Source organism: Zosterops lateralis (assembly GCF_965231275.1).
Source record: "Zosterops lateralis genome assembly, chromosome: 2".
Classification (NCBI taxonomy): domain Eukaryota; kingdom Metazoa; phylum Chordata; class Aves; order Passeriformes; family Zosteropidae; genus Zosterops; species Zosterops lateralis.
The window spans coordinates 88,099,635-88,152,433 of NC_139763.1; the positions used below are offsets into that span (position 1 = coordinate 88,099,635).

Here is a 52,799-nt window from a genome sequence, read left to right on the forward strand (position 1 = left end):
GGCTTAAAAAAAAAAAATGCATATAGCTTAATAGAAACAGTGACTAAATTAATTCATTACAGGGCTTCAGATAAAAAAAACCAGCAAAACACCCCCCTACCAAAATCTTTTCACTTAATTTTGTGACATCATTTTATTTATACCGTATATACTCCTAATTCCTACAGTTGTATCAGAAACCCTTATTTTTATGAAGTTTATGGGTTTTGCCATCTGGTTTCTGAGACATTAGGATACATTTAGGACCCGTTTCCAGGTCACTGCAATTTGAAAGTTAGGAACTTTTTTAGCTTTGGGTTCTTACAAAAAACCCCCTCAGTTTCTTCAATATACTGAAGTTTTAAAGAAAGCCGACCATGGTTGTAACTCTTCACAGGTAGTTCTGTGCACACCAGAATCCCCTGCTGGAGCCGCGGAAAAGTTTGTTTTGCTGATGTAGCTGCTGCGAGGCTGTAGTTACATTTACTAAACTCGCAGGTTTCCTACTGCTGTTGTTTTGGGGCTGTGTCTTCCCAACCCCGGCGCGATTCTCGGTCTCACATCAGCATTTTCCAGCGCAGCCCGCCGGCATTCCCGTATGGACAGGCAGGAAAGGAGCCGCTCCGACGTGAGCCTGAGCAGAGCCACGGGGAGATCCCGCTTTGCGGCTGGGCGGGCGAGTTCCCCGCTGCCCTGCGGGGCCGGGCCGGGTGGAAATCACGGCCGGTCCCTGCGGGGCTCCGCAGCGCGGGGGGAGCCCGGGAGCCGCCTCCAGGGAAAGCACCGGGCGAGCGGCGGCGTTCCCGGGAACTCCAAGTTCTCCCGATTCCCGGCGGCGGCGGTGGCGTCCCGGCCGCTCCCAGCGCTGCCCCTTCCCCCGCTGCCGGAGTTTCCTTCCCCCGCCCCGCGGGCCCCTCTTCCGGCCCCTGCCCGCCTTCCCTCCGCCCCGGTCACGCACGGCCCCGGCCGGGAGCGCCCGCCGGGTTTTGTTCCCAACTCCGCCTCGGCCCCTCTGCCCCCCGCCCCCGCCAGTCCCCTCCCTCCCTCCCTCCCTCCCTCGGCCGCCTGCATTTCATACCAACTCTCATTCCTCGCATTCCTCACTTCCTCCTTTCAAACTCCAGGGGAAATAAAAACCCTCCCTTTTCCTCCCAAACCGCTGCCCCCCCGCCCCGCCGCCGCCCGGGCTCTCCGGCCGCGCTGCCAGGTGAGTGTGCGCTTTGTGCTCCCATCCCACCCCATCCCGTCCCATCCCAGCCCGGCATTGTTCCCTCTCCCCGCCGCCGCGGCACCGGCCAGGGGGAGCCCCTCGGGCCCACCCCTCGCCAACTTTTTTTCTTGTCGGCGATGCGGAGCGGGAGGAGAGGCTGATCCTGATCCGGCCGTCCCCTGTCCCAGCCCCCGCTCCCTCCCCTGCGGGCCGGGCTGGGCAGCGCCGAGGGGCAGCGCACTCACAGCGCTCTCTCTGCAGAAAGTCCTGGAGCTGAAGGAGGATTTGAAGCCGGTCCCCGCCGCCCCCGAGGAACTGCGGCCGCTCTCGCCTCGCTCAGGTCGGGACGCGCCGGCCCGCGGTGGCTTTGGGAAGGGAGACGGGCTGGGAGAGGGGGCGAGGAGCCGCTGGGGTGCCACAGGCGAGGCTCGGGCGTACAAAGGAAGCGATGGGAACATCCTCAATGGAGCCTCCGGCCGCTTCCCCCGCCGGGAAAGGGCTCCCGGTGCTGCCACTCCGGGAACTCGGTCGCTGAAAACAGCAGCGTTAATGGGGAGGGGGAAAAAAAACAACAAAAAACAACAAACCAGGTTCCTACACGGTTCGTAGAGATGCTCTTGGGGAGGGTGGAAAGGAGGAGCAGTACTTAATGTAGTAAATTTTGATGTAAATTATGGAAGATGATTTTGGGGGGAAAAAGAGAACAAACAAACAAATCATAAGGAAGCCTTTCTATAAGAAGATCCGTAGGTTGTTGCAGGGCAGTTCTGTTGTTTCCCAGTTCAGTGGTTTCCCAGTTCAGTTATTCTGAAGTTAAGGGTTGAGTGTTGGTGGCATGCCACAGGAAAAGATTAAAGAAACCCCAAACAAACCAAGCACACACACAAAAAAACCAAACAGAAAGCTTTCCGGAGTAATCTTTTATCTTACCCAGATAATTCCGTTTAAACAGTTTCTTGCAAGGGATGCTAAAGATAGGGCTGTTTTTGCAGAAAAGTGTAACTCTACATGTTTTAAGGACTTCTAGAAAGTATTTTATAATAAACGATCATAAATGTTAAAAAAAAAAACCGAACAAAAACAAAACCTCAGAGCTAACCACAATTAATTACCAACTTTGTTTTTGTTTAACCTGGAGTTACACGCATGTTACTTTCTAACCTTAAGAGTTGAGTTCTGCGACTCCTCTACAAATAAACAACGCAAAACACTTTGGAAGTGCAGGGAGGTTGAGCAGGGATTGGGATTGGTTTTATTTTTCTCTTAATAACTGAAAATAACTATTACAGGGGACAGGTGGGCAATCCCAGGACCCGACTGCCGTGTCTGTCTGTCTGTCTGTCTGTGTGCAGAGTGAGCAGAGCACTCCTTCACCTGTCTGTCCATCTGTCCGGGTAGATGAGAGAGGTTTTATTGTTCTCCCGCAGAAGGAAATGGGCAGCAGGACAGGGCAGGGAGTCACGGGGAGGGGCGAGAGGAGCAGAACAAGGGGGAAAGAAAACAGAGTGGGGATGTAGCGAGTGCTGGGGCTGGGCTGATGCTGCCGGACAGTCACCTGTGCAATTAAAGCCTTTTGGTTTCGCTGGCTTGTTCTCATGTCAGAAGAGCCTGGGATGGTCCTGTACTGAATACAGAGAGGCTTCTTTATTAGGGCTGCTGGATGCTGAGGGACTCGGGTTTTCTCTGGAACTTGGGTTGCCAGAGTGAAGGACAGCCAGTCACCTTTTCAGGTTTTTTTGCAGTGGGTGCAGTTACCTTTTCCAGGTTTTTTTTTGCAGTGGGTGCAGTCACCTTTTTCAGGTTTTCCTAAATCCCAGGGTGAATGGCTCCCTCAAACTGGAGCATGCAACAACCTTATCAATCTCTAAACTGGGCTATCAGCCCATTGTTTGCCTCCTCTTGGAGATGATCCTGGAAGCAAATAGATGTGCATGAGAATGGTTAGCAGGAATTTCTCCGCTGTCTTGGACCCTGCCCCTTCTTTTGGATTTTTAAATTAATGCTACCAATGGTTTTGAAGTATTTTAGGCTGTTATTGTGATAAGCATTTCAATGCTGTTGTATTAAAGCACACCTGTGGGAAAATGATAACCTGTGGGAAAATGAAAACAGTACTGCTAAGCTTTAAAGAGAAAAAGGGGTTCGTGGCACCCTCTCTTGTCTGTGGCTTACATAAAATCACAGTTGTTGGTTTTCTTACTCAGGTATCAGTTTCAGAGATTTCAAGTAGAGTAAGTAGAGTTTTAAGAGGGTTGCTGAAAAGTTTCTGAGAGATGCAGCTTTCATCTCTGCTTGCAATTCACAGCTGTCCTTCCTTGGTATTATGTGTCCTTTTCTGTATCTTGCAGTTCTTGGTTCCATCCCAGTGTAAGCCCAGGGGTGGGTCCCCAAAGAGCTGAGGCTGGCACTGCTGCAGACCTGTCCCCAGGGCCCCAGAGTGCCCATTTCCTTACCTGTCACATCTCTGTGCTTTGTCACTGGCAGGGACACTGGCACTGCTGTTCACTGCCCCGGAGCTGATCCAGAGGAAAAGTATCACTCGATTTTAGCAAGTTCGTTTTCAGCCACGTCTGTGTTTTCGGCCACATCTGTTGGTTCTCCGGTCAAGTTAATCAGATGTGGTGTGATAAACATAAGTTACTCATGTGCTGGTGTGTCTGGAGGAGGAGGTACAAAGACTAGGAGGTGAAGAATGGGCACATTTTCCTAACAACATTGCCATTTTCTCCCACCTTGAGTAGTTCCTTGGACCATGTCTACAGTAGCTCCTGTGAGAGCAAAACGGTTTTGTTTTATCTGACGACGACTGTATCTTAAGAACGTGAAAATTTAGTATAACCTTTAGTATAACCTATTATACTTTCCCAGTAGCTCATTATTGTCTTTTGTTCATTTGTTAGGTTTGGGTTTTGGTTTGGTTCTCCCCTCCCACTCCCCTGTGCTATGTAAAAGTTTTCTTGGGAGAGTTTTTCATCACCCAGTATACATCAGAAAAGTTTTCTTACTCTACTGCAGCAGTTTTTGCCTTGGTGTGTATTTCACTGAAGTGATTGGTTATTATTTCTCTCTGCATTTGCATCTTCTAATTTCTTATAAGCTACTAATGAGGGTATAATAATAATAATAATTTTCAATTTGCTAGGTCTAATTATTGGAGGATTTTTATTTGTTTCACTTTCTTCAGTTTATCTGCCTTTCTTTGTCAGAATAGGATCAAATATTCCACGAGTTGGAGTGATTCATCTCTTTTCATTGCCTGAAGTGATATCTGAGCCCAGGCAGATTAAAGTCACATTGGTCATTTTGCAGCAGAAGCCTTTGCTTTGCAGACAACTCTCATTTGTTGAGCGTTCTCACTCTTGCCTCCTTTTAGCTCCTGCTTCTAGCAGGGCTTTTTGTCCTCGATTTTATCTCTGGGTTTTCTTTGCATTACTTTTTACATAGTCCTATTTCTCTCCCTTGCTTCTTTCGTTTTCTTTTCGACCCGCTGGTGTTTGTAAACTTCATTCTGTAAGTTTCAACCTGCAAGTTTCATTAACGTTACCTTGAGTCAGTCTGAGATCTTTAATTAAGATGTGAAAGACAACTGGACTAGCAAAGATCCCAACCCAACCCAGTAGATGCCCCCTGTATCTGTTGGATCTGCTTGTGTATCATATACATCATTATGCATAGTTTAAAGCCATTAGTTAATTTTCTAATAATATGATTAGTGCTCTCCAAAGCCAATCTGAAGTAATTTTTAGCTGTGATTTCTGTAGAAAGTAACAAATGCTATTTTAAATCTAAACTTTCTTCACTGTGCACACGATTCTTTTCATTCTCTACTTTTGCAGCATTTCTATCTTCCTTTGAGGAGCAATCAAGTTTATTTGGATTTACAGTAATGGATGCTCCTCTCTCTCCAGCTTCTGCCAACAGCCACGCCAAATAAATGCCCGGTGTGTTCCTTTGTAAAGCCTTGTAAAAAAAAGCCATGAGCTGGCATGCATGGAGCTCATGACAAGATCTAAGACTAGATTATTAGAGAGTTTTTTAGGGGTAGGAGGTGGTGTTTTGAGTTTTTGGGTTTTTTGGGGGATAGGGGGAGGGCTTGGTAGTTTTTTGGTTTTATTGTTCCTGTTGCTTAGGTCCTCCTTTTTCTGGAGATGATGCAGTCACTCCCCTTTGTTTTTAACACCATATGAATTAGACGTTTTCCTGCTAGGGAGGGGCAGGTTTTCCAGTTCCTGGTGCTACTGGCTGAGTCACTGGCTCTGTTTTTCTGTTCTCTTGTAGCTTTATAATTACCTTGTTCTTACCTTTGTTAGAATGGGATTGCCAAAGGGTAGGTGTTTTACACTTCTGTATTTCTGAGACATTTCTGAGGGTGCAAGCCTTCAAAAGGTCTGCTTTGCTATTGCCAAAGAGAAAATAAATCAGCATAACCCTCAAAGTGCCTCCTTTCCAACAGTATGGTAACTACTAATGACAGATGTCCAGGCAAAGTGTAATCTCTTGTAGCCTGGAGTGCTTGAGCTAAGGAGGAAATGTCAAGAGAACATGGAGCAGGTGTATACTGAAAGGGAAAGGGAGGATCTATTAATGCGTCCTAAGTTCATTTTACCTGATCACACATCTCTGTAGCTCATTGAAATAAAGCTCATTTGTACCAAACTAGCAGGACTTGGGCAGATCTTTTGGTTTGAAAGTCTTGTCAGCTTAGGGGGAAAAAAAAAGGTGTAAAAGAGAGGTTTGTGTAAGAAGATTATATCCAAGCACATTCACTGCTCTTTGAATTATCTTTAAAAAAATAAAATAATAAAATTCTATTTATTTCTCTGCCCCTCTCACTTGTGCAGGTGGAACATGTAAATCTCTGCTTCTTTCCAGCCAGTATGCAAACTGAAAAATGGAGTAGCAGCATTTTTTTTCCACTGCTTCTGGTCACAGGTTTTATTTGTAAGAACATGCTTTAAAAAGTGTAGCAGAGTCTGTGGTTGGCTGTATCCCTTTAAGAATCTGGTTTTGCTCGGCTAGCTGCCCTTGTTCTCCTGTAGATTAATCCAGCAGAAGGTATATAACCTGCTGACCTTCCTGGCGAGAAGGGTCTGGAAGGGCAAAGAGATAAATCAGAAGGTTCATGCTTTCCTGTAATATCTGGGGACAAGTTTGTTTTTCAGTTTTTCACTTTTTTGACTGATTCCTGTTTAAAGATTGGGGTTGTAATTACAGATTCTCATTATTTTCGTTTGCTTTCTGTGAAATCACTCTATGTTCAGCAGGTTGGAGATCATGGCATGTTTATGTCACAGAGAGAGGAAAGAGTTCTGAACTCAGAATTACACTGGAGTTGAGGGTGATTTTACTGTCTCATGTATCAAACTGGTAGGAGCACTGGAATCTGGCAAAAATGCCTGGTGTGTGTTTGCTTGGAAGTTTCACACTGTTTTACAGAAAGGTTGACTTTCTCCAGTGTCAGCCTTAAGAACTGAATGTGTAAGCAGAGAATGTTGACCTGCTGCACGATCCAGAAGGAGTGTGTACTCCCAAAACTGATCTGGGGTGGTGTCTGAATACCCCAGGAGAGTGCAGCTGGGTTGGTATACACGGGTAGGGTTCATTCCTGTGATGCAGGTGTTTCATCATGGCTATTCTTTATTAGGGCATTGTCCTATGACAAGCATCAAACCCCTTTAAGCTCATGCCTGACTACTGCTAAAATCAAAGCACATGTGTAATTGGTTGACTGAAGGAGGAAAAGTCAAAAGGGCACTGAGCACTGGTCCCATTTTATATACCTGTTGCATTTGTCTTGAGCCTTTAGTAGAGGGCTTAGTCCTGGCCAGACAGGTCATGCCCACAACACAGAACACCTGCAAGCACCACAGAAGGGGGAATTTGACTGCATTCGTGGGTTGTGTGATCACTCTCTATAGTTTTGGAGCTAAACATCTTCGCTGCATTGCAAACATCTGTCTCTTGTCTGAGCTCATGTTCCGTTCTGCCATTAGTGTCATGGGAAGCTAAGTGTGTCACAGTTGTGAGGCTTTGCTGGAACACCTATCTTTGAGTCCTAGACAAGAGACTGAAAGATGTCATGGGCAGAAGGCAGGATTAGTAAATGAGAATTTGATTTTGATATCGTAAAGTGGCCATTATGACTCTCAGCTTCGTGTTACTTGTCAGCAAACCCTTAAAAAATACTCTAGTTCCAGACAGTCTTAAACATGAGCCCTTCTGAAGTTACCACTTGCAATTGCAAATCACTTTTAAAGTTAACCTTTTCTTGTCTTGAAGTTCTTGTCTAGATTTTAACCTAATTCTGGTTTTTCCATTGGGTGGTTCACTTACATCTTCATGCAATATTTTTTTCCATAGGAAAATGGGGGCTTTTGAGCCCATTGGTGAGATTTCCAGGACAACTGAATTTTGGCAAGTTTAGGAGCAAGGTTTTGTTAGGTTGCTATTGAAGATTCCCTATCCTTTAATAATTAAGTGAATAATATGCTTTGGGAAAATGCTCAGCTCAATTTATTTCTGTCTCTAGCTTGGTTTGGTATTTCTCAAGTAATTTTAATCAGTCAATATCTACATTTGTCTGTACATAAAGGGACAGTTACAATTTTCCTGTGTGAGCTGACACTACCAGTGGTTCAGTGATAGAAAAGGGATGTGATTATTTGACTCCCTCCTGGTTCCTTGCTTTCTAACCAGCTCCAGGGAGAATGACTCTGGTGACTGCTGCTTCTAGCACGAGGGTGACTAACCATTTTCACCCTGCCACAACCTTCATCTGTTTGGGAAGCTGTGAAACACATGCCACATGTCTTGGAAAGTCAGGGAGAATGGGAGCTCTGGGAACAGTTCCCACATGGGAGATAACAGTGACTCCCCAGGAATTCCACTGTTCCTTTGAGAGCTGGGGCCAGCCCAGTGCGTGGCTCAATCCCAGCACAACCTGGCCGTGTCAATCTCGGCTGCCCTTGCTGGCTCGTTTTTCTCTCCCAGCTGAGACATAAATCACCCGGTGGTCATTTTGTCAGCCTCAGGCTGGTGGCCTTGTGATGTGGCCTGTAGGTGGGAGCTGGGCATGGGCTGCCCATTGCTCAGGATGGATCCCCAAGCTGGCCACCCACCCCTAGGCTAGTGGGATCACAGCTGGCCTTTGGGTCTTGTTGTTGGGTTGTGGGTTTTTTTCTCTCCCCTCCTTAGGGCAGCAAGGCTCTGTGCTCTGTTTCCTTTATCTCAAATGTAACTGGTTGGATGGTGTGCAAGGCCACACACAGCCTTATCTCATCACATCCTGTTTGACTGCATTATCCAGGGCTGCACTGATACAAGTTCTCCTCTCTCCTTGCTTTGATTTATATCACCCTGCTGGACGCTACATCCTCTCTCTGTTTCAGCCAGAGCTACTGCAATCATTTAGGAGTTGTTTTGCTTTGCTGGGGAAGTCAGGTGCCTTTTGAGCAGCAGCTGCTGCGGGCAGTTTCGGTGCAGCAAACAAACCAAGGTTGGTTCTGTGTTAGGCAGTGTGACAAGCATTCAGCTGGAGCCCAGCCTCCTGTTGGATATGATCTGAGGCTGGTAGCGTTTGTTCCTTTGTAAACCGGTCTCATTCAGTGTTGAGACAGACAAAAATCTCCCGTGCAGCCTGTGGATGTAATGAGTGTATTACCTTGCTCAATACAGAGGCAAATCTTCTTTCCTCCTTGCCGGGTACTGCTGCTGGTTAAGAGCCTTTACGTCCTCTACAGCCAGAAACACTTACCTTAACTGGTTTTATTCATGGGATTATGCAGCCATAGGACTCTGCTGCCTTGGGTGGATTGGGCTATTCACGGGGAATAGGCAGCATTACTCAGGATTGCAGGAGGCCCAGGGCAAAAAGTGAGATGACAGCCAGGCTCAGCCCCCGGCTAAGCTGTTCTGGGGTGTTTGGGCTAAGCCCTCTCAGGAGGCCCACCCATCTCCCCTGTCTCCGGGTTGCTTTAATGATGGGAGTGCAGCTCCTAAGGAGCCTGAGGAGCTGGTTGCTGTCTGGTGCTGCAAAAGTGCTGTACCTTCCTAGGTACAGCTCAGTGCCAGCTGGTCTTGCTGCAGTTGCATCTTTATTGTGTTCTGTAGAGACCCTATAAACATGTTCATGATTTTTGTCTGCAAGCTTTAGCAAATCTTATTTATCGTTGAGTACCTGCTTTCCCACCTTTTCCCTTTCCAGTTTGTTTTTCCTGCAGTCTTTGAGTTGCACCGTTTGGGAGCTACTCATCTACTGATTGCACTCATTTTTCTCTTTCAGAGGAATTAAGCTATTGTAGTGTCCCATAGAATTTCCCAGTCTTCTTCCTCTGGTAAGTTTGAATGCTATCTTCCATCTTGCACCTTGAGCAATAGGTTTCTTAGTATTCCAGACTGTTGCTTCCCTAAGCCCAAATTTCTTTGTATCACCGTGTTGTGTAAATTCATTTGCTCGGTGTTCTACGTGGGAGTAAGTGGCTGGTTGCTCCTGTTTACAGGTTTTCTTATTGTTTTATATATATATATAAACTCTATAGCTTGAGCAGTAGGATTATCATCTGTTATGGCTGAAGTGATTTTTTTTTCTCTCTTTTTTTTTTTTTTTTTTTTTTTTTAATTCTCTGACTGCTGATCAGATATGAAAATATTGTGGTTCTCATCCTCTGCAGTAGCAGCACTTGGCTCACATTACCAAGGTAGTGAATACCTGAATTGTTTGGGTTTGTTTGCACTTCGATGACACCAAGGAGTACCTGTAAGGTGAAGCAATCCCTGCCAGCACAGCCTGCAGTTCCAGGGAATGAGGCCGAGGGTGAGGAGATGTTCTTGGTAGAACAGAGAGACTTTCTTAGGGCTGGGGAGCGGCTGTTGGACCACGCAGGGCTGTGCTGGCACGGGCTCCTGCCTGGCACTGGGGAGTGCATGGGGACTCTGCTCCATTCCAGCAGGGAAAGGGGTGCCCGTGGACTGGGGGGGAGTCTCTTGGACAGAGCAGCTCTAAGAAAACTGAACAACTGGAGGCAGCTGGCTGCAATTTTTCGGGTCCTCAGGAAAGTACGATTTTGTGTCAAGCAGCTGCCACAAACACTTAAGAGGGAGCTGTTACCAACAGTGATGACTGAGGGATTAATATTAGAAAGCAGATGTGTCAGACTATGGAGTCTGTTTAAAGATGTGCTCCCTGTCAATGAGATCCTGCTGAAGGGCTCTTGGCAGCTGTCTGGCCCTGCAGGATCTCTGAATCTCAATGAGATACCGTGTGTGAAAGGAAAGAGAGTTAGTGTTGAAATTATCAGAATTGGAACACTTAAGCCAAAGCTGCTGGAGCTGAAAGATTTTTGTGTTTTCTCCACGGTTTTGCTTTGTGAGTGACTCATTAAGAAATGACCATGGCAGAAAGAAAAACAGAGAACAAGAGTGAGTAAGAGACAGTATTTGTACAGAGGGAAACATTAAGAAGAAAGATAAGAGATACTGTGGTGAGGAGGTGGATGTGCTCTGAGGGGTCTTGTGTCTTTGAACCTGGGAGAGATCCCATGACTGGACCCTACAAAGAAAGTTAGTGAATCATCTCTCAGTAAAATAAGAGTGAGATCAGAATAAAGAAAACTGTAAGGTACAATTGCAGAAGTACAAAAACCAAGGAGTGGGGCAGAAGTTCAGGCTGAGGGAATCCCAAGGGAACAAACCCCAAGCCCTGTCACCTCTGGCAAAACTTGCTATTATGAATATGGGACCACATCCTCTGACTACTCTGTTCATAATAACTGTGCCTGGTGAGGGAATTCAGATGGGAAAGGAATTGTCTGAGCATAGCTGGGATGTCTGTTTAGTGCTTTCAGAATCAAGTTCCCTCCATGTCAGAAGAAAGCTTTGTGATTACAAACTCTTCCACAGGCAGAACTTAAAAAAAATAATACTTAACAAGTACTAAAATATTTAGTGTAATATTAGAACATTCAGTAATACAAATTACCATTAAAGTTACCAGGCTGTATGCATGTGGTTACTATCGAATGGAAGACAGAAACAAATGGAAAGTAGATGCTCACTGAAGCATTTGCATTTTTTTTACAGAAGTTACTAATGAATATTATTGAAACTTTTCTTATAAATAAGACATTTAACGTTCTCTTCCTTCTGAAAAATCCTGTTTTTCACCTGATTGCTCATTCAATGGGAAGTGATTCTACTGCCAATTTTCCAATTTGCCATTCTAATAAAGTCATTTACCACAGGGTTTAGCCCCCAGCTTCTTTTTAGTTAGCTTTGCTTAGTTTAATGAGTGGTCATCTTGGCCACCACCGAGGTCAGATCAACAGTGCAGGAAACAGAGGGCTTGACAGTGTTCAGCCAAAGCAGAGACCAACAGATCAGATAGCAGTCAGCCAGGACTCCCTGAATTATTCTATTGCTTCTGGCACAGAGCATTGCCTGGGACTGCACGTGGAGCTTACTAGTTAAGCAACATCATTTAAGAGAACTTTGCTAGCTTTTTAAGCCTTTGGCATCTTAGTGATCTAAAGGCATAGAATAGAGTTATAAGGATTTCCATGGCCATTTCTATGGAATTTTTTCACAAGTTATAAAACAGAAGGAAAATTTTTGTTAGTGTGCTCTGTAATCTGAGTAATTACAGAGGTTTTAGCTGGAGGTGGTCAAACATCCTTGATTTTATAGTCTGCATGGTTCCCCATTTTTTGTCATCAATCAGGAATAGCTTTAGTACCAAGAAGGGAAAGCAGAATCAGGACCCAAAGCGTAGAAAAGTCAGGATTGATCACAGTAGCATATTTTGGTGCGTGCTGACCTAGCTGTAGCTTGAGATAAAACTAATGTTGCTGGGCAAGGCACGAAAAGTAAGAAGCATTAAAAAAATGCGTCTGGTCACTTCAAGATTTATATAATTTCTTCTTTCACAAGATTTATATAATTTCTTCTGTCACTGCTATTATGTTCCACATCTCCCTTGATTCACACCAGCGTGAGAGAAAGTTCACATATTCTGTCTCTTGCTTTGTGGACTTAGTGTACAAATGACATCTGCTCAAGTTGGTGCAACTTTTCTTTAAGGTTTGGAGAACAGAGTCTGGAGAGTTGACACTGCACTGAATAGGACATGTTTTCTCCTCCAGTTTTTCTGGAGCTTGGACTAGAACAGACCCAGATTTTCCTGTGTCACCAGAAGCACTTAGTGCAGGTGCCAAGCCTTGTAAAATACGAAATGATCAGGCAACAGCTCCCAGGGTGTGAGTGTTGTAGGGGGAGGAGAGTTATGCTTCAGATAGATTTATTTAGTTTCAACTTAAGAATGTGCCACGATGAAATCATCTTCTAGGTATTCCCCTGTGTCAGCATGGACACTAAGGAGATGAAAATAACTGGATTCAAAGCAGATGCTTTTTATGGTCATGGTGGTCCTTCATTCCCTGGGAGATGACTTTGCCTGTGTGCATTGCTAGGGAGATTTGGCTTGACAGCAGAGCTGTAGCTTCCAGTGACTGTGGCTTTGGGAGTCCTGTAGTTGAGCAGTTGGAGATGCTTTCACTTGGTGTGAAGCCTCCTGGCTCGTGTGAGATTTGCAGCTCCCAGTGCAGGTGGGATGATGAATCCACTTGCTGTCATACCTTGGGTTTCCTTCTGAACCCTCTGTTTTTCAGCCTGTCATCACAAGTTAAAAGCAGCCTGGGCTTTGTGTTTGTGGCTGTTTTAATGTGTGTTAATTATGGAGGGTCTGCTGAGCCTCCAGGGACTAGGGGTGCTTGGGGAATTATGAAAGGGAGATTTGGAACAGGTAATTTCTCTTTCCTGGTCAGTGTCTCCCTGTGGAAAGCTTACACCTCTACACTGATTCCCCAGCTGGACAGTCTCTTAAATAGCCATGTAATTTTTTGTTAGCATCTGCCAGTGAAAAGGGGAATGTTTGGCAAAGGAAGCAACTGTTACCCTTCATTTCAGGGTCTCTTAAAGTCACATTGCCGGCTTTGGTGCCATTCACAGGGCGCGTGGGATGTCTGTCCCAGTGGATAAAAGCCAAGTGTGAGTTTCCCTTTCTGCCCCTCCCACCTCCCATTTTATTATTTCTTTCCATGTTCATTAAAGCTCTGAAACTGTACACCGTGGATTAAGAGGGTGAAAATAATCTCATGTAGGTGCTGAAGTGGATGGATGGGCAGTGGTGGGCCATTCCAGTGATCTGTGTGTTTCAAATACTCTCACAGGAAATAAGTCATATACTGGGTTTTCTAAATGTCTTTGTGAACCATTTATTAAAAGGCTGCACATTATTTGTTTTATTTATTTAGTCTACATTGAAATTAGTCAGAGGCACAGTATGATCTTACTTGTTTGTTTCCTTACCTTTGGTGGGTTTTGGAGATGTAAAATATGTATCTGCTGCTGTCAAAAGTTATTAAGGAGAAGCAAAACCTTCTGAGAGCCAATGTTGTCATATCTTTACAATTTCAGGTTTGGAAATGTTAAAGTTCTTGAAGAATTTCAGCTTTTATTTAAAAAAAAATCTGGTCATCATGGTCTTGGAGAAGATTTTAAAAATGCAAAACTCAAAGAGATAAGAAACTAAAAAAAGACTCAAAAGTTTGTCAGAAAAGTTTCTGGAGCTATGAGCCCTGAATTTTTGAAGTTCTGAGGTTGAATGAATGGACTGCTTTCCCCCTAAATCACCTAGGGCTTGGCATAACTGTACATACTTCTTTTATAACTAGTTTTTAACAATTTTCTCCCAAATTTCACCCCCCCAAATTTCTCCTCTGTTCCCCTTTACATTTTCACTGTGATATTTCTGAGCTAGAGAGTTGTCATGTCAGACCTCTCTCCTGACTCATGTTCAGTGCAGGTTTGATGATTATGTTGCTCTTGGAAAAAAGTCCTTATTCTGATTTTTCTTGCTACCCAGCTCGATGTGGTGATAGAGAGGGGAGTTTTGAACTCTGGCTGGATTCTCAAATGCTGTCCTGTGAACATTCTTTGTGGCCCAGATAACAAAGCTATTAAAATGATAAACAAACAGCTTTGGGATTAAGGCAGAAGAATGATCTGTGTCTTTAGAAACCATTTGTCTCCTGCCTGGTTGACTACAAGTGTCTGTGTGGTCTGAAGTCAATTTCTCAATGAGTGTTTCAGCAGCTCCACTCAAAGGCTTCAGCCTCTCCTGTAGGCATTTATAAGGAGACTATAATTGTAGTTTCCAAGAAACTACCTAAGCTGCTTGCTTAGGTTCAATGAGAAACCAATTTCTGCTCCTGCCCAGTGGCAAATCTAATAGCCTGAGACTAGTAAGTGATGAGGGGGCAGCGAGGCAGAGGAAACTGAAGGAATTTGCCCAAAGTCATTCTGAAGATGAGCCATAAAAACAGGCTAAGCACCTTGGTTCTTGACCTGCAACCTGGTGCTGTCATCCCTGTGCTCATGGTGCCTTCTGCTCCTGCCAGGATATGGTACTGGGATTTGGAAGACACTGTGTTACACTGTCTGGGTCCAGGAATGGCTTTTTAAAAGCACAGCTGATCCTTGAGAAGAAATGTCAGTGTTAGAAGTGACACCAACCACTCTGATCCAGTGAAACAGTATCTAAGAAAATTTCAACCCCAGTGCTCAGTGATGACTGGATAATTCATCACTGCTGTATTTTGCATAGTCTTTCACACAGACTGAATCCCTCTATGTGTGCTTCAGAAAGTTAAATAACAGTTACACGGATAATGGCAGTCCAGGGAGAAAGAAATAAAGGAGATAAAGACATGAGAAGAATCCTCTGAGAACTGGGAAGTGACAGAGTTAATGAACCAAAGAGATTGGAGCAGGCTGTTTATCAGAGGGATTTGTAGAATGTGTTTTCATCTCAACATAAATAAAAACCCAACATGTGGCTGAGTTATCATTTAAGATAAACTTGAAGTAAACCCCCTCCTAACTAAGATTTTTTTACACTTTTTTTTGCTCTAGTATCTGCCTTTTCCCAGCGAGGAGGGTTCCTAACCATCCCAGCGGGATGTTCTTTGCCGTTGCAGGTTCTGAGTCTGCTCCTCCGCGTGGCACCTTGGAATTTCTAGCTGGCACCATTACCTCCAACGAGTGGAGTTCTCCCACCTCCCCTGAGGGGAGCAACGACTCGGGGGGCAGCGAGGCCTTGGACAAACCCATCGACAATGACGCCGAGGGCGTGTGGAGCCCGGACATCGAGCAGAGCTTCCAGGAAGCGTTAGCCATCTACCCGCCATGCGGCCGCCGCAAGATCATCCTGTCCGACGAGGGCAAGATGTATGGTAAGGACAGAGAGGGGCCACAGCACAGCCCTGGGCCCCAAACCATGCTCTGAGGGAATTCCCTTCTCTCAGGGGTTCCCAGGCTGGTGCTCTTGGTTGCCTTGAGCGGTTGTATTTAGGAAAATCGGCTTGAAGGTTTCGGCATTCACAAAGCACAAAGGTGTCTTTTTCAGGGGGCTATCCATGAGATGGGTCTCAGAGTTGAGCATGCTACTGAACTAATCTTAATATATAATTATATATAAGCTTATATATAAGCTATATATACGCAGCTTCATGGTGTGATAAAGCTTACTTTTATGGTATCTCTTGCTGCTGTCTTCACTGCTCTTGTTGGAGATAAGAACAGGTAGTGATGCTGCAGGACAGAAGTTCAGCTCCTGAACCCCCTAATGGCTTTGCTGCTGTGGAAGCACCTACACTTTGTTAGCTAGCTGCACTTTCCAGATCTTAAGGGCAGAAAGTTCTGTGTACTCCTTTTCATTGTTGTTTGCCTTCTCATAGCCCTGGCACAAGTGTCTTTCACCTGTGGGCTCTTTTCATCTAGCTAACTAGATACTCAGCCACGAATACAGAGAGGCTCTGGCTTGCAGCTGCAGCAAAAGTCAATTTTATACATGCCAGAGATAGTTTCGAAATGTTTCTTTTTTTACCTTTTCCATAGTTAAAATTTCTTCTGATTTTGTTTAACAAAAACCTGATTTGGCCTGGATTCTCTAGCTGAGTATTGCAAGAAACTACCTGATACTTCTGTGGCTAAAATGCAAAGCAAAGGCTGAATACCCAGTATTTGGTTTCGAGTCCCAAGGTGGACAGTTTCTCAAAACACTGGCAAGGATCTCATGGAACACAGCCCTTTTTTCTACCCAGTCAGTGCTTTTTTTTTCGACCCCCATACATTGAAATCTGCCTCTTCACAGGCCCCATCATGGGATGCTCCGTGCATGCCCTGGGGCTGTCCATGGAGCACTTCACAAGTCATTCTGCAGGTTTCTGTCCACCCATGGGGCCATTGTTCCCTGAGCAAGGGAATGGATTGCTCTGGCTGTGGGAGCGTGGGTGGGGTCTCGTTTACATGGCCTTATCTACAGAGGATGGTTTTACTGGGTACACACATCATTGTACCCGGGAAGAGCAATACAGATTGGGTAAGGCTGATCACCCTGAGGCCAATCTAGGGCCGGTATTCTTAGGCAGACATCAGTTCCTGCTCTGTGCCGGTGCAGGCGTTTTTGTGGTTGTGTTATGGAACTAACCGGGGAATGGACCCAGTTTAAACACGGTCAGAAAGGGGAAAAGAAGTGAACTTAAATTTGGATACTGCCCAGCTGCTTGTGCTGGTATTTAGAAAAAGGACGGTGAGATTGGGAATGAGTTCAACTAAGACTGCTTTTTAAGGGACCGATTCTTGCTTCAAATGTTACTCAGATTAAAATATTACTTGAGAATCCACCCCCTGGGTATTAAGCATAAACTAGTGACATGCTCCTGAGTGCTCTATGCCTGCACTGCTTTACATGGTGGATGAATTTTAAAATTACTGGTGAAAAATTACAGCAGTGTTTTAAGACTGTATTAATTTATTGAACATTTTGCACAGACCCTGAAGTATTTCAGCTTTGGAGTGAATGTGTCAGAGCACAGAGTGAAAAACAAGAAAAGAAATGAGACTAAAAGTGAAGTACAAAGGCTACAGAAACCAATGAGACTTAGCTGGGCCTGATTTAGTGTGGATTGGTGTTAAGTGGAGCACACATCTAGCTGAGTGGACTGGTGAACTGCAGAAGGTAAATAACTCTCTTGCAGGGTGAAAAGTTTAGGGTTCAGGGAGAAGAAATTAGGAGCTTTTCTGCAAGCCCTCCCCCACTGCTCCAAATGGGACAGTGTCCCTGCTTGCCTTCAGTGCACCTGTTCCTAGTGTGGATGGTTGGTTCAGTGTGCTCCTGACAGAACCCAGGCACTGATTTATGCCCTCCTTTGCTTACTCGTCTCCAGGATCCAGGCCAAGGAAGTGGGGCCCTGTCTGGGATCTATAGAAAGATATGACCGGGCAGGCAGAATAAATATAGTCCCTGATTTCATCTTCAGCACTGGCAAGCCAGCTTGTGGAACAGAGCAGGCTCTATGTGGAACTGGCCCTGCCTCTGAAGGGATAGTTATTGATCCACCCTGTGACCAACTTGCACACAGCTCTCTGAACCAAGGGGTGAGGTGTTACAGAGAGCTGTACATGCCCCTTTCCCCTGACAAAACTGGGACCATTTCACTGTTTTTCACTTGAGGAGAGGCTCGTGTGGTACTACTGTTATGGGCAAGATGTTCCAGGTCTCAGAATCTCTTCTATGTGCAATTTATATGCTTCTCATCTTTTGTGAGGCAGCCTGATGTCAGTTCAAGGTGGGCACTAAAGTGCACTAAAGCAATATGAAGAATTTGTGCTGTTTTACTCGAATGCATTTGAAATTGTACAGAAAGGGGTGTTTCAGCCTCTACACAGGCCTCATGCTCATGTTTCCATGCCTCTTCAAAGTTGGCTTGTTTACAGCTCTTTAGACAACACCCTGCTGATTGCTGAGTGAACACAATTCTATCTTCACACCGAAGTCAGCCAAGCCCTTCTCTCTACACCGATAATCTGTGTCTCAATTCCTTTGCTGCCTTTCCTTTCATTATCTTCTTTCCATACTAGACATGTCCCATTGATTGCAGCATGGAGGCAGCATCCTGACTGAGTGAGCTCAGCCACAGCCTGCTCTGGGTGCAGGCCCCCACTGGCCTCTCCAGCAGCCTTTGCTCACCACCTGCTTAAGGCACAAGCAGCTGTCTCTGCGTGATATGGAATGCTCTCCTTTCTCCTAATCATTGTGTTGACATTGGAAGCATTGAGTCTGGGGCACTTTCTGCTCTGGTGCCTTCTGGTTACCACTAAGGTCTGGTAGAATAATTTGAGTGTTGCTTTCTAGAACGCAGTGTGGGTACAGTATTGCACATCTGTCATTCATGTTTTCCAACGATGTTTTTCTGTGGGAGCAATCGTATCATGTAGCATTTGTACTAAATAAACTGTCACAGAATTAGGTGTTGGGTATCTCCTGGCCTCTTCAGTACTGATGTAGAGAAAGGAGGGGGGAAAAGCTTAGTACCTTTGTGAGACTTGCACAGAGATGCTAAATAAACCAGGTCTCCCAACATTGCTGAGAGCAGAGAAATAAGAAATAGTAGCTGGCAAAATGATACTTTTTTGACATTACAAGAGAGACAGTAAGATCTTGGAAGAAACAAATTACTATCTTAGGTGTCCAGTGTTCCCTTTTATTGCAGGAACACTTGACTTGGAGCACCTTTTTGCAAGAGGAGCTAGAATTTGGTGGCAGTTTGTTAGATGGCTGTTCTGGAGGAGTCAGTAGTTTAGCAGCTGCTTTTCAAACAGCTCAGCCATTTCTGTGCTGAGCAGGGAGGGGCAGACAGCTGGGGGCAGTCATCCATCTCCGAGGCTGGTGCCATCTGTTTGTGAACTGCTGATAGGAAATATTTAGAGATGTCCAAAGCTTAGAGACTGAATGATAGAAGAAGGACAGTCAACCATGTTACTAGCTAAAACTTGGAGTAGGCAGTGGACCACAGAATCTTGCTTTTACAACGTGACTTTAAATGGGATGAAAGGTCAGTGTGATGCTAAAAGCTACCAGGTCACAGGTGGTGCCTTCCCACCCTTATTCTGAAATGACTAGGTAATTTTGCAGGATAATGCTTTATCTCAAAGGGATAAGTTATCACTTCATGTTTTCCCCAACCTCAAATAGTCACTAAAAGCAGAACTGAAAAGCAAACACATAAATCCAAAGAAGCATGAAACATACACTGCCTGTCCCAGTTCATAAACACTTCTTCTTGAGGGGAAGGAGGAGCATGGTTGTTATTTAAAATATGGAAACCTTCAAGTTGACAGTCTTCAAATTGACAGCTTTCCTCTATATTGTAGTTTAGCATCTCATCTGATGATGTTTCAATCAAAGCTATTGAAACATGCTGAGAATGTGCTCAGTTGACACTGAGCTGATTGTTCCAGGTAATTGCAAAATTTGTATTTCAGCTGTGAGATCCCTCAGAGAGACAATTCTGAAGTTCTATTCCTTCCATTATTATGACCTCGTGAACTCTAGAACAGCCCTTTATCCCATGATTCTGGAAAAATAAGGAATCTTGTATTTTAAGCAGTAGAAGATGGAGAAAATTTAGACAAAATTTGGATTTGTGGACAATTAGTCAGGATGCAGACCTTGCCTTCCCCTCTGGTGGTAGGTGTAAAGTTCTTGGAGTTGCTTAATAATGAGGTTTTGTTTCACTCAGTCATCTTTCAACTTTGCTTTTGTGTGGCTCTGGTTCTTTGTTGTTGACTAGATGAAGCCAGACTTCTGGAGACATTAGCAGTGGCATAAACTTCTGCTGGAGTTTGTCATGTTTTTCCTTCCATCTCCTTTGTGTAAGCCAAGTTTATGGTTCTTTGTGTTAAGCTGTATGTCAATTTAACTGGTGTTTTCTCTATGTGAGCATAAAACTGGAATATTTGCATGAATTCCAAGCATTTCGTGAATATTGAGAAATTTGCCACTTTTGAAACACCAACCCACCAGGAATCTTCTTGCAGTTAACAGTACTGGCTGTGGCATCTTTCCTTCAAATGCTTAGTACTGAACATAAATATAGTAGCTATCTTATTGTGTGCTACATGTTATCAAAATTATTGTGATTCCTTTTGTGGGGGTTTCGTTCTGTTGGTTCAATAAAGGACACATATTTTTCCTGTCCTTTTTGATTTTTAGCTTTGATTTAGCAGCTTTGAAATCTCATAGTTAGGCTTAAAACCAAGTGAGCTGTGTAGTACTATGTTTTTCCCATAGTATATATCTGCAGCCACAGAGTTTTCATCACATTTAACTGACTTCCTTCATTGGCAACATTGCATTACCCTTATGGCTCTTCCTCTGACTTCTTCATTTTTAAATTTCAAATTTTTAGTACTTCTCGAAGATAGAGTTGATTTGTAGTGGTATATTGTCAAAAAGGCACTTTTTTTTTTCATTGTAGATAACACATCCAGTTTAATTGACTTCTAGTTCAGTAGATTATTAAATTTATAATTTATGTTTTGTAGGTGTATCCACTCAGCTGCCTTTTAACTGAGAAACTGTTTATATTTAATTTTTCAGCCTTTTCCCTTGTTGCATGTTATTGTTTTGCTTCTGCTCTTCTCTGGATAACTTTATACATTTCCAGAGGTTTTCTGAAAAGTTTAGTTTTAAAAAGCCTTAGTATTCTTTTATGTTTTAAAACCCACTTCCTTCTTTCACAGTTGGGTTCAATACTATCGGTTGCTAATTTGCTCTTACCAAATATTCATTAATACTTAAAAATTCAGATTGAATTCAAAATCTGGGAACAAAAACCAGACATGGAAAATTAATAGTGCCCAGTGACTTGGGTTTCTTCTCTTTTTAAAACAAGCACATGTAAAGCTATCTTCTGGACAGGTTTCTGCAAACACGTTACCAGAAAGATCTTAAAAATATGGAGTGAGTTCTGAGAAGAGCAAGCATACCAGACTTAACATTGAGCTCTGGGAGTTGAAGGGACTGATTTAGGAGGAAAGATTAAAGTAGCTAAATATACATAGCTTGGCTAAGTGATGACTGAAAGGTGGAGGGTGGGGGGACACATAATAACAGTCTAAAAATATTTGAAGGGTGTTAACATTTAGGAGGGAGAGGGATTTTATGTGGAACATGTGAGCATGACTAGGATTAATGGGGGAGAAAGAGAGAATATAGGATGGACATCAGCAAAAGCTTCAGGACAACATGGTGCTCAGTGCTGAGGGATCTCTCTCCTCTGAAGAGGTGTAATGGAAGGGCTGTTGTTGGGGACTTTTAAAATTGTATCAGAAAAAACTGTAAGGGTTGTATTTGTAAGACTAGTCCCAAAGAATGGTGTGTGTGCATGTGTATCTGTGTTTTACATGAATGAGAGGAGGGTTCCAGATGGGAAGTGCTGTGGTTTTGCACAGGAAACAAGAGAACAGTGGGTTAGGTGGCTTTACACTGTAAATGTCTGCATTTTTTGTAAATTGTTCGTATTGTGATTCATATTACCTGTGATTTTGTGACATGAGCATGTTTATTTAACTGATTCATGCAGGAGCCCTTCCTTAGGTCTGAAACAAAGAGAGCAGACTTCTAGGTAAATTCCAGGAGTGTTTTCTCAGAGTTTGTGTTCTGTCAGTTAGCCAAACATTGAGTAGAGAAGGATGACAACATTTCTCAAGAAAGGGTGTGCATATACATAAGAGGGAACTGAGTCAATCTGCAGATTGTGTGGAGACCTGGCCTGGGAAAAATGGAACTCCCTTACTTCTTCAGCTGCAAGTAAGAAAAACCTATCCCGTGAACTTTCTTTTAAAGTCCCTTTCTTAAGCAAAACCAGTGTGAAACAACATAACCTTTCCATTTTCTAGTGCCTGAAGTGAAGGCTGGCTGCCTGCTCAGAAAAAGCCAGTATTACAGCTAAAAGAACAAGCAGTATTCTCATTCATGTAGGATCCAGCTAATGAGCACAGGAGAGAACTAGGGCTGTCTATTGGTTTAAACAGTTGCTCATTAGCTAATCCATAACAAACCCTGTATTGTCTGTGTGTGGTGAAGGTCTGGGCAGCAAAACTGGGAAGGCTGTGTGCAGTTTGTGCCCAGACAGATGGTCTTGTAAATCTGTTGGTCACTGGCAGAGCTGACTGAAACCTCTGGGGCCTGGGTACACCTGCTGCTGAAGGGTGCATAGCCAGCAGCTGTTGCTCATTGCTGTCACCTTGAACTTGTGACCCATCTTCTGGGTACTCCTTCACATTCTCAGTCTCGCTTCAGGCACATAAACAGCCAGAGTTTAGGGTCGGTCTCTGGCTTCTTGAACAGGAAATGACACTGTTTTCATGTAAAATGCCTTTAGAATCATGCTCCTTTCCTCTTGGGTTTAATTTGTACAGTAGCTGCAAATGCCTTTCCAGGAGCTTTGGTCTGAGTCTGTGGGCAGGAGTGCAAGGAGTGTAACCAATGCTGGGTGAGGTAACCCAATAGCAATGCCCAAGCTGTTGACTGCAAGTGCTGCAGACACAGACCTGTTTCTAAGCATGGCAGTCTTGCAGGGAAACACAGGAGCACGTGTGGCATTCAGTTCAGTGTTGCTTTCAACCCTGACAGGGATTAGGAGCATTCCTGCATATAAACACGGCATCATCGTCTTTGGTTCTAGAATTGCAGAAAATGGTGCTGGGAAAGACCTTCAAAAATCATCTCATCTGCTTCTGGGCCCAGAGGCAAAGCCAGCTGTACTTGAGATGTTCATGGCTAAAGTTGTGGGAAAGTGATTTGGCAAATCTAGATACAGAAGCTTTTGTATAAAAGGTAGCTGAAGCATCTAGATATGTGCAAATTTCCTTCTGGATCCATATGCATTTTAAGATATCTCTGCAGCTTGAATAGTTTTGTCATCCTCATGTTCCTGCTCTCCTGCCTTGGTCTCCTGCATGGTTGCCCAGCTATCTATCAGACTTACACTGTAAACTCAGTCAGGGAACAGATACTTAAAGAATCTGGAACAGAATTGTGCCAGTATTAGAAGAAAGAGAACAGGGTAGGGAGGAGCAGGGAATATCACAAGCCACTGTAAGGAATTTTCATGATCTTGGCAGAATTCAGACAAATCCCTGGGGGGCTATACAATTATTTAAGCTGTGTTTCTGCTAGGTTTTTCCGTTCACATTATCTTTTCACCTGTTACAGAATATCCTTAACTTTAATATTCTCGATAATGTTGGCATGGTGTGGAACTGTTGTGTTGAGACCAAGAGTAATTTCCTTCAGAAGTGGTGAGATGACCTTACAGTTCACAGCAGAAGGAAAGAGAGAGTTGCCACTCCTCTTTCCTTGTTCCTCTGCTCTCCTTCCAGTTTTGTGCTTCTGTTCTTTGGGCAAACTTCAGTTTCTAGCAGACTCCTTGTTAGATTGCTAAACTGATAGCAAACTATGTTGGCAAAATGAGCTGGACAGATTTCTGGCATATTAGAGTTGAACTGACCCATGGAATAATTTGGTGAGAGGGAGAGAAGGGGAAAGTCAACCACGTTTTTCAGGAGCGTCCAGTCATTTTTTTTTTTTCAGCTGAATCTATAACTTAATGGCTTAAAGTGACCATAAGCAATGACTGCAGTGTAAATCATGATGCCATGAACTGAAGTTGAGTGGTGGCAGCCATTCCACTTTAAAAAATCAGTATTCATTTATTCATATAATGCAAGAACAGTCTCTGGGTTCTTTTGCTCTCCTCGAGGCTGCTGTGTAATTCTCAGTCATTTGGCTGGGACTGGGTCATGGTGTTGTCTTAGGTGCTAAGTGAAGCAGTCATGACTCCTCACAGGACTGAGCCAGACCACACCAGCTGCCCTGGGAGCTCCTGGTCTGTGCTGGTCATGCAGCAAGTGGCTGCACAGATCTCACAGACCCCTCTCAGTTCTAATTTCTCTTGTAGCTGAAGCTTTGAGTGCTTGCTCAGCCTGTCACTGGGCACATGCACAAGATTAGCACTTGGGGCAGAAATCTACCAGAAACTCTGTACTCTTGGTGCTGGCAGGGGTAGCTGACCACAAAATCAGTAGAAAGGCTAAAGTTTTTGCTATTCCTTAAGACGACATCACTGAGAATTGCTTTCAGATGCCCCACAGATTTTAGAAGATACTGAAATGAGCAGACATTTATTGATCAAAAGAAGGATTTAGCAGATGTCCAGGTCGGTAATGTAGAACTTGGACTGATGGTGACTGGGAAATGCTGTTACAGTTAAACATTGGTTTCAGTACCCTCAATAGTCAAGTTTCTCTGAACCCGGGACTTGGTGAGTAAAGTGTCTTTGTGCCTCAATAAGATCGTTCTCAGGTGTCCTGAGAGACTGAAAGCTGTTAGTTTGACATGCCTTTCCATGTAGGATTGTTATTGGCTCTTTCAAGTGTTATCTGATACACTCCCTGGCATATGAAGGACTCATGTTACTATATGCAGCTGCTTTGGTGTGATAATGGGATTTCCCAGCCAAACTGAATCTAAACATTTTCTGTAGGATTCTTATCGGTCTTAACCCTGGGAAGTACCAGAACAAGTCCTGACTCTGCTCCTTTAGCAGCCCTTGATGTGTATATGGAAGAGTACTTATTGGATGGATTAACTTACATTAACTTTCTGTGGCCCGAGGCAATAATGTGGGAAAACACAGCTGATGAGGACATTCAGTTTATGCACTGAAAAGCGCTACTTAAGACTGAGGTGTGGTAAAGAGCTGCACAGCCTGGAGCTTCCCATTAGGCTGATGGGGAGGGACTTCTGTCTGCACACATTGTTGTACCTTAGAAAATGCTCATCTTTACAAGGAATAACTCCCCATGCCCTTGGGGCAGTAATTAGAAGGCAGTTTAACGCTGTTTAGCCTTTAGACAAATGATGCAAGCTCAGGAAGTGCCTTGCCCATTTTTTTACCAGCCTGTTTGTGTGTGATGGTTAGGTGGAGTACAGTTCCAGGCTACAGTTTCCCTGGTGGCAAAACTGGTTTAAGAAGTTCTGTGCCAATTCTTCCTCTGTTCTCTTTGCTGTGCCGCTGCCGTGGTTAATGTGCACTACTTCACCAATCCAGTTAAAAATAGGCTGATGGGGGGAAAAAAACAAAACAAACCCAACAACAAAATCCAAATGGAGGCAGGGACTTTTATTTTTTTAATTACTGGTAATTTGAGTGCTGTATGTCATTCTTTCCTCCCCTGTCCCCTCTCCCCTTTTCCCATCGATTTAGCTGGTACACCTGCACACAGGAGTTGATGGAATGTTGCAGGAGGAGGAATGGCCACCTAAAGAGAGGAAAACCTCTTCAGATAGTTCTAACTGCACCCATGGTGATTGACTTCTCATTTATCTCCAGTACTTGTTTGGAACCAGTAAGAGGCTTCCCCAAAACTGCAGGGTCTGTAGTTATTATCCCCCAGGCTTGTGTGAAGTGTCTTAAACTGACCATCAAGAAACAGCAGTTTCTAAACGGTGGTAGCACTGTTTGTGTTTCTGGCTGTGAATTTAGGCTGGGCAGTGGCAAAGGAGACGAGTAAACGCCTTTCCAGCAAAAGACCTTTTACACAAGAGAGGATTTCAGTGTTTAGACCAGTTAATAAATGAGACAACTGAATTTTATGACCTCAGACAGATGAATCACCTGACTGCCATGTGAGGGGTTTGACTGGTGCATTCTGCTCGGCAAATAAAGCTTTGAATTTGTCATTTCAGAAGAGGGAGGAGCTCAGAATTTGGCAGTCAAATGCTTCGTGTGGAAGGTTAATCCTGAGAAAATTCAAGCAGGGAATAAGTGATCAGAGTGAGGAAATTTTCTTCTCCCAGCTGAATATAAATTTCATTGGTGTGTGTAACTGCTATGAAAACTCAAACCAGACTATTGAAGTTCTGCTCTGGTGGGGTCAAAGATGTCTTCATAGGATGGGTCAGTGCTGTAAAATGCAATATGGTTTTCCATGGTCATGGGAAATGATCACAGTATGATGGTCATTAAATTCCATTATTGCCTCCTGAGTAGAGGAACCAAACAAAATCTTCTCATCAAGGCTTTGGTGAGAAAACATGGTGTTTGTGATGAAAAGAAAGTCTTAATAAAGGTAGCATTAAAACTAGATTATATTAGTAAAGGTTGGATGTCTGTGCATCTTGAAAACCATCAAAAATCCAAAAATGTGGTTTCTGACACATGTAGCCCTATTTCTGGAACAGCTGATGTCCAGGAAGGCATTTAGCAGCATAGTTGGGAGGAGGAAGCTGGGGAATGAGAGATGGGCAGTAAGGCTGTGCAGGGAGCTATGGATGGGGCAGACCCCAGTGGCAGTTAGTCCCATATGGACATGCAACCACACACTGCTTTTGTCTAAAAAGTGTCTTTCTGGTAAGACTTGGCTGGCAGTTAGTTTTGCTTTGTATGCACAGAGAAATACTGACATTTGGTGGACAGATGAGGTGTCCTTACCTTCCCTCTTTTGTCTAGATTTACTTGTCTGATGCACACAGTTCATTATGTTTATGCTGATTGTAACCAACAGTTCATTAAATAAGTTCAAGGAGATAGTCAGGTCCCAGGAGATATCATTAAGTGACACAAAGAGATTGAAATGAGAGTTGAGATGGCTTTCTTGACCTTGCTTTGATAAACCTTTCACTGGATACTGCTGGATATTTGCTTCTCTTGCGAAACTACTTCTAAGTAGTTGCAAATGTTTGCTTTGAGTGCAGAAAGATACAGAATCTGCCAAGAAACAGGCACTTCCGTGACATTTCCCACTGAGACGATTGTGCAGGAATCACTGAATTCTTTGATCTCACTCTCTTTGGCAACAGGTGAGGAAGAGATACTGCAGAAAAATTAATATAACTTTACCCACAGAAAGTCAGCATGAAGCTTTGAGGTAGGACTGGAAAATGCTTTCTGTGGTGGTGGAATTCCCTTCGATTATCCCTCTTCCTTACAGGAAGACACTTCTCTGCAGTTATATTCAAAGGTGCACAAGTGTAGAATGGAGAATCCAAAAACCTCCTTATTCACTTCTCTTAGCAATTCCTTCCCGCATAACTACTGAATGCAACATTTTGCAGTTTACTGTAAGACAGAACAGGAGCCAAATTGCTGCCTTTGGAAATTCATCTGTTAAGAATGAGAGGTAAAGAACATAAAGTATCTCTTGACTACCCTTTTTCATGCCATGCTTCCGAGGGGAAGGCTCCATGGAGGGAGGATAAAGGTGCTGTGCCACGGTTGGAATGTTGGCCGGAGCTGCGTGAAACCCAACGCGCGGTTTCGACAGAGGAGTCACAACTGTTGGCAGGTTCTGGTGACCATGGCAGACCTCAGCGGGAGTTATTCTAAGAACACAACATATGATCAGGTTACTGAGGGACACTTTACATGGCTCTAAAAAATGAACCATCTGACGGTTTATGACAGCTCTGCCTGTTCCAGCCAAGTGAGGAGTGCTGGTCTTTGCTGACCCTGCAGCCAGGGTTGTGAAACAAAGAAAGTGCCTTCCAGAGCCTGTGAGCCTACAGACTTCCAGCCACATAATACCTGCTTACCTCTAGCTATTGATAAGAAACACAAAAGACATTTAAGACTTGCTTCTCTTGCAGTTTTGATTCATGGTAATTTAATAACGCCTTGCTGCAGTTTACTCGGCTTGGCAATTTACATAGTTCTATATTTAGTAATGCCCATGATTAACATCTTTGTAGAGTGATTTGTTTGTTTGGTTGTTTTTGTGGGTTTTTGTTAGTTTGTTTTTTTGTTTTGTTTTGGGTTTTTTTTTTTTTGTGCTACCAATATCTTTATTAGCCTAATATAACCTGCCACTTTTCTGTTTTAACCTAACTGTGAGGACATGCTTCTGGAACAGGAAGACTGTATCAGAGATATTAGCAAGTAGGAAGTGAATTCTGAGACTGGAAATTTTGATGATCCACAATTAAATGCTCGCAGTGTAGAGTTTCTTTCTAGAGAATTAATGTACTGGCATCTAATAGTTGCAATTTGTACAACAGTTTCCTCTCCCACTCTCCCACTAGTATTTTTCAGTGAAGTACTGAGAAAACTTTGCGATTTTTGCTGCTGTTGTTGTCAAAGACAGTTAAATGCACACTTATGGAAATACCTCCCAGTTTCCCAGGCTTGACTACAGTTTATTGTCTCTCCTCCCTGCTTCCTATTTTGTTTCCCTTCTTTTATTCTCTCTAACACTCAGTCCCTCTTAATTCCTTTGATGAGGTGCTGGGTGACGCAGGAGATTGGCATCACTGTGTAAAGGTCTCTTTCTGCCAGTTCCTGCTTTTTTTGTTGTTTCATTTCCCCTCTTGTGCTCCTTGTTTCTAGCTGCTTCTCATCTCTGCATGGATTTTGAATGGGCTGCAGTCCTTTCAGGGCTGTCTCTGCTCTGGCATGGGTGCTGCAGTTGCCTCAAAGTGTTCTTCTGTCACGGAGCAACTTTTTCCAAGATTGCTTTTCTAGCCACATCCCCAGGAATGTCCCCTATCACTTGTCTCCCTTTCTCAATATTAATCTTTTTACATATCTTGTATTTCTCCTGTGCATTCTCATTTTGTGGTTCCTTTTGCGTCTCCTCATGTGTCTCCTGTCCCTACTGGATCTTGCCCTTTCCAAAATACATTTGAGCAAAGGCAGCTTGTGCTCCTCTGACTGGTTGAGGATTTCATGGATTGATTGTTATTTTCATCCAGTTTGGTGGTGGCTGGAATTGACTGTGACTGGCACAGAGCTGTTCATGGCATCCTCTCATACCGATTACACCTGCAGCCCCTTACTGCTAAAGCAGAATAGTGCTCTGTCAGACTGCTCAGCCTCTGTAATTTCTTTACCTAATTTGACACACTATACATATGAATTTGCTCCATAAGATTTATTGTATCTGGTTGAGAATCCGTTGAAATTAGTTTTGCAAGGATGACCCATAACTGAGCCAGTGTCTGGAGAGTTCCCATATGTTCAAATTTTCAGTATAGCCTGATATGTGCCCTTTAAAAATTTGCCTGAAATTTTCCACATCCATTTCTTCTCAAGGCCAGTTTTTCCTCTCTTTTCTATTAACTCATTCCCCTTGCTTCTCAAAGAGTCCTCTTGTTGAAACAAAAAATTTCCTTCTTCTTTCTTTACAGATAATAGGGTTTGAGTGCCTTGTTTTGTTCAGTACATTTCCCATTTCGGATGTGTGTCAAACAGTCCTTCTGAAATTTCTTGTATGTCGGCATCTGTCTGAGAAGGATCACTTCAGTAGTTTCTTACCTTTCAGCTTGGATCCATGTCTAAACAGATGGAAGCTTTGAGAAGCCATAAATGTTATTGTTGGCACTAGAGGAAGGTGGTGTGGATATGTGTCGCTAGTAATTGGTCTTGGCTTTGTGAAAATGGTTTACATGTGTTGGAAGAGCAGCATCTGCTCCCACCAGACTCTCCTGGGCATGTCACTGTGCTACAGCAGAAACTGTGGGAACTGAAGAGGTCAGCACTTACACGGGGCATTGTGTTTCTGGCACAGACACAGTTCCTAATTTTTGTTTACAGGAGATGGAACTGATTTCTCAGCTACAGACCTGTTTCTTCTCCCAGGGGAATAAGGGGAGCTGCTACAATGACACCATTAGGGAAAGATTAAGATCTGTACATGGAAAATTCGTTCCCATCCCTGTGTGTGCATTGGTTGTGTTTCATGAACACAGCCTAACTGCAGTCATGGACATTTGCATTGTTCTGTTTCAGAAACAGATGGAATTAAGGGCTTTGCCAGTCCTTCCCTTAAGGCTTGAGTGGTCAATTTCAGCAGAGTCTTTACTTGCATACACTATTTCAGGGTTGAGTGAAATAAGAGTTTAAAATAAAAACAAGTTACAGCTTTTTAATGGAATATTTAACTACTGGAATAGTTAACACTGAGAGTTTAATACTGATTTCACTGCTTGCCTTTTGATGTCAGTGATGTCCTAATATACCAGTTACTTGCCCACAAACTTTCCACAGACAATAATGGGGCTTTATAATTTTGTTATAAACAAACTTCACAAGAGCTGTGGCTTTGTTTCCCAGTTCATTCCTGCTTCATTCTGCAAACACTTGCAGCCATATCAAGATGTCTCACAGCTTTGCAGCTCCAACACCCAACTTTTTATTGCAGTACTATCTTGATACTACTGTGGTCACCAGAAAAATGCATTATTTTGCAGAGCCTGGTCTTTTTCTGTCGTATTTTCAGCTTTGAACTAGCCTAGAGTTCAGATGTGGAACTGCTGCCTTTCTGTGTCTGCTTGTAATTCCTCCACCTCCAGAAAGACAATAAAATCTGTGTGACTGCTGAGGTGTGATACATGGGAACTAGTGTAATAAAGCTGGATAGTTTGCCTGCAGGAGCCTGAAAGCACTTGTATCATATCACACTGATAAATTCTGTGTAGCTGTTTCCATGTGCTTCCCCACTGTTGTTTATTTTCTTGGACTTTGTTACAAAGAATGACAGGCTCCTTTTGGTTGGAAGGGCTCTGTTCAGAATGCCTAGTCTGGCCCTGCTGCTCAAGCAGTGTCCAGTAGGTTGTGACTATCCTCCAAGGATGGAGACTACAGCCTCTCTGGGCAGCCTGTGCCAAAATTGAACCACCCTTAGCCTAAAAAAGGTTGCAGTTTCCCTTTTTTTTTTTAAATTATTTTTAGACAGACATTCATATGTGTTAATTTGTGTCAGTTGTTTCTTGTTCTACCACTGGGCACCAGCTCTTTTTGTCCCTTCATTGCCTCTCATCAGGTATGGTATTTATTTTATTATTATTGATTAAAAACTGCCCCTGGGTCTTCTCCAGGCTGAACAGACCCCAGTTCTCTCAGCCTCTCTTCATAGGACAGATGCTCCAGCCTCTTGAAATTTTTGCTGGCTTCTTGCTGGACTTGCTTCAGTATGTTCAGGACTTTCTCATTCTGAGGAGGCCAGAACTGGACACAGCACTCCACAAGTTGCCTCATCTGTGCTGAGTGGAGCTGAAGGATCACTTCTCTGGACCTCTTGGCAACTGGGATTTGCCATAAGGGTGCATTGCTGCTTCACTGTCAGCTCATTGTCAACTGGGACCCCATCCATCCATTCAGCCAACCAAACCCCCTTGTCCAATTATTTAGCCCAAACCTTGTCAGTTTGCCTATGGGGATGTTACAGGAGACTGCTCCCAAAATTCTAACTTCTACCATGTGCACTAATAAGTTTCTTTCTAAAAAAGAAAATAGTATTACAGAATCATCCTGCTGCTGATCTCTGTGGATACACAATGGAATTATCTATCTTTTCCTCTGGGGTCATTGCTTTCTAAACCTGTATTTGCCTTATTTCTCTGTTGCAGGCCGAAATGAGTTGATTGCCCGCTATATTAAGCTGAGAACAGGGAAAACACGCACAAGGAAACAGGTAAGTGTATGGTTTTCTCTGTAAGGATTAGCTTCCTTGGACCTCTACAGATTATGAGGGCTAATGAGAACAAATTTCTTGTTGTTCACTTGTTGGTAGTTTCTGACTTTGCTGGAAGGAGGTGGTTGTGCTGAGCTGGTTAATAGGAATGGCAGGAAGAGTCAGCTCAGGCATTTTACAGATTTATAATGCTCATGTCTGCCAATCATATTGTGACTCACAATGTTTTCTACTGTTAAATAGCATGATTTTATTTGCTTGGCCTACTAATGAGTGTTTCAGAGACCACCAGTGGTCCTCTGCATAAAGATTCCTTGTTCAGCCCAAGCAGACAAGACAGCGATGATGATTTTGAAAATACCTGGTGCACAAGATGAAAAAGGAATTTTTGTAATTTGGGAATGAATATCCAGGCTATGCTGGACAAAGCACTGAGCAGCCTAGACTCGCCTTAGATGGCCCATCTTTGCTGGCCCCTCCACCCCATTTCATGGCACTGGAGTTATGTTCAGAAAAGCAGCTCATTGTTACTCTCAATCCTTCCTACCCCTAACCCTAAATAATTGTCTAAAGTATGTTTATTTCTACAAGAGGCTACCAAGTATTCCTCTGGAATGAACATGGAATTTTTGTCTTTCAATGCAGGTATCTAGTCACATCCAGGTCCTGGCAAGGCGGAAAGCTAGAGAGATCCAAGCCAAGCTCAAGGTAGGATGGATATCCCTTAGCATATCACACAGCCCCCCCCAGTCAGCTATTCCCTCTTTGAATAGCCTTAAAAAAGCCCGAGATTAGTCACTGAACTGTAGTAAGCTGGAGAGGAAAAGGTTCTTCCCAGGAAATGTTGTGCAAACATTCATTATTGTTGAAGCTCTGTGACGTCTGGAGCGATTCTATTTAAAGAATAAAGAAACAATAACTTTTCAAATTTCATGTGTCTTATTTCGACCTCCGGTTTATGCTCTTGTCATTCAAATCTGAAAGACCCTTAGACTTAGGAGTGTGCAGAGAGTGTTTACCTGAGAAGGAAGGGTTTATGGTCACAAATGCTGACCAGTAAACAGGTGCTGGTGTTGTGCTGGCCTTGGGAAAAGGTGGCCTTGCAGTTACTAGAGCACCAGCTTCACCTCTGCTAGAGGTGGTGATGTGGAGTTGTCCACTGAGAGGAAGCAATAAAGCCAGCTGGCATCTTCTCAGATAAAATGGTGCCAACTGAAAAGACTTTGCTCCTTGATTAATTCAGACCTGATTTGAAGAGGCCGGAGCTAACGAGAAAGAGAAAATGGTTGGATATTTGTTTGAGAAAAGCTGTGTTTTCCTTTCCATAGGAAAAGCTCCAAGATCACCCTAATGAACCTCTTGACATTTATTTCCACTCAGATTTGATGCGGGGAAATGGTTTATGTGCTCAGACTGAATTGCCAGAAATTTTGAGAAGGTCAAGTTTGTATGTGACAATTGCAGAAGAGGGTGTCTGTCCCCTGTTAGAATGTGAGCTATCCAGAAAGGGCTTGCTGAGCAGGATGTGAGGTCTGGGCCTTGTTATATTTCACTGAGACAGCCTGAGAAGGAAGGTGAATGCTGACCTTTCTGTTTGTTATGACCGTAAGTAATCTGTAAGGAAGAGAGTTTGCTTCCCTGATCTTCCATGCCTCAGGTGACAATAATTGTGACAGCCCAGTCCGTCCCTGACTGCTGAGGGAGGCTGGTGGCATGTGCTTCCTCTTGGGTGCCTGGGCAGCTTCTCTCTGGGCATCAGGGCAACTGGACTGTCCTGTGTGTGAGCTCTTGGCACTCAGTGTTGCCCAGTGCTGACGTGCATGCAGCTCTACTGCAAGCAGTGATTGCCTCTAAGCCATGACAGCACCCCCCCACATCCCAGCCCCATTTTAGAAAGCTGTGCTATGTCTTTTATTAGCCTGTTGGTTTCCAGCTGCTCTGATAAAGAGAAGGAGGCACAAATTACAACTATCTAATTCAGTGCACCCAGGTAGGGCTGCCTAAGCTTGGAACCTGTGGTGCTGTTAAGTGGTCAATTAAGGTGGAGGCCTGCTGGAAAGGCAAGTTAGAGTGAGCAAGAAACAACAACTGCCCGGGGTGTTAAAAGCCTCACTGCTGCTTACACCTGTAACCTTGATTCTGCTCCTTGTGTGTCACAGCTCTGGACTTGGGCATGATTGAAAAGCCAGTCAGCCGAGCCCGTTTCCACTTAGCTCACAGGAGCTGGCTGGTTTTGTTCCCAGGGAACGAAGGTGTCTTGGGGAGCTCCATGGAGCCATTGGCTGCTGTCCTTTTACACACCCAGGCCATGCTGGGAGCTCTGCCCAGCTGCCTGCAGAGAACCCTTCCCCAGCACCAGGCTGTTCCTTTCCGCCTGCAGCGGCAAGTCGGGAGCACTGATTCAACTCATTTACTTCTTTGCTTTTGCTGGCTGTGTCCACAGAGCAAGGAAATGAAATCACAGAGGCTGCTGCCCTTCCTCCAGGGTCCTGCTGACAGCTGTGTTCTCTCCTATCACTGCTCATTTTCCATAGCAAGTGCACATTTTCTTGTTTATATCCACCGATCAGAGCAGCTACGTGACTTTTCAGAGCAGTCACTGCGGTGCTGCTGTTTCCACACAAACTGAAGTGTCTTTTTAAAGTATGTATTGTGTCTGTAACAGATAGGCTGGAAATAGGGTAAAACTTGAAGAAAAATCGGTTCCCAAAAGTCAGTATTTTTTCCACACCCTGGGTGGCTAACAGATATCATCTGCACTAAGGAAAAAAGTGGGAAATCGTGGTGATGTGGTGGTATTATCATCATCATAATCACCATCATCATTATTATGTATTTTAAGAATAATGAAATAAAATACAAACATTGCAAATGTTTGGTAAAAGTTTTATATCTATAGAACTCTTTTTTTTTTTTTTTTTTTTTTTTTTTTTAACTGGGAAACACTTGAAATGAGTACAGAAGTGTTAGCTGAAACAGAAAGGAGATGTCTTTTCTAAAAACATGCTCTTTCCAGCAGTCTGCCAAGCATTTAAACAAAACAAAAACACAGCAGAGGTTAATAGGTGTAATACTTTCCTTCCCTAATTATTTTACATTTTCTTTTAACTTTTAATCCCTCCACAATTAAATGCATCTTCCCCATAAACTCAAGTATAAACTCAGGTAGACAAATAAGATTTTTTCCTGTGAGAAAATAAGGGAAGGAAAAAAATAATTTTCTGCAATGGCAGATGGGAAATAGTCCTTATATGTATTAGGAAAAAAACAGAAAACAATAACTTCCCTTAAACAATGTAGGTAATCCTTCATTTATTCCCTAAGGCATAATTTAAATGATTCTGAAAACATTTCCCATAGCTGTAGAGAAAATTAGGAACTTTCTCAGCATTTCAAATATTTTTCTTCCATTCACTTGAATAGTACTAACAGGAGTCACAGATGGTCTAAAAAAGAAGAGGTGTATGTTTTGCCCATTTCTACTGATCACTCCATTTGAACATTAACATTCATTATTGAGATTTTTGAAGATGCCTCCTCCACTTTTTTTTTTTTTTAGGATACACATTAGGATATTTAGGCTTTGAAATTTAGAAAAGCTTAGATAAGTTGGAGGGGTTAGGAAGAATGGAGGCCCAAGGGTGAGAACTTACTGCAGTTCAGTGAATGGAAGTGGGAAGTGAGAATTCCTGAAGAAGACAGCAGGGCTGTTGTACCTCTTTCAGCAGTTTCTTCAAGCTATGAACTAATCTGTGAGATTCTTGTGGTAATTATAATGACATAGATAAATGTGGAATGCTTGGAGGATGAAGATTAATTCTGGGGGATGTAGGAGGAAAGGCAGAATGTGGGGAAGTGCTTCTATTTGCCTATTTATTCCTTGAAAGAAGAAATGAAGAATGCTGTTTGTTTTATACATACCTCAGACCCACTAATTGTGGCATTTCATTGCCCGTGAATGTGTGTGTAAATCTACACAATCTACTGTCACTGCCTCTAAATGTATGTATTTGCCTGTTAAAATACAAAAAGGAATGTCCCTGCATATGTGCCCTGGAGATTACGAAAGTTTCAAGTTTCCCTGAAGATGGGGATAAATGATAAACTACCTGAGACTAATGCAGTCCCAAGCTGAGGTAGTCGTTTTTGCAGTGATGATGACAATCTCTTTTTGTGACCTTTTCCTCAGAGGGGTTTTTTGTAATCAGGAATCTTTCCCAGTGAATTTTCTTACCAATTATGAAGACACAAGAATCAGCTAGGGGTGTACTTTTCACAGCACAACTTTTCAGCTGTGTGGTTGAAAGCCCTCAGAGAGAAAGGATAAATGCTTAGCAGTCTTTAAACCAGCATTTCAGAAGGCATGATTATTCATATGTGAAGCTATAGTAATGAGTGACAGCATTACAGCTTTAAACAGTTCTTAGGACAGTTACAGGTGAATTTGCTGCCCAGAATTTCAGACATGCTTGTTCCTGACAGAGAAGCTGATGAGAATTCTGGTTGTAGAGCATTAGAGCTGGCAACTTGTTAATCATTATAATAATCCTGGTTTTTCTGTTTCTACTCTTGCTCATAGGATCAGGCAGCTAAAGATAAAGCCATGCAGAGTATGGCTACAATGTCATCTGCCCAGATTATCTCTGCAACTGCCTTCCATAGTAAAATGGCCTTGCCTGGTCTCCCACGACCAGCCTATCCTGCTGTTTCTGGGGTGAGTGGATCAGTGTCTTGGTGAGTTTTGAAAAGACACTTGAGCATTTGAAAGGATGTTGGGACCTGCTCAGGAAAATCCTGAGAACTGAGACAGAATGGGCCAAAAGGCATTTGTCTCTGTAGAATAAATTTTATGTGGCTTCAACAGTTTTGTCCAATTCTTTGCTCACACTGATGTAAAACAATAGAGTTTTACTATGTGTATTTTTTTAATGATACAAGGGAGAAAACAATCAGCTCCTTTGGATTTTCATTTGTCTGAAATGTTTTTAAGTATCTGTGTCACTTTCTTAGTTCAGCATCTTTTTGGAATAAATCTGTTTGGGCCATCCTGACCTTTTCCCAAATTTATATTTCCCAATCTTATTCTCAGCACTTAAATCAGATGGCTTTTACATAAAATCCTTAATAGAGAAGGTCTGTCAGGTCAGCATCCCTGAGTTGGGTCTAGTGAGCATTTGCTGAGCATTGATTTCTACCAGAATAACTCCTATGGAACTTTCCTGGGGAAAATGGTCCTTCCAAGAGAGTGAGCATCATAAAAGCTTTGGAGATAGAGGCACAAGGTGCATGCATATTATTTAACATTAGAGATCACTTTTGGGTGAGTTTCTCGCATGTCAGTAGTAGAAGTGTGTTGAATGAAAAAAAAAAAAAGGACCAGTCAGCACCTCCACAGGAATGAAACCAGGAATGTAGAAAGAAGAGAGAACTCATTCACATCTTTAAAGGTCTGTGAACTTGCAGTTTGTTTCCTCAGAAAAGAGCAAACCTTCCTTTTCATCTCTGTTCCAATTAAGAGTGATAACTTTTGCCTATGTATTGTTCTCTTGCAGTTTTGGCAAGGACCATTGCCAGGCCAAGCTGGATCTTCCCAGGAGTAAGTATTCCTTCATGTGAGCATCCAAAGCAGGTGCTTCTGCTGCTTTCTCTGCTGCCTAAGGAACACCATTACTATTACAAGATCTGTGAAATGCCAAGACCTTCATTTTTCTTACAGTAGTGTTAAAATGGAGCTGAGCAGTCCTGAAAGCTGTGTTTACTTGTGGGTGTTAAATGTCTCTTAAATGAATTTGGGCTTAAAAGTCCGAGAGGCATCCAGCCCAGACCTATATCCACTTGCACAGATATAAAACTACTTGTAGTAGAAAGGAAAGGATAAATAAATGGGCACCAGTGTATTAAGAGGCTCATAGGGATTCCAGAAAAAGAAGTCTGGAGGGAGGGCCTGCTGAACACCTGCAGGGAAATCTTAATCTGTCCAGTCCTGGTCCCTTTACTGCCTTCTGAGTTTTTGCCCATGACCCTCTCTTGCCCACACAAAAAGATAATTTCCAAAAGACACTTATGCCACTTTCTCCCTGAGGAGAAGTATTTGATCTAATCTGTGCAAACAGTTGGTGAAGAATATTGTTTGGTTTGGTTGTTTTTTATTAACCACCTCTCTTTGTGTATTTCTGTAGTGTGAAACCTTTTTCTCAACAACCTTACGCTGTACAGCCTCCACTTCCAATACCAGGTAGGTAAGGAAATGTAGTTCCTTCCTTTGAAATTGTATTCCAACTTCAAAAACAGCCAGCACTCTAAAAATGTTGAAAGTTAATTAAAAAAACCAAAACCTATTGAAACATTTCAATGAGCCAATTTTTATACAATTTCCTCTTATTACCTGTTCTCACATCCTTTTACTGAGAGAGCTGAAGCTTTTAAAGTTTGTTTTATTTTACAGAACTTTTCTTCCCATTTTATATTTGTTGTGTTGGGTTCTTTTTCTTCCTGGCTCAGCAGGAAATAAAACTTCACATATTTCTACTGGTCTTCCACCATGCTTCATGCTCTAGAACACTGTTTTCTGTCATAATATGATTGCGTTCCTAATTTCTCATTAACTGGAGTAACAAATATCTTTTCCTTCTCAACTTCCCCATTTTGAGAGACTAATGGTGACACCTCATTCTGATACTAAACAGTTTATTTCACTGCTCATTTACAGCTCTATCTTAAGTCCTCTTAAACTGCAGAATGTGTTTTCTCTGGTGTCAAACCTGAGTAGTTTGTCTTTAACATCATAACCTCAGGCAGTGCTGTCTTAGAAGAGGGTGACTTACAAGCCATTTATCTAGACTGAGGACCTTGTGAATGATATTTTTGCATGATGAATGAAGCCATAACAAAATTATGAGTCAAGTTTGACAGTAGGTGCTCTACTGGAAAGCTACTGCCATTTTTTTTTCTAAATTATTGTTATATAAATCCTGTGTGCTTAGGGTTTGAGTCTCCTACTGGCCTCTCACCTTCCCCATCAGCACCAGCTTGGCAAGGACGAAGGGTTGCTAGCTCCAAACTTTGGATGTTAGAGTTCTCTGCATTCTTGGAACAACAACAAGACCAAGACACAGTAAGAAATACACCTTGCTTCCACTCCTCAATAATTTTGCGTCTTCAGACAGTTCCTGTTCATCATGGATATGTTATACTACTCTGTGTGTATGGAAATATTTGCTTCATTGCTCCTCAGAGAGTAGAAAGGCATCTTTGGGAAACACCAGATATCTTCCTCTTAAAGGATGAGTACAGATAGAACCAGATGTGTGCAATGTGCATCTTGCTTCTTTGTCTAGGGTCATGGGCATTCCAGACCAGAGCCCAAGGCACTGAGCTCATAAAGCCCTGTCAAGCTATTCTGGCTGTCCTGTCCAGCCTTGTAAGATAGACTCCAATACAGAACCCAAAATCCGAAGTTGCATCAATGCATTTCCATGGTGCCACCTATGAAACCAAAGTAGTAAGATTTGCCTCTCTCACTAAACCTTTTGGTTCTGCATCTTGAGATACACTCTGCTGATGGGCTGAAATAGAAAAGATTTGCCTGAGTTCAGTATAATTTGCCTGGAATTTATCTGCTGTGGGACTTCAGGTTCTTCACAGGACAGGAGCACCAGATGTTTGACTGAGTGACCTGTCACAGGTAACACTCTGTGTCTCAGGTTATTTCAGCCTATATGGCAGCAGCATGAGGCAATGGTTTAGGAGTAAATATAGGAAGAAAAAAACCCAACAACTGTGTTTCAGAGAAGTAAGAAGCATGAATGTATTGCTAGGAAGGAGAGACCAGCATGAGCTGGTATTAGCAGAGATACTTCTATTGATTTCTTCTGCTCTTTTAGAAAATGCTATCAAATCTTCATTGACTTCCAGCAGTCTTCTGTGAAGGACAATGGATGTTCAGTATGTACTGAATGGTACTGAGCAATTTTCTAATTCCATGTTTTTCCTCTTTTTGCAGTATAACAAACACCTGTTTGTGCACATTGGGCAGTCAAGCCCCAGCTACAATGACCCCTACCTCGAGGCAGTGGATATCCGGCAGATCTATGACAAGTTCCCTGAGAAGAAAGGGGGCCTGAAGGAGCTCTTTGAAAGGGGGCCAGCTAATGCCTTCTTCCTCGTGAAATTCTGGGTAAGAGAAGGGCCCTTTGTAGGGTACCCTTTTGCTATTAAGTTTCTCACTTAAAAAAATCTGTGACCTCACTGGCTGTTAGAAAACTGCTGCCTCCCAGCAGATTTTTCCCTGTGTAGGTGTAGTGGTTTCACATTTGTCAATTTCTGTTTCTCAAAATTAGTGTAGTGGTTTGAGTGCCTACTAGAATGACTTACTCTTTTTCTGCTGTGAGATAGGATTAGGAGAGAAGCAAAGCAGATTCGAATCTTAAAAGGGTATAAAGACAGGTCTATTAGCAAAACTACAAGAGAGAAAAAATTAATAAGGATCAAAATAAAACCATTAAAACACTTTGCCCCTCCCCCCAAGTTTCCTTTCCCTTCTCATGGACGATGTATAGAGGCAAAATTGGGAACTCTAGGTCAGTTTACCACTTATAAAATAGTCTTTCATCAGTTCATTTAGAGAGAGAAGTCTCTTTTAGTCTGCGATGGAACCTGTGCACTCCAGAGACATATCCATATTTAATTGGTTAATCAGGCTGATAATATTCAAAGCCAGCCACTAATTGGTTTTTGCCACAGCTTTCTTCAATCAGTGCAAAACCAGCCCAGCAGGCAACTTAATACAGCCACAACTGTCACTTTCATTGACCTCACAAGATCTTTCCTTGACCCCACAAGGCACGCATTCAGGCCTGCAGCAAGATGTATCTTTCACATTGTCCATCTGTAGAGTTGTTCTTGACTACTGTCTGCAGATTTGCTAATGGTGACTTGGACCCTCTAGAATTTTTTATCTATGTATAAGTAAAGAATTCAGAGGAAATTATTCTCTGCATACTCTTATGCATTCACTTCTCTCAGTGTTGTGTAACTCCTCAGTCAGAAGCAATACTTTTCCATCTCTTCTCCTGTCTCTGTAGCTGCATTTTGTCTTATCCAAGTACTAATAATTTACAGATACATACTTAGTGCTGGCAGAGCAAAAGATAAGAAAAACATATAATGAAATTGGATTATGCTGATAATATATTACTGAAATGACTTCTGGTAAATTGGCAGAAATCAGCCTAGCAAAAGCCTACTCACTCAATTTGGATTTTTGTGATTTAACTGAAATTTGCAAAAACTGTGCCATTGTGCTTCAAGGTACAAACAAAATAGCTTTGGTGATCGATATTATCATAAGAACTATGAAATTAAAAACAATAGTAGCTCAGGGCAGTTGTACAGTAGATGGCTGAGGGAATGTGTAATGGGATTTGGAGCCTTTCACCTTGAGTTTACCACATAATTCAACCTCAGGTCAGAGTGAGATGATAAGAAAAGAACTTTTATATCTCATTCCCTTCATACAAAGTGGCTCTAGAAAGCCTCCTGACTGGTGCTTTCAGAAGGAAGAGTTAAGTGCCTTGAGATGCAACTTCCCAGCTGTCCCAAGCCTAGCCTTTCCAGAAATAAGACAGAGAATGTTGGCTGGGAGTCTTCTCAAGGGCCTGTGCCTAGAGTGTTGGCTGCTGATGATTTTTGGGGACACCTAATTTTATTACCTGGAATCTCTTTGCTACTGAGCTGGGCCTTTCATGGGATTAGCTCCTGGCAAAGTACAACAAAGCCTGCCTGGAGTGCTCAAAACAAAAGGTGAAAGATCACCTCTGTTCTGCCTGGGAGAGAAAACAGCACCTTGCTAAAAAGCTTATCCTTCGACAGGGTGCCTTTTGAAAGGTATTTGATTATCTTTTGTGCTTTGGAAGTGTCAAGAACCAAAAGGAAGAGCTTAGAGGGAGGTGTTACACAGAGAGAATGAAACACTTTGAACTCCTTGACTTGAAGAGAGAGGAATCATGAAATTGTGATCTGGCACAACTGTGATTTTATTTGTCAAAATTGACAGTCTGCTTTTCTGCTTTTGTGGTTCAGTTTGGGGATTGTGACAACTTGATTTTTATCAAGGGGTAAATGTAGCCTATGCACCATGTCTGACCAACCTCTATCAGGGGTTTGAAAGATTTAGATGGTGGCATGTCATCAAGTTGGACTCTTTCTGTTCCCATGTGAGGTGTCTGGTTTTCAGAGGGTATCAGCTCACTGGGATTTGGCTTGATTAAAGAGATGTGACATAGGATTCGAAACATCTGCACAATATTGTGGGGCTCTGCAACTCTATACTTACAAGGACAGAAATATTTCTGGGCTTGGTTTAATATTTTGACTGTGTGATTCTTTTTTTGGTACCCTTGCACTGTTGAATCCCATCTGGAATTAACACCATGTTTTGTTGGTGGGGAACACTACAGCTTGTCACTTAGAAATAGGCAAAGTTTACAAGTCAAGTCATTAGTTAAATGAAAGCTTCTAAGACTTTTAAGAAGCAAATAAATAAACAAACACTTTTCACAGATAAGGCAATATGATTAAAAACAGAAGAGGAAGAAAATTAGGTTTCAACTGAAATTTTTATATCCCTCTGCATTTTCATATTTTGTAGCAGTATGTGCTAGGATGCTTTTTCATTTTGCTGCCTGATAGCTCTGGACAACTATACAAATATACTATTGATGTTCAAAGATGTATTGGATAAAGCAATTACTACACCATTGAATTTATAGCATCGTTTTTAGGATAAAGTAGGTGAGTAGAATTAAACACTTGAAGGGATGTTTTGAAACATGAAGATATGATTGATTTTTCAGAGGTTCTGAGTTGAAGTTGTGGTCGCAGGTGACAAAGACTTTAAAAAAATCAAGGAATGAGTAAGTTGGGGTTGTGTATCTGCAGTTTTAGGCTTGAAGAACCTGAGCCATGAACCTGCCATTGCTACAGTAACCACTGAATATACCAGATGAGTGTTGTGTACCAGAGGCCTAATTCTAAACACCAGGGTTGAGGTTTCTTGACCACTGAGGATCTAGCATGACTGAGAAAAAGATGTTCACGTTTGTACAAAGGTGCTTCAAATGATCTATACAATAGCTATCTATACAATAGCTAAATGATCTATACAATAGCTAACTCATCAACTCAAAAGTTGATGAGTTTGAAACATAAGCAGTGTTGCAGTGTTTGCAATTCTTCCTTGATTTTGGCATTGGGAATTTGGTACAATGAACTAATTTTTGGACTTGGCTTGGCAAGCAGTGTATGACATCTGTGTGACATTTCTCTGTGCTCCAAGTGCATTCTAGCACACGACAATGAATGTGAGACATCAGCCTCCCAACACATGGGCAGTGGCAGCCCTGCTCTTTTCCAGGCTAATATTATCTCTGCCACCTGTTCCTTGCTTCTCCCCGTGAACTCCTCCTATATGGATCGTTATTAATAGTTTGGGGAAGAGGCGTTCTCAGGGCTTTGCACGTTAGTAGAATGGTGCACTTGCATCTTGGTGCTTTCAGAAGTTGTGAGACTCTGCATTGAAGATAGAAGGAAAATAACAAACCAGGAATTCAGGACAGGTAGTACTTTGCACAGAGCAGCCATCTGCAAAGACATGAATCAGGGGAATTTTTTGGGAGCCCTGTTCTGCCTGTGAAGAATGTATGTAGTAATTTCTTCTTGGTGATAGGCAGTACAATCACTGAGCGTCTTCTTCAGCCTAATGGAATATACTTTTGTGGGAAAGTGCTGAAGGGGTGGGCTGGAAACTGCTGTCCTGCACTTGGCTTCCCTCCTGTCACAAGCAAATCCAGTCAAAGCAGCAGCAGTGCAAATTGCTCTCAGCACCCTGCCTTGCTCACTGGATGCTCTCAATCATGAAACTGCCTGGAGAGCAAGGAATGGTAATTTGGTCTCCGCATCCATTCTGTTCTTGTACTCCTGAGGCAGCAAACAAGACAGCAGCTAGAAACAGAGAATTTTATGATTTTTGCACACATTAATTTCACCTGCCTTCACCAGCATCACCTCTAGTTGCTGCTTTATGTAAGGGGACTCTGCCAATGGCACTTCTTCCACCAAGGTTGTCCCCTACAGTATTCAACAGTGTAGAGCTTATTGGCAGCAAAAGGCAGATTGAAAGACAGGTTTGCTGAGGAATTTTCAAATAATCTTTTCCAGACATGGAGGAGAGAAAGAAGCATATTAACTTGTGGAGGGCTACTACGCTTTTTCCAGAACAAATCTCTCCTCTTCCATCTAGAAATCTTGTCTTGTAGGTAATTAAACAATCTGCTTACTTTTCTGGAAAGGAGGAAATCTCAGATGTTTCCCCCCAAGCAGGCAGATTCACTCTTGCATGTAGTATGTGAATATCTGAGACATGCTATATCACAGATATCACAGTGATTGTAGTTTCAGCATGTTTGGAGGTCATCAGGCAAGGTATGGATAAGTGTGTCATCTGTGCTGAGCTTGCACAGCAAGTTGAACACATCCCAGACACATCAGATTTCTGCTATGCCAGAGTGTGCACAGGTTTTTGCATCTGGAACTTCTTGGACAGAAAGCAAGAACCGTGACTTTGTCAGATAAAGTAGTATGGTCCAGCTGGTGTCTCATTACTCAGATTTAGCTTGTAACATGCCTTGTTTATTTGATCTTCTACCTTTGCCTGTAAAAGAGACTGAGAACAGCTGTTTGAATGCTGGACACCACCCAACAGCCTGAATGCTGCTGCTGCCCCCACAGTCCCACCCTGTTCTAGCAGTGACAAGTAGGAGCCTGGGGCTCAGGCAGCTCAGCCCGCTCAGTGAGACTTTCCTAAATCCTGCCTATGTCTCGTTTCGCTGCATAGGTTGGGGTAAGGAATGTATTTAAGACACATCTCATTTGTTGTTGGACATACTAGGACATTTGCCAGAGAGGAGTTGAGGCACCTGGGTTCTAGTCACATCCAGTTACATATTAAAAAATTCAATGCATTCCCAGACTATAAAGTGAAGATTAGCTCTCCTGCTTGATGGAGTTCTGGGAAGATGAATTTCCTTTGAATCATAGTCACTATTGTTCCCTTTCATCTTTTCAGGCTGGAATGTACTGCACACAGTAAATCAGACCTGTCTCTGCTCACTTCAGGTGCTCGCTCCAGCACTGGATGTGCTTTCACACAGGGTTTTCTTTAGAGAAGCAATGTAGTCCTGATGGTCTGGGTGTTGTGAGGAGCTTGTAGGAATCCAGGCATGAAGGCCATGGTGTTTTCAGATGTTAAGCTAAATGCAGTAGTTGTGGTCATTATGGTCTTGTCCCTCGTGCAATCCTGAGAAGTTTTACTACATCCTTTCATGAATTACCCCAGTGTCCATTTGACATTTAGAAGTTAATTTGGCTATAGCAGCTTACAGTGTTCTTCCTTCATTTTCTGCCCTGTCTCCTTTCAGAAGGTAATCATCTCCACAGCAGGGAAAGCTAAGAGATTGGAGTTCTACTCCTGAGCTGTTCCTTGGTCTTGTATTCATGTATATCACTGCTATTTTCAGTTCACATGTATAAACAGGTTGCAAATATTTCAAGAGCAGATACATGTGTGCTAAATAATCTGTGGTACGGGGGCAGTGCCTTCCTTGAGAAGGTGGGAAATTAATTGGCTGTGAAATTCTAGTCTGGGCTTCTGATGGGAAGTTTATCAAACTGTGGATGCACCTAGAGTGGCTTCCTAGGGCTAGTGAAGCTTTTCTCATGAAATGGAACTAGCACCTTTCTGCTTTGCCTCGTATTGAGTGCATTTATTTTTTAATTTTACCAGTGAGTCTTTTGGAAATGTAACTTTAACTTTACTAGTGAGATCCTGAAAATGTTTGTCTGGTTCTGCAGCGAGAGCCTCTGCTGTGTTTATGTAGCAGTGGCCTGACCAAGCCTCTGTAGCCTTGACCCTTTGTTCTTTTTGACTCAGTGGGACAATTTCTTTGGAAAAGCGGAATCAAGTCCATACATTGTGTTTATCACGCCCAAGGGAAATAGCTGAAAAATATTGTGAAGGACTCCTAGTCTAGTTCCTCTCTGGACAAGAGAAGGAATTAATCTTTATTCAGACAGTTGGAGTGTGGGTGAAATAAACAATACAGTTAGTTGCATTGACATGAAGTGAGTATTACAGTATTAAAGTACAGTATTACAGTAACTTATTAAAAACCTAAACCAGAATGAATTAACACTGCTATTCTCTAATACAGGTATTCTAATTCCTAGTACAAAGAAAGTAGCTGCATAACTATAGTTATTTAATGCTGAGGTCTTCAGCACGACCATAATAATTCACTAGAATAAGCTGTCCTGCCTTCTGCTAACCCTGTTGCTCCTCATCCTCCCAACACACATTATTTGTTTGAAAACACACACAAGTGTTTCTGAATCAGGCCAGGGAACTGATCCCACTGAGAACTAACTAAACAATTCCTCAGTGAGCCTTGTAATACAGCGACAGAAATGTGTGTCAGTACAGCAGGAATGGGGAAGCACGAACTGCTCTGGAAGAGTGAGGCTGCTCTCTCTTCAGGTCAAGACCAGTCTGGCATCACCAAACTACAGCTCTGAGGTGCAGTTTTTTAAAAGACTCAAGCCAACCTGAATATGTGTTGCTATAAAAACAGGCAATCTTTGTGCTATCATCTTTTGTGGTGCCACAAAGACAGCAGCAAGCTCATGTGTCTACAGAAGGGGAGAAAACTTGACTGTCACTTGTTAGACTGACCTAAACCTTTTGTGAAGTTGCTCCTTAAGACAACTAAGCTAACAATATTTATTATCTCATGGCAGATAAGAGACAGGTATTTTGCATGGCAAAGAATGGGGGTGGTCCACTTCCACCGCATTGTTTGTCCTTAGTGCCAATGGTCTAGATCTCAAATAAAAAACTCTTCACTGACACTGGTTAAGAAAACCCTGCTAGAATGGCATCTAATGCTGTCCTAGTCACTCTGTGTCCACTGTAGCAGGAACACACATTTTTCAGTTTCCTCTTCCCTTGGCTCAGCTGGAAGAATAAAATGCTCTGGAGAACCAATCCTTGCTTTTACACTGATGTAAATTAGTGCCTGGGCTTGTGGAGCACAGAGAGCTCTGCCCTTTTAGTTTTGAAGGGGAGGAAGTTGAACTGGGTATTCCCACACACCCGTAGTGTTTCTAGAGCTTAAAGGAACTGCCACTTGTTTCATAACTGTGGTTGGAATGACCCCTGGTGGATGCTTCAGATAGCCAGGATTTTTAGGAGTTGTGTCCCAACAGGCTTCGATTGGCCATCCTTAGGCGTTTGAAAACTGTGGCTGCTATTGCAGATGGGTTTGAATTCAGGTGTAACTGGGCTGGATCCATCAGTAACCTACATTCCTTATATTGCATCCTGTCTCTTTACATTTGTAGTACCTAAGCCTGATGTGTGTGTGTACTCACACATTCCTTTTCCCTGCTGTCTCTTTTCCCTTACCTACATTCCTAGGGTGGAAAAACTTATTACTGTTGCTTTACCATTATTCCTCCCTTGGTGAGTCAGCCCAGTCTAGCCCATCTGTTGCATTGCTCTGTCTCTGCAGTCAGCTCTCCACATGCTTCGTGAGTACCTCCAAGCCATGTCATATGTTTTTATTGTTAGGAGAATATTCCACCAGATTTCCCCAATGTGTATACAAATCCACACCACCTTCTGAAGTGAAGTAGGATTTTTTCCTGCTTGCTCAATGCTCATTGGTCTGTTTAAGGAGCTGGAGAAACTCCCAATACTTTATCACCTTGCCTATGCAAGGTAATGGTGAGAAAATGCCACAGCCATCTATTGATAACTATCTGATTTTTTTGTTGTTCTTTTTTTTTGCAGGCTGATTTGAATACCAATATTGAAGATGAATCCAGATCTTTCTATGGTGTTTCCAGCCAGTATGAGAGCCCAGAAAACATGGTCATTACCTGTTCCACCAAAGTGTGTTCCTTTGGAAAGCAGGTGGTAGAGAAAGTAGAGGTAAGGAGCAGACATCTAGGTGCAAGGTTCCCTCTGGCTGCTGTTTTGTCACTTCAAGTATTTGCATCCCGCCTTTGTATCTCAAGGCAAAATAGATCTCATGCTTCTTGTCAGGGAGATGGATACCATAGATATAAGATCACTCAGCCTTTAAAATGGCCCTGTCATAGGATTTTACTGAAGATCTGCTATATTTGCTACTTTTCCTTTAAATCTCAGTTTCTGAGGAGATGTAAATACATAAAACTCTTATTTCTACCGATTCTCTGGGTTTTTTGGGAAGCAAAGGAAAGCTAGGAAACACAGGTATGTTTTGTAGAAACGTGAAAACATAAACAACACCTTTCTCTCATCTGTGTTTTTAAACCAATAATTTATAGACTATAGCTATTAATTTGCCTGTAATAATTTACAGACTATAGTCTTAGGGTTTTAATAAACCCAGAGCTTATACACTTACAGCTTGAGCAACATGGGAACTGCAAATAATTGAGTTATGCACATAACTGGCATTGAAGAAATTATTTTTGATGCTACTTTCAGCTGCTAAGAGAACTCATTTTGGCACGCCTCCTGCTGCCCTGTTTCTCAAGGAACCTTGAGATGCAGAAGCATCTATGTGCAGAACAACAGCTGTTCTCAGGTCCACAGTCAGTTCAAGGTGCATCCTTCCCCAAAAACCATCTCCAGCCACACGATATGCATGCCTGAACTTTGGTTAAGTATTTGCAGATGGGATAGAGAGGCTAAATGAAGGTGTCATGGTGCACATGAAAGAAGACCAAGCTTCTGGGCAGAAAGAAGGTTACAGGCATTTGGGTTCTGCTGAGAATATGGCCTCAGTTTCCCTTCAAAGGCAAATAAAATATACAGCAGCTAAGGTGTGAATGCAAGCAAAAAAAATCCCTCTGTGTATCATTGGCCAGGCTCTTTCCTAAGGGGGGAGGGGGGCAGAAATTTTATGTTCTCTCACACAGATACCAGAAAGTCTGTAGTCTTTTTTAGCTATAAAGCAGCCTGAGCACAGTATTATTACCATTACTTCCTGGTCTTGCTAAAACAGTAGTTATTAACTTCTTCAGTTTATTCACACCTAGTATTTTTCCAGTAGAGATGCAGACTGTAGTGTAGGTGTCAATTGGTCTGTTCCTCTTAGTTACCTTTCACAGTGCCTTGAGGGTTTGCTGCACAGAAGCTGGAACCCACAGTTCTAAAGAAAACAAGAAATCAAGCCAAAGAAATGAACTCAAGGGGACTGACCTTGGTGCAGAGTACTGTGGTCACTTTTCATAAAATTATTTAAAAATGCCACTGTAATGTTTCTGTCCTGAGTCTCTTTTTGTGACAGTGTCACCAGTGTGCCAGCATAGCCCCACGTGCCCCTTGTGTGTTTTTCCTTGCAGACAGAGTATGCACGCTACGAAAATGGACACTACTCCTACCGCATCCACCGCTCCCCCCTCTGTGAATACATGATCAACTTCATCCACAAACTCAAGCACCTTCCCGAGAAATACATGATGAACAGTGTGCTGGAGAACTTCACTATCTTACAGGTGGGAATTTCAGCTGTTTTTGTTGCAACTTGGCAACATGTAAGCACCATGCAGGGGTTCACTGTTGAGACTCAAAGCAGATTTCCTTTTATAGCTCAGCATCTAATTGAACTTAGTGTCTTTCATGTGTATTGCACTTCAAGACCATTTATGGAGCTCTAGAGATAGTTACTCATGCAGAGGAGCAGCAAAAGAATTTAAGAGACCTGGGTAAGAGAGATATAAAAAGAAAAATAAAGGGAGGGCTTACGAGGCAGAGAGACAAAGGAAAGGGAGTGATGAAAAAGTCAGTGAAGGAAATGCTCATTCCACTATTTCACAAATATTGAGGTCCTTTCTGTGCCCTGGCTCTTTTTGCAAGGTAAAAAAACCCACAAGGGCACTAATGAGTGGCTATAAAATTTTTCTGTGGGAAGAGTTCTTCACTGACCATATTAGGGGGGAAAGAAAGTAGTTTCCTCAGGACCATCCAGAACCTGTACAGAATGGAGACATGCAAAGGAAGGAGGATGTTGTGGGGAAGCTCTGTGACACCTTCTGATTCACTGCAGCCTCTAGGTAGGTCAGGATTACAAGGCTACAGCAATTACATTTGCATTAGTGTTTTGTTAAACTGGGAGCCTTTCCAGGCTCAGCTGCAGCCTAAATTTGGGAAGAGGGCAGACAGCTTAAAAGGTGGATTTTTCCAATTAACTGAATTCTGTGTTCACCTCTGTAAGAGGCATCACAGATCTTTGCCCAGAGAATGTGAGGCTGGCTAAGTAGAGGAGATGCTGGTGGCTGTCTGAAAGACTGGAAATCAAAGTGGTTTTCATTCCATTCTCTGAAGATCTTGGATAACTGCAGGCAACTCATTTCACTGCTCTGTGGCTCAGACACATCAGCTATAAAACACAAGGTTAATAATACACATCACAGGGCATTAAGAAGTTTGTTCTTTCATGTTTGCATTAAGATCTTCAACATCTGGAAGAAATGAGGAGTATAAATGCTAAGTTCTTTTAGATGAGCAAAAGCATGAGAGAGGCAAGGACAGAGAGATGGAAAACCTGTGTGCCGTAATCCATACTGGGGAACATTGTAGCTGCCTTGTGCATATTTCATTCCTCAGTCAGGCCAGCATTTCCTATAAATTCTAAGAAAAAAGCTGTCACATAGTTGTACTTCCAAAGGGGCTTTATGTTTTGAGAAATCTCATGTCCTTCCCATATCTTCTGGCACCGAAGGCATGTCCCCTCTGGGTGCTGGCACACACTACCTTGCAGTCCTGTGCAAGATGAAAGTGCTGCTCCCTGAGCAGCAGCTGGAGCATTTCCCATTCCCCACCAGGGAGCTGAAAAATGCATAATGTAAGGCATGTTGGTAGTCCTCAGTCCCTACTACCACCTTTGAGGCAAGTCTAATTATATTTTTTTCTAGGCCCTTTTATGATCTTAGATACCTCTAATCTCATAAGCATCATTTATCTTGCTTTGTGCATTTCTCTGGATCTAGAACTCCCAAGATTTCAGAGCCCATTTTTCAGAAAAGGGCCCAGTGCCTTAGCACACCTGGATGTGTATAAATCACTACATCTTGCAGAAGAAAAGACTTCAACTGCAAATCCAATAATGAAGTAAGAAAAGAAAACAGAATAGACCAAAATCAGACTGCTAAAATTAATGACCAAGTTTGAAAACAGCTATTTTCTTCCTGTTTTCACAAGAACTATTGGGCTTTGGTACAGTTCAAGCCTCCAGTTGGAATGGTTTTCTTCTGCTGTTTGTGCTACTGCTGATAAAATCTGTCTCCTCCAGCAGGAGAGAACTTTAGCTATGGCACAAACTCAGGTGACAAGAATGTGCAAAATTGTGCAGTGACAGAGAGAGGGAAGCTGAGCTAGGAATTCTGAGAGCAGTATTTCTCTTGTCTCTGCCATGTAGTGCATGCTGCAGAAACTAGGACAACACTGCTCCTTCACCATGCTGCTGACAGAGTCACGTTGTAGAGACGCTAAGGGTCCTGAGGGGCCATAGAAAAAAAAATGGGAAAAAAGGAGCTTCTGTAAGAATGTGAATTCTATGAGTGTAGCAGCCATCCTTCTCCCAACATCTACGGTGTATGGAATGGGAGGTGTAATGGAGTCAAATCTGTAAGTCTCCTGCAAAAGGAGTTTATACTCTATAATCCTTGTGTTCTGTGTTTACCATTGACAAGCAAGAGCACATGAAGGAAAACTGTCTGTGGTTGTGATATTATATGTGTGAACAGGAGTGGGTTTGCCACAGGAGGGGGCCTCTCTGTGCTCAACAAACAGAGCAAAAAGAGCTTTTTTTGATGAAACACTTCCCCTCTTAAATCTGCAACACCAGGGGTGGAAAGTAGAGAACCTGGTGGACCTGCTTCCACTGATGTGATCACTGCTTGGTCACAGCGGACTTTTCCACACAGTGGACTCTGCACACCTCCCTGTCTCTTCACTGCACTGTGGTTCTGAGGCTGCAAAAGTGCTTTGGTGTGTGGGCCAAGCAGTGTATTGATCCTGCACTTCAATGTTCTTTGTCTGTTACTGACTTTCTGCTCTATGTTAAATGTGTTGGAATATGTAAGCAGAGAGATAGCAGTTGCCATTTCAGCTTCTTCTCCTTTTCTGTCTAGGTTGTGACAAACAGGGACACACAGGAGACCTTGCTGTGCATAGCATATGTTTTTGAAGTATCAACTAGTGACCATGGTGCCCAACATCACATCTACCGGCTGGTGAAGGACTAGAGACTCTCTGCCCTAAGTTGTCCATGGAATGCATGTCTAAGAAAAAAGTCTGTGCTTGAACAACCCCTGCCCTCCCCCAATACCAAACTGAAAAATAAACTGCAGATATTGTGTATTTTCAGAAAAGTACCTCTGAGCTGGTTTGTGATTGATAGAGTGAAGTTTTCATCACCAGGTTTGTGCAAATGGGAAAAAGACTTGGAGTCAAGGAAACAGGCTTTATGACCCTAAATGACTGCTTTAGGGTCTCACCACAATCAACATCCTGTGAAAAGCACCTCCCACAGTGCACACCCAGGGTGTGATCACACACATAAACGGATCATATGCACCTGAGCATACAGGTGGGGCAGTGGAAATGGCAGCAGCTTCCACAAGTCTGATCACATATGAACAGGTTAAAAATGTTCATGCTACACCTGGTCTGAATGTGTGCACTCATACATGTTCATTTTAAAGTCAACACATGCACAGACGTGGTTACCATACATTTATATAGGTGTTGCATGCTCATATGCCTGTGTATAGAGATTGCACATATATCCTGCACAGCTGCCTGTCCAGATCACCAGTTGTGCAGTCATAGGCTCATTCAGCCTTGCTGTTAGAGGCTTGTTTCTTTTTCCATCTCTTCCATGCATGATAGTGAGAGACCAATCTTTCTTTTGCGTTTTAAATGAAGTTATGCTTAGAAAATTGGATATGTTAAATCATGTTGTCTTGCCCAGTAGATTTCCTCTGTGTATCGTCTGATGACTTAACAGACTAAAATAATTCTTGCTGCTTTTGTTTCTGTTCTCCCTGCAAAAGCTCAGTGAGCCAGCCTGTGCATTTGTGCACCAGCAAAATAATTGTTTAAATTATTCCACCTGTTAGCTGCAGACAGTGA

General features: G+C 42.8%; 1 protein-coding gene and 1 long non-coding RNA gene across 2 annotated transcripts; both read left to right on the top strand.

Annotated features, from left to right (window-relative positions):
* Positions 1 to 1,150: 1,150 nt before the first annotated feature.
* LOC310924082 lies at positions 1,151 to 15,329 on the top strand. Its single transcript, XR_014592741.1, has 4 exons — positions 1,151 to 1,186; positions 1,451 to 1,529; positions 9,471 to 9,522; positions 15,220 to 15,329. It is a non-coding gene; the product is annotated as an uncharacterized lncRNA (long non-coding RNA).
* Positions 15,330 to 15,364: 35 nt separating this feature from the next.
* Positions 15,365 to 52,422, top strand: TEAD4 (TEA domain transcription factor 4). The gene is made up of 11 exons (XM_083885185.1): positions 15,365 to 15,474; positions 31,494 to 31,558; positions 32,204 to 32,266; positions 36,138 to 36,272; positions 37,111 to 37,154; positions 37,738 to 37,793; positions 38,542 to 38,672; positions 39,561 to 39,734; positions 47,463 to 47,603; positions 49,007 to 49,159; positions 51,797 to 52,422. Exons 1-11 carry the CDS (start codon positions 15,468 to 15,470, stop codon positions 51,908 to 51,910), a joined length of 1,083 nt encoding a protein of 360 aa, XP_083741311.1. The 5' UTR covers positions 15,365 to 15,467; the 3' UTR covers positions 51,911 to 52,422.
* Positions 52,423 to 52,799: the final 377 nt, after the last annotated feature.

Coding starts and splice junctions, on each gene's coding strand:
- TEAD4 (XM_083885185.1), top strand. Junction 31,559..32,203: donor AAACACGCACAAGGAAACAG/GTAAGTGTATGG, acceptor CTTTCAATGCAG/GTATCTAGTCACATCCAGGT. Junction 38,673..39,560: donor AACAACAAGACCAAGACACA/GTAAGAAATACA, acceptor CTCTTTTTGCAG/TATAACAAACACCTGTTTGT.